Source organism: Coffea eugenioides, chromosome 6, assembly GCF_003713205.1.
Source record: "Coffea eugenioides isolate CCC68of chromosome 6, Ceug_1.0, whole genome shotgun sequence".
Taxonomy (NCBI): domain Eukaryota; kingdom Viridiplantae; phylum Streptophyta; class Magnoliopsida; order Gentianales; family Rubiaceae; genus Coffea; species Coffea eugenioides.
This window is the reverse complement of record NC_040040.1, coordinates 16,859,339-16,931,427: the sequence shown is the minus strand read 5'-3', so window position 1 is coordinate 16,931,427 and position 72,089 is coordinate 16,859,339. Positions and strand designations below refer to the sequence as shown.

The window sequence follows — 72,089 nt, the reverse complement described above, 5'->3', positions numbered from 1 at the left end:
ATGTGTTTAATAAAGTCAAGGACTCGAGGGCTATAATGTATTATTTGTTTTGAATAAATTGATCAGTTTGTCATCTACTCAGTGTTCATCTAGCATTTTATGTATGTTTGGACTTGGCTCAACAATCTACTCCATCAAGGTTGGAAATCAATTCACTACATCTTCGTGTTCGAAAAAAATATAGACAAAACAACAATAATATATAAGAACCCATTTAGGGTTGGGTACTTTTGCTAAAAAATTACTATTGCAGGGTAAAAGTATTTGTTTAATGTGTTTGATGGATACTATTCCTTGAATTTAGAAACAGAGTTTTTGGACATAAAAGCACTTTTAGCACAAGTTCAAAATTAATATTTTTAGAGCAGCTTTTGTATTTCAAAAAATAAAAATTAACTTTAATATGACTTCGAACTAAATAAAGAGATAAATAAATTTTAGAAATTCAAAATTGCTCATTATAAAATAGAAAAAATACTTATTTAAGTATGTATCCAAATAATATGATTAAACTCTTAATAAATACTTTGAGCAATAGCTGTACTAATTGAAGACCTTTTTGATAAGTCACAACAGTCGCAAATGAGGCCTAAGACATTTTCGAGCGGGTATACTAATGTGGATTGACCGTGGCTGAGAGCTCATCAAACTGTATAATCACTTAAACTTGTACTTTCTTCATCAAAAAAGTTAGATATTCAACTTTCAAACCCTCTCCTAGCCCGATTTCCTTTGTATTTCAAAAATAAAAATTAACTTTAATATAGCTTTTGAACTAAATAAAGAGATAAATATATTTTAAAAATTCAAAAATTGCTTATTATAAAATAGAAAAAGTACTTATTTAAGTATGTACCCAAATGATATGATTAAACTCTTAATAAATACTTTGAGTACTAATCGAAGTGCTTTTTGATAAATCACAACAACCCCAAATGGGGACTAAGATGTTTTCAACCCGGTATGCTAATGAGGATTGAACATGGCTGAAATCTCGTCAAACTTTATAATCACTTAAGCTTATACTTTCAAAAAAGTCAGATATTCAACTTTCAAACCCTCTCCTAGCCCAATTTCTTTTGTAACGCTTTAAGGCATAGACAAAAATTGGACGAGACGGAGAGGGGCCACTTCCTCCAAGTTTTACAACATGTGTTTTCCTCCCTAGAAAATTGAATTTTCAAAATTGTTCTTTGTAAGTTTAAACTTTTGCATCTGCAAAAATTTGACCCCAAAAAAAAATTTTATGTTATACACTAATTAACCATGGCAGCCGAGACTGCCCCCCCTCCTCCGGGTGGGGGGCTGTCGGCCTCTTCCTCCCCCTTTAGGAAGAAGGCCTTCTCTGCGTTGTTTGAGCCACAACCGACGTCCGAGGTAGTGCAAGTTCAAGCGAGGATGACAACACACCGTGGAGAGCCTGCGGTGGTCTTCAGTGCGGCTGACATAGCAGTGGTTGCTGCTCCATTCCGCTACACTTTGGTTGGGAAGTTCTCTAAGGGGCGGCCGCTGCTGCCTGACCTGAGGAAATTCTTGTCGACTCTTGATTTGAAGGATACGGCGACTGTGGGATTGTTAGATGCTAGGCATGTGTTGCTGAAATTTCAGTGTGAAGCGGATTTCCTTCGCGTTTGGGGACGAAGTTTGTGGCACGTGAATGGATCCCCCATGAGGGTTTTTAAGTGGACATCTAAGTTCCATGTGAACAGAGAGTCTTCCCTTGTTCCCGTCTGGTTTAGATTGCCCAAACTCCCAATTCACTTATTTGCTAAGCCATGTCTATTTCATCTTGTCTCCTGCTTGGGTACGCCGCTATTCGTGGATGCGGCTACGTCTTCGTTTTCGCGACCGAATGTGGCACGGGTATGTGTTGAGGTGGATCTGCTCAAATCGATTCCGTCGAGGGTGTGGGTCGATATGGGAGATGGGGATGGTTTTTGGCAGGTTCTTATCCCTGAGAACCTCCCTAATTATTGCAGCCACTGCTATCGTCAAGGGCATGGCGAGAATCATTGCCGTGTGAAGCACCCTGATTTGCGTTTGCACAAGACGCAGGAGGATCTGGTCACAGGGGTGATGGGTGCAAAGGTTCGCTCCTCACCAGCTAACACGCAGCGTACAGAGGATGAGGAGCGAAGGGGGGTGAGTGAAGGAGATGGGGTGAAATCTGGTGCGACACAGAATTCGGGTAAGAGCCATTCCGAGGGGTCACTGCACGTTGACACCCCTACTACTGCTGTGGGAGATGCATCGTGCTTACTGAACCAGCTTGGAGGGTCTACGGTTGTGCTTGTGGAGAAGGGGATAGAGGCTGCTGCTGATGCCATTCTTCACGCTATGGCTGACCGCGTGATTGGCGAACCAGAGGAAGTGATGGAAGGGACTGCTAATACGGGAGAATTGGCGCTGGTGGAGCTGAACGTGGTAGCAGGCCCAGGCATGATGGAGCCCATAGAGGGGGCTGCTGTGCCAGGGCAAAACTGCAACGAAAAAGCTGTCAAGCATGGAAAAGCAAAGTTCGTTGTTGATGACCAAAGGGAGGGACCATGCGATCACATTGCTGGAAATGATTGTGAGGAGTCCCATATTCTAGTGGAGCAAATATTGGGAGATGGTCAGCAGCAAATGGCCGACAATACTTCAATTAGAAATCAAAATGCTGAAAATTCTAATTGGAATAAAAGTGATGGGTCCCAAGCTTTTGAGAAGCAGAATTTGGGAGACGATAATCATCAAAAGGTCGACACCACTGACCCCGACGTTGCCTTACCACTCCTTGTGGTTCCAAGTACAAGTACAAGAACAGAAACGAAAACCACGGTGCCTCAAAATCCAGTGCCAGCTTTCAAAGATGTGTTCGAAGAGGTTAAATGGGAAAAATTACATGGTACACTTCCCCGACCACATCAAATTAGTTTTATTCGTTCAAGTATAACATGCAATAACGACAAAAAAGAAGAAGAAGAAGACGATTCACAACACGACAAACACAAAGATCAAGACCAGAATCTAGTACAACAGCAATTTACCCAAGTGTTTTCAAAGAAAGCGAGGAAACAGCTTTCAAAAAAAGGTAAAACAATGCAAACACGTCAAGATCTCAAACCAAATTCCAATGCTCACTCGCAGTCACACAAATGTGGAGCACCCTCGTGTGGATGATTTCTTTGGATTGATCTGTTATGTCTTTACAATTCCTTTATATGTGTGTTTATTTTCCATCATTACATGTTTCTTTTTCTTTAACAGAGGTCAGGTTTGACCCCCCTCTAATTTGATGTATTTTTTTTCTCGATTTTTAATATATTAAGGGATGGTATCCTTTTTAAAAAAAAAAAAAAAAGTTTAGATGTGTTACAGTTTGACTCCTCAAAATAAATTTCTTGATTTGATCTGTGTGCTGTGCTTTCAGAGTCTCCCTTGAATCCAAGAAGTAATAGTGCCAGCTTGTTAAGTGCAATGTATGACCTTAAATATTGGTTAGCTCTCTGCAGTACTTGACTATTTACGGCTTCTATAATGATCCCTATTATAATGTGGACTCAAATATGTTCACTTGCTTTATATATGACCACCCGTACTTAGTAGCCTATGCTACAAATGAATTGAAAACGCATCCCATATGGATTGAAAACATATCACATATTCACGTAGTTATCTGCAGGTCATAATTTGAGGCTTTAAAGATACTGAAGTAAATTAAGGTTGGTACTAACTGGTTTTAGATGAGGTTTAAGGACTGGCCCCTATTATAGGGAATAGCATTGAAGGCGGCTACTATAGTATATAGTACTCCATCTGTCACATTTTGATAATTCTAGTTTTTTTTCACATAATTTAAGAAAAAATAGCTAACTTTGTTGAAAAAATAAATTTAGATTACTTTTTTTCTAAAATATCCTTACATTAAATAAAGTTGGCTTTTCATATATCAATATGTTTTAGAATATATAAATGCATTAAATGGGATAGGTTATATTCAATACTAAAAATCTATATTAAATAAGGTAATTTATAGTAATAACAACTTACATTGAATAAGGGTACTTTAGAGAAATTAAAAGACAACTACATTCTTCAATTGGAAAGTGAACTATGATTTGGAACCGACGAAAAAGGAAAACAGGACTATCAATGTGAGATGGAGGGAATACATAGCATATACCCTCTCTATTGGGGTATAGTACTGTAGCTAGGGTTGGCATAGCTGGAGTGAGAGTGGAGCATAATGGAGGTTTACTTTAGAAGCCGTTAATTGTTATTACTTATTAGAGTGACTAAAATCGTTTGAGGAGACTGGAGGAGGAGAACATTTTAACAAAAAAAAAAAGGGACAATAAAAGTTGACTTGGGATTTTCTATTATTTCTGGATAGTTAAGGTAAAATGACATGAATAAGTCTAACACTTGACAGAAAATATGATGATTAACACCTAGAAACACTTACAAATGATTTTAAGAATAACACTTTTGATAATTCTAAGGTGTTGCCAACCAAATTAATTTGGTAACTAAAAATGATGTCCTTTGCACAATTAACAATAAAAAAAAAAGAATTTATCCCCACAAGGGTTTTATAATAATATTACCAAAATTCAAATTGTCCAGACCTCTCTAACAGTGCTCATCCCATATAAATTATAGGCAATTTAAAGCACTTACTTTTTTTTCGAGGTGTGTGGGAGAGTTAGGGTTGGAAACAAATCTAACGGCTTGCGAGCAGCTCAAATCCGAACTCAACTTGAGCTCAAGTCAAGGTCGAACTGACCAAATCGAACCCGAACTCAAAGATATTCAGTTCGTTAACTCGCAAGTCTACTCGATTATATATTTTTTTATTTTTTATTTTGAATAGTAAAATTACATATATATATTCCTAATATTTTATTATTTGTTAAGAAAATTATTATTTTATTCATTTTTTAAAAAATAAAATAATTATTTTTTATTTTTTAATCTTGGATTCGAGTTCGAGCTCAAGTTTTACATTTTGAACTCATCAAACTTGAGTTCGAGTTCAAATTTCATAAAATTAAGTTGAGTCTCAAATCGATTAGGTCAAAATTCGACGCAACTTAGCTCGTTTGCACTCTAGGAAAAGTCCAAGGCCCACTACAGGCATTACTAAGAAGCAGTTATTACTCATTTCATAATTCTCAAGTCCAAGGCATTTAGCACCACAACCTTGTCACGTATAACAAGAAGATTGGGCTGGACAGATCCAATTATACAAGGCCCCTGTGACAAAGAACTCTTTGCAGAAGGCAAACCTTAGTCCCTAAAATTCTTATGGACTTTTTACAGAATGGACCGAGCTAGCCTAAGTGACCCAGAATGGAGGGAAACGGGTAAACTAACCCATTGGACCAACCTAGATGGTTTTAATCAATTGTTTGTCCTATTTTGTGAATTACATTTTTTCCTTCCCTTTTTTTTCTGAGCTAAAATTTCATTTAATAGATAATTTGGCAATTACACACCTTACTGCTACGTGAAGTACGCATTATGAGAATTCAATTGACAAGAAAAAAAATTTCCCCATTTTTAATCTTTTCTTATGTTTTTAAGAGATGGGTTGATCTCCGACTTGATCAGCTATTCCTAGATTTATTCAGGGTGAATTCTTAGTTTATGATGAAAAAAAAAAGTCATTCTATAACTGGGGCGGTTTTTGCAGGTTTTTCTACAAATGGGGTGTTCGCATTCCGAGAATGCGAGGTCACTGCAGTGAGCTTTCCATGAAATTTCTTTTTCTTTTCCTTTTCAACTACCAAACAAATAACATGCACTTCATAAAAATAACTTATATAATTTTTTAAAATAACATTGCGTTATGAAATTTCTAAAATTACAGTTGAAATTGTAACAGATATTAATGACTATTAACTATTACATTCTTATAACTAATATTCATCGGTGTCAACAAATAAATACGATTCATTAATAACAAAGGAAAATTAGAATTTGATAAAAAAAATTTATTTCATAAAAAAGGAAAAAAAGTTAGTATTTTTTCATAAAATATAGTCAACACCTTACATGTTAACAATTTCATTCTATTTTTACATTGATATATGAAATAGATAGAAAGAACTATGCATGTGTACTTTTTCCACCATTTAAATGTATTATAATAACCGTACAATTACCAATTTTTTTTAATATAAAAGAAATATGATTTTTTTTAGAGCACATATTTGATGACTTTAGGCACGTGCAAGTTTTAAAATAAAAAAATTTATTCCTCTGCTAATTACAGATTTTTAAATAACATTTCTCTAACATTTCTCCGAAATATAAGATTTTAGTAGAGCTTTTAAAATAAGATTTTACTACCGATAGCATTTTAGTAAAGGCAAATTCTACAAAACAAACAACATTTACAGTTAATTTTACATTTTTTTGGGAGCTCGTAAATTTCATTTTAAATTTTTTTTCTAGCAAGTTTGAATTTAATTTTCTGAAAGTCATACTTATAAATGCGAAATCTAACAAAAAAATTAAATACCATTTTTGGAGGTCAAATTTATCAAATGCGAGCTATTTGAAGAATTTTTTAAAAAAATATTTAGGAGCTCGCATTTAGCTCTTACTATTTTCTGGAAAAAATTCTCTAGCTCCCAAAAAAAAAGCAAAAAAATTTAAATTATACTTAAGCTCGCATTCGCGGAATGCACATCAATAAGTAGAGCTCGCATTCAATGAGCTCAACATCACAGAATGCGAAAACCCCCCTACGGAATATCCCACCAAAATCACCCCTTTTGTAGAATTTTTTTTAAATTCATCACAAAATTGGAAATTTCTTCATCCATTTCAACAAAGTTCTTTCACAAAAATATTCAGCAAGGATAACAATACGCACAAAATGGTGACAATGAAATTTATCTAAAAATGATTGAACTAAATGTCCAAATAAATGCTGTTTTGTGAAAACTGTCAACTAAAATGTAGTTAAATTAATTAAATCCAATTTTCTGCCTCTTGATCTATTCAACTCAGGAGCCAGTTTACTTGAAAATTCCCCACTAATGTTGATGAATGATGCTTCTGAAATGAGAATCCCTGTACAAGCCAACATGGAATAGTCTTTGCCTTGGGGGACAAAGATGTGGATTACACCTTAGAGCATGACATTTCATTTCTCTTTTTGCATGCCTTCTGCTGCATTCTTGGAATGTAAATAACTTTAGCCATAATAGAAGCATTGTTTTCAGAGTTTGAATAGCACCAAACTTTTAAAAGAGGACTACTTTCTTTGAACTGAAGTGTGTCAGTTATGTGCAAGGCCAGATGAATATTTATCAAAAAATAATATTCTGTCTGTCTCCACGTATGCTGATTTTCTTTTATTGAGGCAAATCCAAAGTATCTTCCCAACTATTTCATGGGCTGTAACCTGGTCCCTTCCCCTGGTAGCTGCCACTGAAAGAGAGAAATTGCAGAGTGAGAATATCCAACAGTATGGAATTTAATCATTTCAGCCATGGACATAGTTTAACTCTGAGCGAAGAAGGGGATGGAAAAGAAGGCAACTGTTTAGGGTGCAGGAAAACAAACTCCGCTAGCCCTGCATACATTTGCAAGCCTTGAGATTTCTTCCTTCACAAAACTTGCGCCGAACAACCACTAGAGATTGAACACCACCATATCGATGCTCAACACACTCTCACACTCCACACAGCACCACCTTCTACAGATAACTCTTGCTGTTGTAATGTCTGCTGAGAAAAATGGGATTCTTCTACATATCATTGTTCCATCTGTGATATTGATGTCTGCGTGTGTTTTGCACTGGAGAAACGAACAATAAAACATGACAGTCATGACCATCCATTGGCACTACTACGAAGACCACCTTTGTTTCTCTGCAATGCTTGTGGGACTGAGGCAAAGCTTTGCTTCCTTGCCAACCACCACAACGCATACTCAGCATGATCATCCTCTAGTTCTTGGCTATTCTCCCAAATGCACTTAGAAAGTTTGACTATTCTTGTCATATTTGTGATCCGAAAATGCACCCCCCATATTGGGTATATGAGTGCCCTGATTGCAGATATGCAACACATGTGAAATGTGCAATTACAGCAACTGAGCAAGTCATTGAGGTTGACACTTGCTTTCGACCTAAAATTACCAGCCTTTTTGTTCTCTTCGTCTGATGTTTTGCTCTTAAGTTTTCTCCAGGTCTGTTAAAAGAGATTTTGAAGTGAAAGAAGATGTCTGTCCAATTCCAATTTCCTTACCAGTAAGTGAGGTATCCCTTGATCTGATAGCAGTCCTTGTCAAAAAAAATCTGTTCTATAGATATTCCGGATGCAACGCAAGTCAACTATCCAACTCATGACCATCCATTGTTTCTTTTGGATACGCAAAAGGAAAAGGGCACCACTAACAGGATGCTATGCAATTGTTGCATTGGACCTATTTTAGGAGAGTTTTATAGTTGTTCTTCATGCAGTTACTTTCTCTGCCTCTCTTGTGCTGCTTTACCAGGAGAGCTGCAACATCCAGGCCACCCTGAGCATTCTCTCTTCCTTGGACGTTTTAAAAAACTTTTCCTTTTTAATTGCAGCGCTCGTAAAAACGCCTGCAATGAATTTTTCAATGGTTGTGAAACTGAAACATGTAAGTTCTACCTTGATGTCAAGTGTGCTTGTCTAGCGAAAACAATCACTGTCATTGATAGATGGGATAAGCACCCCTCCCCCTGATTTATCCCCCGTTTGCTCACCGTCCTGATGAATTTTACCGCAAGATTTGCGAAGTAGAATTGCACCCAAGGTATTGGTTCTGCCACTGCCGTGATTGTGATCAATCTTTTCATCCTAGGTGCATTTGCCTGCTTGACGAATATCCAAATGTCAAATTTGGGGATTCCCTTCAACTTGAAATTCACCCTCATGATCTCACATTTCTTCAGAAGACTAAAGCTGCAGATCCTGTGGCAAATGTCTGGATGGTTAGACAGTCTTCAAATGTTTGCCATGTAATTTTCATCTGTGTCTGCAATGCATACGTGATATAATATATAAGTCCTAGTTCTGTTATTTTTGCTCATCATGCTGCCGGGGCCATATGATAAAAAGTTTTTCCACACCTACACTTAATACTTCCAATTCTATATAAGCATATTCCTGTAATTGCTTACCTTCAAAAAAAATTTTCACTTATCTCAGTTGAAGACTAGTGAAAACATGTAGTTCTTGGGATCAATGTTGCAGAAATACAATGGTGAGCAATGCTGACTGCAATGACAACATCCCATGACAATCCTCTTGAAATCTTCCCATACTATTACCCGAAGTTACCTTCTTTTCCTAAAATAAATAATCTCCTCAAATTAAATTCTTCATGAACAGATCCCTAAGCAATCTAGTTTAGATAAACTAACTCAATTTTTTTTTTCTTTTAGCATCCAGTAGGATTTACCCAAAGCACGAGCTGTGAAATTAAACACTTGCTCTGCTCTTGTTCTTCACTTCTTGAGTTTGACAGGACTTAAAGTAGGGCCAACCCTGTATCTCGACTCTTTGTTGATTTTTTTTTCTTTTTCTTTTTCTAATTTTGCAACATTGTAATGATATGTAGTCTTGAAGTAAGTCCAATTCTCTGAGTTTTCAATTCCTTCCACCCTCTTCCTTCAAGGCCTAAAACTCGGAAAACGTAGATAACAGGAGTAGTTGTGGCACTACATGAAATTCAACAAACAGAAGCGGTTTGCAGAAGTCTATTCTCTACATTCCTCTCTTTTTCACTTTTTTTTTGAAAAAACAATGTTAGATGTTATTTCTTTCTTGTACTGGTAACCTGGACTCTGGAGTCGACATAACAAAGAATGGGAAAAGCAGCAGTCATAATCAAGTTTTCATGGAAAAAGAATTAGCTCATCATCTGCTGCCTGCACATTAAACTGCTGCTTTCCATCCAAAGAACTGACGAAGAATCTTATAATTCTCTACCTAAGTGGGCACTAATTAGTTGTATCTGCGTGGTCCAGTCATTATTAGCGAAGTAAATTATCAACAATACTAGAAAACAGGAATCACCTATTGGCTGAGATAGTTAATATAGAAAGAGCTACTATAAAATAACAAGTCAGAAAACAGAAGAAAATGGGCCAACCTAATATCTTTAGAAAGGAATATGGAAGAAGAATACCTTTAAGAGTCCAGTTGGGTTAAGAAAGCACCTGATAACATAAAGAAAGATGATTAAAGTAGAATAAAGATGGGAAGCAAAGGATAAAAGCATCTTTAGGGGCATGGTCGTTTATCTGTTACCTTTCTTGATTACTTTTGCTATTTTTAGGTTCCACTACAGTTCTTCAGCTTTTCGAAACTTACTTTGACGTTTGAGTTTCTAGACTGGCCAAACTTCCCCACTATCATTCTTTGCTCAACAACGAATATAGGCATAGAACTAGACTAACAATTCACCAAAAAAAAAATGTAACCAGATCTAATGAGACTTGAGGAGATAACCATTACTTTTTGGAGTTCAATGTTGGTTGCATTTTTTTATTGGCCATGGTGCTATTGGCTCCAGAGTCCAGACTGGCCAAGCTTCTAATGCAAATTCGCTGACATTTAATTTAGTGAGGAAAGATAGATGCCACAGCTGAATTGAACACCAACTCTTAAACAAAGTCAGAGAATCTAAGAAAGTAGAAATACAACATATTTAAAGTTTTAAAAAGGTCGCCATTGTCATTACCGATATGGCATCAAACATCTTTTTTTACAAAAGACTAAGATGTAGAATTTGAATATATCACTTAGGAGCATCTAAATCTCAGAATAATCGCACAAAATCTGGCCAATGTGAAATCATGCGTTTAACAAAGGCAATGTGTTTAGTCTTGTTCTATCTAGAGAGCTACAGGCTTTCAGAGCAATCCAACTGTACTTCACTAATCAAACGATAAAGCAAATTCGTCTTGAAAGTTTTAATATGATTGCTAAATTCAACTTTTAAATTTTGTGATTGCTTAATTCACCTCAAAGTGGCATACTTTTCTAAAGAATACCGTGATTTAAAGATAGAAGGCGATCAAAAGTGCACAGTGAAATGTACAAAGCAAGGGGCATTTAGACAGCAAAGCGTAGCCGCCAAGTCCAAAAGCCATGCAACAGCACTCTTTACTCATAGAACTCTCGAATTCCTTTCAAACTGTTAGTCCACTGCAACATTCACACTTCAGTAGGTCTACAACTTCTTGGCACTAACATTCCCGTTCTGAATTTTTTAATCTTTGGCTCACATGCAAATTGCAATCATAGCTTAATTTCAGAGGAGAAGATCAAGAATATCAAAGTGGGTTGCCATTGCTTGGTGAAAAGTGAGACTCACTTCAGGTTCTGGTCCATGACACATCCAAATTTTGCAGAGTGAAGTTTCAGGTTAAGTGACTTATTTATTTATTTCTCTGTCAATAATCTAGCTCTTTTAGACTCGCTGCTGGTACTGAGGCAACTTGAAAGCAGGCAGCTACTGACGAACTAAACACTTCTAGTAAGAATGCATGCTCAGGCACCTTCAACTCGGCCAGATGACTACAACATCAAGGACACAAAACCCCAGCTTGGGGAACGATGGCCGCATGGGGGAGTACGTGGTGGTGGAGGGTGGATTAGCAGTGAAAGAATCACAAGCACTTATGATCTTGTCGAACAGATGTATTACCTTTATGTTCGAGTGGTCAAAGCCAAAGACTTGCCCACAAACCCTGTGACTGGAAGCTGTGATCCATATGTGGAGGTGAAACTCGGGAATTACAAAGGTAAAACACAGCGTTTTGAGAAGAAGACGAACCCTGAATGGAACCAAGTTTTTGCATTCTCAAAAGAGAAGATTCAGTCTTCGATGCTTGAAGTCTTTGTCAGAGACCGAGAGATGGTAGCAAGAGATGATTATCTAGGGAAGGTGGTCTTTGACATGAATGAAGTGCCCACGAGGGTTCCACCAGATAGCCCTCTAGCACCGCAGTGGTACAGACTAGAGCACCGGCGAGGAGACAGCAAGGTAAAGGGGGAGATTATGCTTGCAGTTTGGATGGGAACACAAGCTGATGAAGCTTTCCCAGAATCATGGCACTCAGATGCTGCTACAGTTCAAGGAGAAGGTGTATACAGTGTCAGATCAAAGGTGTATGTTTCACCCAAATTATGGTACTTGAGAGTCAACATAATCGAAGCACAGGATGTTGAATCTCAGGACAAGAGTCAACTCCCTCAGGTTTTTGTCAAGGCTCAAGTTGGAAACCAGATACTCAAAACCAAACTATGTCCAACTCGGACAACTAGTCCATTCTGGAATGAAGACTTAATCTTTGTAGCAGCCGAGCCTTTTGAAGAGCAGCTGGTACTTACAGTTGAAAACAAATCAAGCCCAACGAAAGATGAACTTGTAGGCAGGAAAAGCTTGCCACTTAACATCTTTGAAAGAAGGTTAGATCACCGGCCAGTTCATTCTAGCTGGTTCAACCTCGAAAAGTTTGGGTTCGGAGTTCTGGAGGCAGATAGGAGAAAGGAGCACAAATTCTCTACTAGGATTCATATCCGAGCCTGTCTTGAAGGTGCTTACCATGTACTAGATGAATCAACTATGTACATAAGTGATCAGCGCCCAACTGCTCGCCAGTTATGGAAGCAGCCAATTGGGATCCTAGAAGTGGGGATCTTAAGTGCACAAGGGCTACAACCAATGAAAACTAAGGATGGTCGAGGAACAACAGATGCATACTGTGTAGCTAAATATGGACAGAAGTGGGTAAGAACCAGAACAATTGTTGAAAGCTTCAGTCCTAAATGGAATGAACAATACACCTGGGAAGTTTATGACCCTTGTACAGTTATCACACTGGGGGTTTTTGATAACTGCCACTTGGGAGGCAACGAAAAACCAGCGGCTGGAGGTGGACCTGGAAGGGACTCCAGAATTGGAAAGGTGAGAATCAGGCTATCAACACTTGAAACAGACAGGATTTATACCCATTCTTACCCACTTCTGGTTCTGCAACCATCAGGGGTTAAGAAAATGGGTGAACTTCAAATTGCCTTTCGCTTTACCTGCTTATCACTTACACATATGATATACCTTTATGGTCGTCCATTACTGCCAAAAATGCATTATCTGCATCCGTTCACTGTAAGCCAATTAGACAGTTTGAGATATGAAGCCATGAACATAGTAGCATCCAGGCTCGGACGAGCTGAGCCTCCATTAAGGAAAGAGGTTGTGGAATACATGCTTGATGTAGATTCCCACATGTGGAGCATGAGAAGAAGCAAAGCAAACTTCTTCAGAATTGTTTCCCTCTTCACAGGCATGGTGTCCATGAGTAAATGGCTTGGTGAAGTTCGTCACTGGAAAAACCCAGTGACCTCCGTTCTAGTGCATGTCCTATTCTGCATATTGATATGCTACCCTGAGTTGATCCTTCCAACCATTTTTCTTTACATGTTCCTCATTGGAATATGGAATTACCGATTCAGGCCAAGGCATCCTCCACATATGGACACTAAACTTTCATGGGCTGAAGCGGTTCATCCAGATGAACTAGATGAAGAATTTGACACTTTTCCCACATCCAAACCTCAAGATGTTATAAGGATGAGGTATGATAGACTTCGTAGTGTGGCAGGAAAAATCCAAACTGTAGTTGGAGATATGGCAACTCAAGGGGAGAGGTTTCATGCTCTGCTTAGCTGGAGAGATCCAAGAGCCACCTGCCTCTTCATAGTCTTCTGCCTATGCACAGCAATAATTCTTTATGTCACACCTTTCAAACTAGTGACTCTGCTAGCAGGCTTCTACTTTCTGCGTCACCCAAGATTCAGGAGCAAGATGCCTTCAATACCCAGCAACCTCTTCAGAAGATTGCCCTCTGGAGCTGATAGTATGCTCTAAGTAGAAAACATATGCATCAGGCAATGTGCTATTTGCTTTTTGAATGAAATGTTTGTCATGTCACTCCAACCAAGTTTCTATGAATTGATATATCTGTATCCAGGATTTGAATTTCAAATTAATACATTCAAAGACACAGCCACAAAGAGCCAAATCAAAAAAGCACATCTAACATTTGGACATCTCTACACAATGTTTTAATGTAGAATTAGCTTTTTAATCCAATAGGATGCAGTAAGATGAAGCCACTATATTGTCCCCGGAAACAGAGAACTCTACTTGATAATTTTGAGGTAGTATCTCTTGACATCCTCAAAGAACCATACCGAAGCATTTTTTGTTTAGAGAAAGTAAGAAAAACTGTGCCATTTGAAACGCAAACACTTCCACTAGCATGGATAAGAAATTTGTTGAGCTCTGAGAGAGCCAAACTCGGAGAGAATTTAACCATGAGCTAGAATGGAACACAACCATGGGTTTAACACCACATCCAACCCAAAATCTTAAGGCATTGGGTCTATGGATCATTCTCACTTATTATGTCCTCATTCTACTCATTTCTTTCCGATGTGCGGATGTCGCGCCCCATTTTTTGAGTGTGAAAATAGTGTGTGGGATATGTATGTGAACGTGTGTAAAAATGAAAATAAAAGGCCGTGGGATTGTGAAATGCGACGGTTTGGCCAAACAAAGTTCAAAAAGGGTTTTTGAATGGAAAATGGAGTCGCCACTTGGTATAGAGTTAGGGTGTACCAAGTCACCCAAAAATGATTTTTGGAAAGAAAAGCAAACAAACCCTTTTTAAAGAACTTTTAGGTCTACGTAACCAAAGAAAGGGATCGGGGGTCACATTTGATAAGGGAGAAGGCAAAGGCAAAGCCCAAGGCACTCCCTTACCCTAGTCAAAGCTAGTTGCGTGACTTAGCCCTTCTTTTCTCAATTTTTCTACCCAAAATATGTGTTGCATGTTGGATGTGACTAATGGATGCGAAAAAAATGCAATCCTAAATCTAAAATGTCTCTTATTAGGCTTTTTGGTCCCAATCACATGAGTTGTGATGGCCAATAAGGAAAACTCTCATAGAGGTCACGGGTAATGCAAATGAAGACCCAAATATGAGTGCAAGTGTGAAAAATGTAAGAGGAATGCAAAATAAGATAGAAATACAAATGTAAGTGCAAGTGTGCAAATGTAAGAAAAGTGCAATGTGTGCAAATGTAAGAAAGGTGCAATGTGTGCAAATGTAAGAAAAGTGCAATGTGTGCAAATGTAAGAAAAGTGCATGTGTGCCAATTGAGAAAATGAAGGTGTTTGTGTGCAAGTGGATGAAAATATGGTATAATAGTAGTAAATGCATCTAAGTACAATTGGGTGCAATTTGTGAGGTAGAAAATAAATAAGTGATAGGGAAAGAAGAGAAATGTGTGAACATGGCATGTGGAGTGAGAAAAATATAAGTAGTGAGAAAATGTAGATAAAAAAAATGAAAAAGTGATATGGTAAAATGGAGGTGCATGAACCTAGAGGAGTGCATCAAGTCGGGTACGGGAATGACTTCTAACTTCATGATTTTTAATTTTCCCTTTGATTAGAAGGAAGAACTAGCGTGCTAAGGCTATTTTGTAGCCACACTCGCTCGTTTCCCTTACCGAAAGGGGACTCTCAAGCAATTGTACCCTATAACTAGCATGAGAATGCAAAAAACCTAAAATGAAGGGGAAAGGATTGGAGGAGCATGCCAAATGCTAGAAAACTAAGAAAAATGTATGAAATGTAGTGAAACATGCAAGTATGTACTAACGAGAGGGGACGGCCTATTGGGTCTAGCATTGGACTAGCCCTTTTCTAAAATTCTCTCACAAGCATTGGACTTGCGAGAGCTCGAGGGGAAGAACCATGACCAGCGTTGGACTAGCCACGTTGACGCATTCATCCATCACATTCATCTATGACTATAGCAAGTAAGTAGACATGCCAATCACCTATAAACACGTAGCACATAACACTTAGCATGCTCGACTAAATGCAAAAGCCTAATAAAGCAAATTAGCACGTAGCAACAAAAGCAAGCAATCAAGCTAATGAACCTATTACATTTGCTAACTAAAACAAATGGGGAAGAGGAAAAGGGAATAAAAATGCTCTCCGAGCCCTATCTATTACAAGCCAAGAGGTGTACACATACCCCATAAATAAAAGAATGACTTAATAAAAGTAAAAGCAAATGAAATGAATTAAGGAAAAGCAAGGAAAGCAGGCAAAGTAGACATGCAATTCTCACTAGTACGTTGGATCACATAGGGGAGAGACAAAAAAGATAAAAGAAGTTATACCTCCCTTGTGTAGATGCTCTAACGAAGTGAAATTGCTAATTTACCTTCCAAAATAAAAGAAATGGTCAAGGTACCAATTTATTGGAAAAAATTAAAGAAAATATGCAAATACAGACTCACTGGGTCATAAAGCTCTTAAAATCATGAACTAGCAATTTAAACAAAGCATGGTGGTTAATTGAATCAAACAAGCAATGAAAAGTTGGAAAGTTAGAGCTGCCAAGGACCAAATTGAGGAAATCATTCAATTGGTTGGGTCATAGTGGAGCAAGGGGAGACTTGAGGGCTGAAGTGTAATTTTTAGAAAACATCTACATGCATGCAATCAAAAAAACTTTTCGGCCAAGGCTGAAGCTATTTCTTTCTGCCATTTCTGCTGTAGTTTTCCACGCACAAGCTTCTGCAACTCGAGGCAACTTTCGGCAAACAAAAGTTCACACAAACACTTTTAAACTAAAGTTAGCTACACACGGCTAAACATTTATTAACAAATGCAGTCTTGGTGGCATGTCATGCAAGCTCTCATAAAATCATGAGGAAGACAAACTATTGGAGCTACTTTCGTATGTTTCATCAACCGAAGATCAATCCCGCTGCACCCTTTTACAAAGCACTGTTTATGTTATAGCCTGCTATGGTGCCATACTTTGCTGCACTAAATTGCAGCAAACGCAAGCAATAGCATCACCTTCCAACAACCAACAGACCTAAGCAACAAATTCAGGCCAAACCAAAACCTCAGCCATCCCAAAATTGAGCTTCACTAACGCTGCTGCAACAAGCCGAAAGCTTCGAGCTTGTTGCAGCAGATTTCTTTTTATGCGCAAAACCAGTTAAACACCATTTGAATTCAGCTAACAAAATCCTCAAACAATCTTCAAACTTTGCAAACGTAAGACCTTTGGATTTAAGCACAAAATTTAGAAACAAACATGCGAACTTTCGGCGAGAATTTTCTGCATTTTCTGGGTTTCATCCGAAGCATATTTCAAACCAACAAGATTATGCAACTTATACTTTTCACTTGCAAAACTTAAATGCTCAAGATTCACAAAACATAAAGGAGAGTAACAACAAGAGGATCAAGGAGATCCCAACATGGCAAAGCTGTGGGATAAACTTAGCAAACTAGCAGCAAAAAAAGTTCGACAGTTCATGCCTGATAGGCTCTGATTTTTGCAAAAAGAATCTGTTAAATCGACCCAAACAGGGGAGAAGATACCTAAGAATGCTTTCGTGATTAGTTGCAGATGAGATATCCCGATGAAAACGAGCTTTTCTGGAAAAATGAAACCCACGAACTGTTCGCCGAAAATTTTAGCGCCGGTGAAAGCGTTATTTTGGGTCAAGAATTGACGAGCTTTCTGTGGTATTCCCTTCAAGGCATCTGAACAAAACCCACTCCCCTCACGTTGCAGATGCTCCAGATTACTCAAAAAACCCAAGAAAGAGCCAACTTCATAGAGAAAATTGCCTCCATAGATAACGGAAAATCAGCCTGGAGGGTAAAAATTTTTCTGAAAAATCTTCTTCCCCGCTGCTACTCTTTCCTCTCATTTTTCTTTCAGTTTTTCTTCTAAATCTCTCCAGATTTCCCCTTTTCTTTTTCTCTCGACCTTTCTACTTAGCCGCCATCCTGCTGATTCTCTCCCTCGGCTTGTTTCTCTCTTTTGCTTCAAAACCCTCGCTGCCTCGAAGCTCTCTGCTATCCTTTTCTAGTTTTTCTCTTTTCCTCTGCTGATGCCTCTCTCAGCCGTCACCCATTCTTTTTGTCCAACCGTCCACCCCCTTCTTTCTTTCCTCTGTCATCTTTCTACTTAGTTCTCTCTCTCGATTTTTCTCTCCAGCCGTCTTTCCAACCTCCAGCTCTCTCTCTATCTCAAAATCTAGCCGTCCAGACCCTCTCCCTTCATCTTGGCTGCGGCTCCTCCTTTTATAGGAATCCCTAAGCCCCTAAACCCTCACCTCAAAGGTGAGGATGAAGAGTTAGTTTTACCCAAAAACATGAGCCCTCCGATTTCTTCATGCTTCTGTAATGCTGCGTGCGCAGCTTTCTTTTTTCTTTTTCAGAATCTCTTAATCAGTCTAAAACCCGCGTGCGGGTTTCCTTCTTTTTTTCTTTTTTTTTTAACAAAATAAACAACAAACCTTCCTAATTTGAATCTAAAAATTTAAAGAATGTTTTTTTTTTGTGAGCAATTCTCTTTTTTCAAAAAATCTTAAAATTAACAGACAAATAAGCAAAAATGAATAAAATTAAAAGATTTGATGTCCAAAATGCTTAAAAAATGTTTAAGATAAAATTTTGAGATAATTAAAACAAAAAAGAGTAAAAATTTAGTGTCTACATGGGATATTGATTCACACTTGATATCCCAACAATCTCCCCCTCAATTGTGAATCTCTTCCACATCGGACCTTTCTCCCTAACCCATTCACTCCATCAAGCCCATTTCAATCTGGAGTGTACGATTCTTGCTCAAGAGTCCACATGCCCTTGCCTCACTACAGGTCTGCATGATTTTTTTTTCCCCGCTCTTATTCAAGCCACGCCTTACCACTCTCACTGGCTTTTTATCCTGGAGTCACTGCCCAGCATAACCATCTGCTCTGATACCACTTGTTGGGATATCAAGTGTAAATCAATATCCCACATCGGAAAGAGATGAGTAGAATGAAAAACATATAAGTGGGAATGATCCATAAACCCAATGCCTTAAGATTTTGGGTTGGATATGGTGTCAAACCCATGGTTGTGGTTCCCATTCTAACTCATGGTTAAATTCTCCCCGAGTTTGGCTCTCTCAGAGCCCAACAAGTGGTATCAGAGCCTGGTTGTGAGACTGGGTAATAGAGCAAAGTTCATGGTTGGATCCTAGTTAATTATTGAGATCAAGTGGATTGATGGCTGTTAATAATTGAACGATTTAATGAGTGGTATTCTTGTTTCAATGGCTTGGCAAAAAGTATTGATGGTAAAGGATAGGAAGTCGAAAAGTATGAAAATACTTGATGGTGAATCTAAGCAGGTGATTCAAGGGTCAAGAAAAAGATGGAGTCCAATGTTGATTTTGGACATGAATCGGTGGAGACTTTCTCACACCTTCAACGGTTGATACTTCATCCCGGTGATTTTTAGATTTCGATTATGTTTTTTGGGTGGTGTGGCAAGTGTCCTAAAGAAACAAGGAGATCTAATTTTCATGCGCCAGAAGACTCTGACAGTTACGAATTTTTCGTTTTACGTGGAGTCTTAGAAATCACACGTGGTGAGACAGTCCTGAGGATGGGAAGAAGTATGGTGATTTTACCACTTGGTTGCCTCAATGGTTAGGGTTAGAACTCACAGAAGGGGATCCCAAATTGCAAGTGGTGGTGAGAAGAAATCCTGCAAAGGGGATGGTGAATTGAGACACCTTCTCGCGAGTTAACAGGAGGTTAAACTCGGGGGCAACTACACATGTTCATTTGCCGATTGAATCAATTTGGTATCAGGACTGTATTGATTCGGGTGTGTAGTTTGGTACCATATTTTTGGTAGTTGAAGGCAAATGGTTACTAAAAGAAATTTTCGCCAAGGTGGAGATTTGTTAGGAAATTGGCTTAATTTCTTTTAGGTAGATTTCGTGTTTTGTGTGGAAGTAACTAGTTTCCTAATTGGTTTTAGTTATTTGAAATAGTAGTCAGGTAAAGCTCTATTTAGTTAGATGCTATTTTCTACTCTATATGAGTTTAGAAAATAGTATTGGTTTTCAATTGTTATTTGATTTTTTGGCAGTAATGTTCTCTATAAATAGGTAGGTTGGCATACTACAAAGACACATAAGGGCACACAAGAGGGTATCATGTAGTCTTATATATGGGGTGTGAAAGAGGGTTCTTAAAAGATGAGATATGGTATACAAGGGTTGAATTTGGGTTCAAATTGTATTCTTGTATAGGGCTTTCCTCTCATAATAAAGAACGAGTTTCTCTCCGTGGATGTAGGCTCAATGATGGAACCGAACCACGTTAAATATTGTGTGTCATTTATCTTCATACTTGTGACTTATTCCTCATTAAATTGTTGTACACTTGATGTCTCAATAGTTGTTTGTTCCGTGCCTGGTCCTAACAAAATTAACCACCAACCGACCAACACCTGGCTTAAAACTCTTTTTTTTTTTTTTCGATACGATAGATACAACTACTTCTACTCCTATACTAGAGGGAGGGAAGATCTAAACAAGTCAAAGAGAACCCGATGAATCATCACTGGTAAATTTTATACTTCAACTACTCCTACTCCTATACTAGAGGAGAGAGAGGAAACCTAATCAGGTCAAGAGAAATCCAGTAAACGTAAGAACTCTGCTTGATAATTTTGAGGTAGTATCACTCATAGTCCTCAAAGAACCATAAAGAAGCATTTTTTATATAGACAAAGTAAGAAACACTTCCGCCATTTGAAAAGCAAACACTTCCACTAGCATGGATAAGAAATTAACCACCAGCTGACCAGCAGCACCTGGCTCAAACTTTGATTTTAATAAATTCAACTATATTGCTATAGCATATTGCCTAGATCCAAAAGTGAAGCTCTAATATAGGAACAAACTAGTCCAGCACCTGGAGCAGTTGTGCAAAAAGTTATGGCTCCGACTGCTGGATTTGTGGAAGGTGTCAAGGTCATGGGCTCAGCGGCAGCTGCAGATGTAATTCTATTGGATCTGCTTGTCGTAACTTTCTGGGCTTTGGCCCAAAAAAAACCTTGCACTTTGTTATGGGTAATGTTGGAGAGGATGATGATTTGGAATCAAATATTGAGATTTTTTTTCAACACGATTTTTGTTTTTTGGGGGCTAAATTGTTGCAAAGTGTTTTGGAAACCGATTTTGAGACATCTAGCGTCAAATATCTATGATGCCCAATTTCGCCTCTACATTTGTGGTAACAAATGGTCCATCTTACCTTCTACAATATATATATAGATTATCATAACGAAGTACTGTCTAATTAGTAAAATATTTTTCACTAATAATCGAAGATTACAGAGTCGAATCATCAAAAGGACAAACAAAAAAATACTATTGATTATCTTTTATATATGTGTGTGTATATATATATATATAGATATAGAGGTTGTGCAAATACCAATGACAGTACCACATTGATCTAATTAGTAGACTTTTGGCGAAAGGAAATTTAAAGGAAGTCAAATTCCAACCTTTAACTAAGAATAGTGCCATTTCTTGGTAGTCTTTGAATTAGAGGCAAGATGATGAGTCGAAATTGCCACTTTCTAGCGAAACAGTTTTAATTGCTTTCCCTGAAAAAATTATAAAGATTATGAAGTGTGAAAGAACTTTATCTCTAGAAGTTTTGGGAAAGTCTAAAGCCCATGATTCTTTCGTCAAAATGTGTTTATTTTGCTTTCATACTACTCAAATATAGTAAAGTGGTTTTGAAGTTCTGGTACATATACCATACTGAATTGACATCGAAGAAAAGGCAACCTAGACAATACAAAGCTTTCGCCAGCCTAGGAAAAAGGTAAAAGGAAATTTAACTGGAGAATCGCATACAATTCCACATGAATAAATACTCTTTACTTAACCAAAATTTTGTAGGGTTTTGTTTCAATTCCAAACACTTTTCATCAAGAAGCAGCCATATGTCTTTGTTTAATTCAATCTCGCATGTTACCCTTGATGAAATTGACTAAACAAGCAAAATTTTCTTGCCAATGTTCGTATGTCAAAAATCACTCTGGTTGGAAATGGTAAAATCAAGAACAAGATTCAAGCCTACTTTTCCTTTTAGGCCTGACTGCAAAGCCTATTATAATTAAGCTCAATGGATTTTGATACCTAACGTGTTTATTGTATTAATCAATGCTGATGATGATTCCCCCAAATACGTACAAAATGCCGATGGAAAACCAAAAATTGACCTGCTCAAGATTGTTGTGATTCGTTTTGGGCATGCGTCTTTTCTAAGGATTTGTACAAAATCTCGTCTATCAAATACATACTCAAATAATTTAGTTTCTAAAGTTTTTATTTTTCTTGCTGCATATAATTGTTTTGCCTATTAAAATTCTTGTGTAAAGAGCATGCTTCCCAAGAATAAAAAGGCTAGCTAGCTATTTTGCCCGATGAATTTCCACAAATGTAAGTCCATATTGTTGCTTCTTCATCTTGTGTATGCAGACACACCCCACAAACTTAGATGTATGAAATGCCATCATAAAATACGAGGTGAACAAGAGTGGATGTTTCTCTCTGTGTGTGTGTGTGTGAGAGAGAGAGAGAGAGAGACCTTGAATTTAGTCTACCAACTACCAACCCTATGTGTGAAGTTTCCATATTCTCTCTATATTTTGCAAGCAATAGTACGTCCCTCCTCATAACGTTTTAACTAATCCATGACTGAGATACCTCGTTTCAACTAACCAGCTTCCTTAACTATTCTTTCATAGTTTAATAGTCTTCCAAATTGAAAAAATTTTGATGCGCCACTGCCCCTAATTAAACTGAATGATCAAAGTATCATTGGATTATTACCGCAACCTTCGACAAATTAATTACCAGAAACTATTATTGTAAAGAATTTTATCCATAAGTTTTCAATGGATCATAATGGACTTTTAAGTTCCATGTGAACAAGTAATAACCTACCAAATCCAATGGTAAGACAAAGTCGAGGCAAGGGTAAGTGCAATTGGTGGTATGTGATCTTTTTTCTACGTCCATAGTCCAAGTACTTGAGTTTAATCCTCATTGATCTATTCTCCCCTTTGTCAATCTTGACCAAAGAAGTTGCCCTCAAGCACTCCAACATATGGCAGTAAAACAACACATCTCAACCACCTGTTGTTCCCTAATCATGCATGATTTTCTTCAAGCCAAACATCATTGGTTCTCACTTCTCCGTCAGAGATGGCTGCTAAATCATGATTAACGTTTTAATTATCATGACCAAGGACGAAAACAAAGACAAAAGCAAACCACAGAAAGAGAAAAACACCAAGCTAGGTACAAAAAGAGTTTGCTTCTACTATTGTAATTTAAAAACTAGCTAGCCACCTTAATTTTGTCTATCTATAGTACTCTATACATCTCTATCGAAAATGACAAAATTTAGAAACATTAAATATTTTTCATGAAATAGATAAAAAGCTGAACATCCTAAGATGGGTGATGACTAGCTAGGGTTTCTTTTTCTTTTTTCCCTTCCCTTCTTATTCCTGCCTAGGACGAGCCAACCAAAGAGAGCTGAGAGCACGGAGGCGATGGAAATACTCGGCTATAGCCAGAAAACACCTTGCAGCTTGACGGGTTGTCAGGATCTGATGCAGGCGATGAATTGTTTGGTGCCTCAGATTATCAGCCTGAAAATGAATGACACCTTGAATATTAGAGCCGACTTCTTTTTCTTTTTTTTTTTCCTTCTGTCTTTTGTCAAAACAAAACTACATAGAAATTAAGTAACAGCAACAACAAGTTACAAAATGTACTCATGCATGTATGTTGACTTTTGGAGGATGAAAAATATAAAAGAGAAGGCATCTTCCATCTGCATCTTGGGTTGGTAATGGAGTAATCTTAACTGGGCAGAAGTCTTAACATTTGACATGAGTATAGAAAATCTTTAGAGACCCTCATAATCTTTCCGGCCACCCCGCCTTTTGAATTTCTTGATTGGTCCAGAACACACCGGTTGAAATTGGGACATGTGGAATTTATTTACTTCCATTGTTTTGACCAGTGCAGAGTTGATCTGGTGCTACATTCAAAAATCACTTGAAAGTGTAACCAATCCTCTCTTTTTCTCCCCATTTGCTTACTGTAGCAGTTTAGACAGGGACTGGGATCTTGCAGCTGGTCTGAACAACGCTGTAAGGGTAATAATATGGGAAACCAAGAATAGCAAGGATACTGTTCTATAGAGTTTATTCGTAAGAACCATGTGATAATCAATATGAGATGTGAATGAGAAAAAGGAAAAAACTAGAACTAGAAAATCTCATGGGGATCATTCTAAGAAAACTTTTCATCAGTTGTAATATTCAAAATGATTTAGAATTTTAGACTTCGTTGACATACATTTAGTACTATTTCTCTAATCTATAAGAGTCTCCCAATACGTTTCATTTTCTGTTTTGCAGTCCCTATATCATTAGTTGCACGTGCATGACCAAGAAACATTTCATCTGACAAAATACACCATAAATGTGAACTTTGAGAATGACAATGCAAATTTGGACTAGTTCCTGAAACGGACTCAAAACAGAAACCAAGTTTAATGCCTAGCAGACGAGTAAAAGAATTTCATCAAGCAGATGATTAATATATTCAATGACTCTTAAGTTTCCTGCAGGTCCTTTTCTCTAAAACATGATTGCTAGGAATGATGATGACCATGTGACATCACATAGGAATATTGGGAAAATTTTTATCTCTATCAAATGGGATCTTAATCTTTAAGCAATCAGCCTACGCCATTCACATAAATTTCCGCAGCCACACTTTTTCTACAGAAATTCATGTAGTTGCATAAAGGCCTGCGAACTTGAAAAGTTGTGCCTCCTTAGCTTATAGTTTCCAATCTTTAAAATTAAACAATTTAATTACTTTTCCACTCATTTATCATCCAAATACTACTCCAAAAATTGGTGAATCTCTTAGAAAAGAATATCGGGTTCGTGTGTTTGACAAACTATGCCTAGACTCAATAGAGAAAAATTATTGTTTGCAAAAAAAAAAAAGAAGAAATGTGGTTTAGACTCGATAGAGAGATGGCCTGATGCGTCAAACAGGAGGAAGCAACTACTTCACAGAAGGACAGGGTCACGGTCACAGACTTTCGAGTGTACCCACACAATGTGGACCGCAGGATGTTCGATCAGAAAACCCCAACACCCATGTGAGATGTGACCCAGAGAGATGGGACCCTGACTTACTCTCTTTAGCTAAGACATATACGTGCATGTAACATCAGGGTGGACCTTAACTTAATCAAATCCAACGTGCGAGATTCCTCCTTGACCCAAACCATCTTAAGGTATAGTTACTTTAAGGATTCTACGGTTTAAGTACATAATCCTGCCATAATATTTACTCCTGTTAGTCCATGTATGAGCTGGAGGGAAGAGGAGAGTTGGTCATCAGTTGGAGCAGGTCTCCCAACCCAAGCAATGGGCAGATTCTTGTCCTCTACGATTACGACCCCACAAAAAAAACTTTCAACGTCATCACTTCAAAATGCATGCTGTATACCCTCTTTTGCTATGTAATTAGTAGCTTGTATGCATTAATTTTTTCTAAAGTATATACTACATTATATTCAGTGTACCTATTTTAATCTAGGGAAGAATGACTTATTACGTGATGTGATTAACCAATTAGTATATGTATACATAAGCATGCATGTTTGTGATTGAATAGAAAATTGTGTTACAGTTATCTTGTGGTGGGGTGTGGGGGGGGGGGGGAGTTTAATGTTTAACGTTGGATACCTGTCTAACAAAACCTTCAAGGGTGGAGAGTTTGTTCATGGCTAGAGCCATTTGGCCCATGTAGTTAGCCATGTTCGAAGGGCAGCTCAGGGCATCAGAAGCAATGGTGTCTGAGAGGGACTGATTAAGAGCTTCAAGTCCTTGAGAGAGGGCTTCTTCAGCTTCCTGTGTTGACTGCTGTAATCCACATATTGCCAGGAGTTGCTGTTCTGTTAATGGCTCAATTTGGCTCATTATTATCTACATTAAAACAAGCCAAAAAAAACAAAAAGATTAGTTAATCCACCACCATTACCTCATCATACATTAACAATAATCCAAATATTTTTTGTACAAATTTGTTGTTTAATTGTCTCAGAAAGATAACATGTCTGGAAGAAAAGCCTTGTTAATATATAGCTAAAGAGCCGTGCAAGTATGCATCATCTTTGTTTCTAATGCAAATGAGAGACAAAGACTGGAATTATAATGGTGAGTAACAGACATGGGCTTTATAGCTGAGTTGGGAATAATACCTAACAAGAACTTACAAAGGAAAGCATCACGATACCTTCTCGTCATTCTTTGATATTACATGATGGTGATCCTCTTTACGATCACACCGACAACTTGCTCCGTGCCCTTAAACAACATTTTACATTCCTTGTGAAGTGTCTCATCGTGTCTATTTAGTACTATATTCCTCCCCGATCTCACCAATGTTAACCTTTCCTTCACTACCTCTAAAACCCTTGTCGGGTCGAAGACAATTTTTCAAGAATATAAAAGAAGTTGGAATAAATCAAAACTTGTTTTTAGAAAGCATAAAAAGTTAAATAAATCGAGCCCATTTTGTTTTTAGCCGTATGAAAGGTTTCTAGCTAGGGTTTGCATGGTCTTTTTTCGTTTTATTAACTTTTTATTACGTAAAACCTAGTTCCGAGAAAAGGGTTTTCGTGTATATATATATATACATATATACAGATACCTTGATGAGCTCCGATGGGCGAAAACCTCCCATCCACATGAAGCATCTCTCGGCAGGAGTCTTCCACATGCCGGAAACAAGATGAAAAACGTCAGATTTGGCGATCATGCTTTTGAGATTCATCACCTCGTCATAGTGAGCCAAACAGTTGTCGACGAAAAGCCTGAGCTCGTTTTCAGGTAAGTGCTCCTGCACTGCATTTCGAAGTTCGCACATTAGGCGGTGATGCTCCTCCAGCCATCGTGAATACTCCATGTCGAAGACGGTAGCATCTGCAACTGAGAAAATGTATTGAACTAAATCTGTTACCAAAGTAAATTATGAAAATATATGGCTCTAATATACCTGAACTTATGTTGCCCATAGGAGCAGGCATGGATTGGTCACCACCTAGAAGGGCAGAAGCTCCACCAAAGTAAATTCCCTGGAAAAAAAATGAAAACATTAAAAAAATGCTGGGGTCACTTGAATATAGCATTTTATATAGTGAATTGAGTGCAAGAAAGAAAGATAAAAGATGCACTCTTCTAATAGCTACATTTATTAGAGAGAAATGTAGTATTTCTTACTTGAGATCTAGCTCTTTGTATTTCCTGTTCTAATTGAGTAAGTTTGATCCTGCTTGACTCTAGCTGCTGAACATAAGCCTGTGATAGATCAAGCAAAAAAAAAAACTGATTAGTTTTGTGGTAAATGTATACCTTTATTTTGGATAAACATACTAATCTTGGAGTGGACTGACCTTTTTCCTAAGTCTGCTTTTCCTGGCTGCCTCCCTATTCTGAGCAAGCCTCCTCAGTGTCTGTGGTAGAAATAAAATATAAATTGAGAACTCTATCAGCTATGGTACAATATATTAAATAGTGGGGGACAAGTAGGGATAGATTTCACCAAAAAAGAGAAAGCGGTTACCTTAGGATCTGGTGTCTTTGGTCCTTCTTGCTCTGAACTTGAAGTTGGACCTCTGCGGTTTCCCTCACGCTGCAACGACAATAATCAAAAGAATTATGACAATCAAGAATAATGAAAAGAAAGATTAAAATAATGAAAGTGAAACCCCCCCAAAATCTGAGTCTACAAGAAACTAACAAATCAATCATTTGCCGGCATATCAGATAGTATATTGACTAGCTCGATCTGTACTTAGTTAATTAAGTCCCACCTTTACAGCTTTTGCTGGTTCAGGTGCAGAAGCAACATCATTTCTGGGGTTTGATAACTCCATGGACGGCTCAGATGATCTCTTGGAACCGCTGCTAGATGGAGAATTGGAAACTAATCCGGTACTTGCCTACCAAAAAATTAGTATCAACAACTAATTAACAAGCGAACCCAATTAATTAAGATATACAATGTCAAAGTTGATGAGAACAAGTAAAAGAGACATCTTTTAACGGAATGATACCTTTGCTGATGAGGGGTCTACATGCATGGGCTGAGAAGGGAAAATGTTTAGAGTTGGAGGCCTCATCCCGGAGTTCTCTGCACGCGCATCATAAGCATTAAATTGAGGATAAATTTTTGGAAATTATTTCAGGGAAAGATATGATAAGAAAGGATGAAATCCCGATACAAGGGTCAGAAAGGACAAGAGAGCTGCAATTGGTCATGCATTTTGAACTCTTTGCAAGCAAAGAGAGTGAAAGGAATATTTTTTTTTTAATTTTGATTTGTACCCTTTAGAGGTACGAGCAGAAATTTGCAGGAAAATCATGTAGTAGTTCAAAGAGTTTGTTACATGTCGTGGTCCAACCCCAAGAAATCAATTGAAACCAAAAGGACACGTAATAGAAAACAGCATTGTTTCTTGAAAACTGGAAAATTTTTCAGCTCAGAGGATCTGGTCAAAGAAAGTACAGTCAGATTTGATCCCTGAACACACTTTCCTCATGACCAAGAGTATTCCCCAAGAGAATCTTTAAGGAGTAGGCATAAAATTAGAAAGAAATGAAAGGAGCTAGATCATTTTGAAGGTTAAGGAAAAAATTTTAGACTTAAAAAACAAAAGATGGGAGCTCACGTCTTTGCTCTTGAATTGCCGAGGGTTCTTGGCCATCCAGGTAAAGAAAAAGGGCTTGATCTAATTCGCCCAAATCATAAGCTCCAGTATCCTTGCTTCTGCTCACACCCCAGACAGAAGGAGACCAGACAAAGAGAAAAGATCAAGAAATGATTAGAGGCAACAAAAATTAAAAAAAAAGGGGGGGATTTATTTTCTAAGAAAAAAAGAAAAGAAAAGGAAACACGGAGAGAAAAAGCCAAAAGTAAGAAACGGGTTTTTTGAGGGAGTTTTTCTGACGAATTTAGGAGCAAGAAAAGGGTTACATGAAGTTGCCAGGAATGGCTGATGAAGATGATTGCATCATGCCAAAAGAAATCTGATTAATATTCTGCTGATGATGCTGATGCTGATGCTGATGATGATGAGCATGATGGTCTTGATGAAGGTGCTGATGATGACTTGGATGAATCTGTGATGGCACTGGTGATTGATGTTGTTGTTGGTCAAGCACTATTTGAGTAGTGTGGTTGTTGGTTTTGTTGGAAGAAGCCATGAAAGGAGAAGAGTTAATGGAGTTAGAAGCTCCTCCAACAAAAAGTTTGCTTTCTTGCTCAGTTGAAGTTTCAACAAGAGCTCTTGCAAACCCCATAAGTCTAGCGAAAATCCCTGAAATTTCCTAAAAGGCTACTATTATGTATGATCAGATGCTTTCTCTGATGACTGATGACCATAGCAGTGATCCAACGGTAGTTTAAATAGAGCTAGAGGGATGGCTCTAAAGATGTGAAAAGAGAAGAAAAGAGATCGACAGGGAGGAGAGAAAAGGGGTCGGTTAGGATTAATGAAGCGCAAGAGGTTGAGGAGAGGATAGAAACTGAGAAACAGGACAGAAGAGAGCAAGGGAGAATTGAATGCAAATGAAGCAAAAGACAAAGCTATTTTAAGCGAACCAGACGACTTTCTGCAACCAAATTTTCAGATAAAGCGGTCTTAAGTTTAAGCATATCCTCCAAACTTGAACACTTCTTTCTCTCTTTCTCTTTCTCTCTCTCTCTCTCTCTCCCTCCCCCCAAAAGGACCAAAACCACCGAAGACTAGGAGAAAAACTGCTAATGTTTGTCCAAGGAAAACCTCTTTTGGCTTCCTTGTCCGATCAGCTCATCTCTTGTTGTTTAAATTTACAGGAATGCCCTCCTTCAGCCACACTTTTTACTATTGACAGTCTCATGCAGCCTCCTGGCTTACACGTAGAACGGCCAGGAGGCTGCCATATGCTTCAAGTCTTCGAGTGTTCCAACCCTCTAAGACTCTCCCATCCCCAACTCTGCTTTTATTTAATTTCCTTGGCATTTCTCTCTCATTAATATTTTAGTTGGGAGAGACTTGGTTGATGATCAATATATATTATTGAGGTTTCGAAGAATAAACACAAAAACAAGAAAAGCATCAGTAATTGAACTTAATTTGCTTCATGATATTTTATTTTTTTTATTGAAGGCAAAAGATATATATATATATATATATATATAGAATAGTTTCTAGCCTACTTGCCAGCTGAAAATTTCTTCCTCGGCTAGACAGCCACCAACCCTAAATCTAGAGCATTGTATCTGCAAAGTGTAGGATTACAAGGTTAAATAGTAGTGTCTACGTTCTAGTGTTGTCAACTTGAGAGACATAATGGTTGACTATGAAATAATTGTTTGAAGTCATGAAATCAACAGCATGATTCGCACATTTTTTGTGCTCACAGACAATGTCAAACTCGAACGTCTGTATAAAATCATGGTTGTAAACTTGTAAACGATCGGATTAAAATAACCTAAGGTAGAATTGATGAATTAATTACAAGGGTATGCATTCTTCCAGAATCATAATTAGTACAAGTAACTGCAACCTCAAAATGCATTAGGAACATGAAACTGAAATAATGGTTTACTCCTTTCGTTTGCTGAAGTCCTGGGAAAAGACACCTTCCTCTTAATTCTCTGGATTGTTGAAAATATTAGAAACTAAAATTATCCCTAGTTTTCTGCCTATTTTTGAATTTCTAAAATTTTGAATGATTTCAATCATATATAGCTACTGTGATACAGTTTTGAGACAATTTGGTCCAAAAGACAACCTTATTCGAAAGAATTTGGTGATTGTGTTGATATCATTTCAGTGATTCTAAAATTTTGTCGTGCAAGAATTTTGAGTTGTGTTAAGCACAAACAAGAACTAGGATGTGAAAGTAAAAGAATACGTTGTATATATGAAACGCTCTAAACTATGTGATTCGCTCATATATATGTTTCTGCGTTGTCTTGTATGAATCTACCTGTTGTTGGGCTAGGATGAGGTGATTTTCTTAGCTTTGTGCTGCTTTAACATGTAGTTGTTGATAACCTTCTCATTTTATCACTTTCACGGTTTTGATTCATTTACTTTTGCCCCTAATCTATAAGAGAACCTCGAATTCTTTAAATCTTCCACATGAGTGAAGAAGGGAATCACGATAATAGAATAAATTAGAAGCGTCATTGAGCAATTTAGGAAACCGAAATGCCTGAATAATTAACAATTAGTCGACGTTTTCTTTTCTTTGTGGTTTAAAATAATGTAAATCTTCCAACTCCACCGAACGATAGTGAATTTTAGAAGTGTCTTAGTTTCATATCCATATGATTGTATTTTACGCACTCGCGTACCTGCAATGTACTTCAATCCCAAAAAATCATTTGTAGCCAACCTTTCATCATACCATCACTGAATTTCGAAAATGAAGTAAACGAATCCTAAACATGTTCGTTTCAACTATAATGGATTTCTTGGAGGAGTAACGGGTCGGATGATAACGAGGGCGAAAGTGCATATGAGAAGTTCTAAATTCAAAACCTCCTACTTACATAAAAAAAAATTTTAATATTTGTTTCGACTACATCTCTGTTTAATAGAACTCTCACATTTGAATTAAATTCACTACACCTTAGTTTAATGGCAAACTCAAATTTAAACCAAACCCCATGTGAGAATTATTTTTACTTAACAAGAAATGAATTCAATTCATGTTATATTCCATGTCAATTGTATTAGAAACCTTTGTGGCTTCAATGTACATGGACTATTTAGTCTAATGAACTCAAGAGTACAGTAAACCAATGAACATTAGTAGTCAGGGCTCAAAGCTACGGGCTTCCAACCACTCATTTGAATATTCACGTAAAGCTGTAAGTGTTCAAGTGACAGTATTCGATTTGAGTTTTTTCACTTATACTTTTAAAAAAAAAAATGTATCTCTTCCTTTTTTTACACTAAAATTTGCATGGTAATAATGTCGCATTCATCTAAACTTGCTTGTGTTAAAAAAAAAATTTAGCAATGATAGTGTATAAAAATTAATCCCAAAAAAATTACTTTGACTTTCTAAAGTCAAATGAATCTACTGATTCTACTCTCACCTGTCCAGAGCTCAACATTTTTGCTCTTTTGCTTGAGGTCCAACCATCGATTAAAATTAATGTACAAAAAGAAGGTATTATTAAAAATATAAAAAGTAAATTAAAATATTTATTTATGATATAAAAAATGTGAGATAATTTTGTATGCAAACACGCTAGGTGAGAAAAATAAGCTAGTCCTTTTTTTTCCAAAAGGAAGGAAAAAAAAAAAAAAAAGGGCAACAAGTGTTGAACAGAATAGTGGACTTCTCAACATTTTTGCTCTTTTGCTTGAGGTCCAACCATCGATTAAAATTAATGTACAAAAAGAAGGTATTATTAAAAATATAAAAAGTAAATTAAAATATTTATTTATGATATAAAAAATGTGAGATAATTTTGTATGCAAACACGCTCGGTGAGAAAAATAAGCTTGTCTTTTTTTCCAAAAGGAAGGAAAAAAAAAAAAAAAAAAAAAGGGCAACAAGTGTTGAACAGAATAGTGGACTTAGCAGCCGTTACCCGTATATTCAGGGGCAGTTTCGTCTCGGAAGACTGAATAACTTACCCCCGCCCCCAAGGACACGTGTCAGTTTTATTTTAAGAGAAGGTTGGAGGATGGGACCGGCGAGACGAGTAAATTTTTTAATCTAACGGTAGAAAGCATTTTAGTCCAAATCAAATGTGGGGACAACATCATACCAGCTCCCACCTTTCCCGCGATTTTTTTAATTTTCGCGGCCCTTTTCGGCAACAACTACGAATATGAAAATATTGGAAATCAAAAACAATTTTAAAAAAAGTGATCAAATGGGAAAAAAACAATCTATTTAGAAAAGGAAAAATGATCAAGTATTTTTTTGTGCCTCCATTTGGGATTGTCATTTTTCTTTATCAATAAGGGCACAACAGTCTTTCTTATAGATGTTACATGTCATAATAACAAAATATATTTACGGAAAAATTAGAACATAGAAACCTAGTGGCATTATTTACATATTCTAAACATTCTCGAGAAAATTTAAGACGTTTTTCACATAAAAGAAAAATGAAAGAAAAAATATTATTAGGATGAAATAAGATAACAAGTAGATCCATACACCATGTTTATCTAAACTAGTGATTGACGCACACTTAATCTTAATGTGTGTGCATTCAATAATTAAAAAAAAAATCTTCATTTGAACTATTGAATGTAGAACTCCTATTTGGTAACAAAATTTAGAAGTAGAAAACTAAAAAAGTTAATACAGCGAAACATGATAAAAGGAAAATGAAAAATTAAATCAAGCAATTAGGTTGATTAATGAATCTTTTAAAAAGAAAATTTTCTTCTAAATGTGGTTTTACATTGAGATGGAACTCTACAATCATCTAGATGATTAAAATCTTATGATAAGAGATAGAAAAAAAAAAAAGTTCGCTTATGATGCGTATGAAGGAGATGGAAAAGAAATTTTTTATGTGGTTGTGATTTGTCGTTGAGTAGAAGTTTTTTTATGAGATTGTAAATTGTAGTTTGGTAATTATGTGGCATTAGTGGTTATGTTGGTGGATATATTTCACTAATTGCATGATATTAGTGGTTGAGTTAGAATCGGTTACTGGTGAATTGTTATTTAAAGGATAAATAGAAATTTTCAAAAAAAAATGACAGAAACTGTTTACACCAAACCGCGTGCTTTGTTTACACCAAACCATGTGCTTCCACTGTATTATTGCTGGATTCTGCTAATGAAGAGATCTAATGGGCAATTCCAAACTCGGATTGGAAACAAGCTTATTAGGCATTCCCTCTCTAAAACTTGCACAGAGCAACCAAACAAATGGCAGAAAACCATACCATGATCCATGACTGGTTCATTGCATTTTTATTCGCATCATATTTTACTAATTTTTGGATTTAGAACTTTTTGAGGATATTTTAACTCGATACTATGGTTGATTCGGTTCTCAGTTAGACAGGACAAATCATCCAGCAATACTGGTGATAAAAGCGTGAAGGATGTGAAATTTGATTAAATGGGGACTAATTATGCAAAGAAAATCTTAGTGAAATTCTTGAAATCAGATACTCTTACTATTTAGCTAGTCACGTACACAAGGGACTCTCATTTTATAATTCTTATATTTCCTTTAGACAATGTACTTTTATTTTCTTTTTTCTTTTTTTTTTTGAGAAGGTACTTTATATGTAGCTTAAGGAAAAGGTAATTAACTTGATTGATTCATAGACACTTGTTGTAAAAGAATTGGTGCACAAAAAGATAAAATTGGGACATTTAAGCGGCCTATGTAGAATTAAGAAGAAAGTGGGTTTCCAGCCTCTATTTTTTTCTCCAACCAAAAGTCACAAGTTCTTTGTACATGCTCTAAATGGGATTCCCATCCATAATAATATGGAAAAATCACTGTTGATAATTGGCATTATCGCCGATTATGGTCTGATTTTACTCTATCTTTCAAAACGTGCTGAGGCATTATGCCCAGCAACATGAAATTTCTGCTGTAATCTTTCAGAAATCTTATATCCTGATAGCATGCAGTTGGAGATGCTTCTCAGGAGCCTCAACTAAGGCCTCCCTTCCAATCCCCTCCCCGGTGGCCGGCGGCCGAGGTGTGATGGGGAGAAAGATGGAACAAAATTCTAACTTGAGACCTTGGATGCAAGTGAAATTTATATCAGAGGTCAAACAAGAAAATCATGCCGCTCAAGGATGATTAATAGCCTTCTTCTTGTTTATCCTGTGAATAATACAAACTCTTGGTACTAATAATCCTTGAACAGGAGTGAACGAAGCTCTAAACTACATCTTGTTCTCTCTTCAACGTATAGTGATCTTTACTCTTTAGCCCTTTTTGGATCTATATTCACTTATTTTCAAGAAGCATATGCCACGTTGACTTGTAGAAACCCATAAGAAATCATCAGAAAAGAAAACAAAATGCATAGAATTATGAAGTAACCAACAATATCATCCAAATTTCTTGAATCACATTGCAATTGAGAATTTGAAAAAAAAAAAACCCTTTTATAATGTGAAAAATTTTTGGGGAAAAAAAGCATTTTTATTTCAAGATTTTATTATTGCTCCTTTTCCCTTTTTGTTCACATAATCCCATAATTCCAAAGGGAGAAGGGGCCATAATTTTTTTTATGCACTTAGCTTAGTTCCTTTCTCATTTTCTGCAGTAGCAGATCTGGCCTTTAATTATTAGCGAAGGCTTTATTTAAGCCAGTGATAATTTACTTAGGACATGAACTATATTAATTGCTTTGAAGTTGATCTTGGTACTACTCCAGCATTCCTAGCTACCGGCTGTTCAATTTTATAGCAAGCTTGAAATTTCTTTGGTTTCTGTTTCTTATAATACTTTCAGTATTATGCAGGTAGTTAAGTAGCATTTTATCATATTCATCATAAATGCTATATATATATATATATATAGGTCGCTATGGGAATCATTGTCATTTTTCCTGTGACATCCTAAAACTTAAAAGAAAAGCATAGGCTGTTCAACAGATCCATGGTGGCAAATGAATCCGGATATAATACTGATTGACCAAACTGTAAAAAAAAAAATTATCAATTACTTCCTTCGTAATATAACTAGAGGTACAAATTATGCATCTGCGAATCGCTATCAAAAAGTATGCACGCATAACAGTATTTTGTTAGTCGTTGTCTAAACGAAGTTTACAGCAGTAAAATATTCTTTTAGATAGAAACGAGAGGAAGAAAGAAAGATTTAAAGAGAGACAGAGAGAGAAGTAGAACAAAGAACAAACACTTTCTGTGGAGAGGTATATATGCATAGTCAACCTTCTCCCAAGCGCAACTTACGTTGCACTTTCTATTCTACCTTGCAAGCATCTTATTTTATTTGTCCTAGTAAGACAAGTGGTAGACTTATAATAGCATTGCAGTGTGAAATTTAAGATGCGTTTGATTAAATTGAAGTCTCAAAATTAAAATTATTTGAAATTTGAAGTCTGAATATGTTACGTTACTAAATTATTAAATACGAAAATATGATGAATTTGAATGCATATCATATTAAGTGATAAGTGAATAGTTTATCACTTATTTTTTAGATTATATTTTGTTTAGAGAAATATATATATATATATATGTATAAGGGAAACAAAAATCAAAATGTTGGGGTTAGGTATACAAGCGTGCATGAATGCATAATAGGTTAGCATTTAGGTGTTTCAGGTCTTCACATAGCTAATTAAGTGGCTAACTTTCCACCAACTCCTCGTACCCATGTCTAGCCCGACAAAGTAAACATATACAAAATCTTAAGCTGTAGTTTTTATCCAAGAAAAGCATATGTATGATATTATACCCCCAGAGTTGACTAGGAAAGTTAAGATATATATCTATATATACTTGGCCGCTCTACAAATATTAAGTTTAAGCGTGATTTTCGTATTGGCATCACTACCTTTGCATCTTTATTATTGTGGATCGATCACAAATCGTGGAGCTTATATAGTATTTTATGCACTTCTAAAACACATATTATTTTCTCAAACACTTAGGAATCTTTTTGCTAAAGATGCTTTCACCAAGAGAGGAGCCAAATCCCTAATCCTTCATCCTGAATTTCGATTTTTCTTGCGTTATATACTAGTACAGTTGACCTGAAAAAATGTGCAAGATATGAAGTACTGCAGAATTAATTAGCTTCCCCTGTAATATAGCAATTGAACCGAAGCTGGACTCAAGATGCATTCGAATTTGTAGGTGATGATGTACAATCAAAGTAACAAACGGATCATAATATGGTATAATTACAAAGATAATACAAGGATCAACTAAGCATTTACTCTTACTTTTTTCTTTCCTCGTCCGGTTTTGCTCCATTGAAGAATAATTTGAGACCCTTTCTACTATATATAAGGAGGGACAGTATCATACTAGTCTTTTACCCGAAAGTGTACGCAGGGTTGTAAATTTTGATCTATTTTTCACAGCCTTCACTCCTCCCTGTTTGGTGTTTTTTCCTGTGTCATAACAGAAAACTCATAATTTGATCAAAATTTAGAACGACATTTTAATTTTTAAAAAAGAAAGGGAATAACATAGGTTGCTTTAGAACAACTCCACACATTAGTTTGGATCCCCTGTCAATATTGAGCAACTCCTAGTTTTCATGTTGACAATGACAACATATGATTGTGCAAATGGTCAATGAAGAGGAGACTTATTTAATTGCTGAATTATGCGTAGACTTCTACTTTCCCTTCCTTTTCAGGAGAAAAGCCCTCCAAGGTATAAGCCTATATATTCCTAAAAAATCAAAAATTAGACATTTGTCATCATGCCTATTGAATACATAATCGGCCGGAGTGCTAAGATTTGGCATATAACTTCAAAAAATTTTGTACGTATCTCCAATCATTCAGACCTACCAATTAATGTTTGAAGAGCTTTATTCACACCAATATCTCAGTCCGGAAGAACATGATGTATGTTGATTTTTGAATAGTACCTACGACAATGGAAAGATTTGCCATGGGTTTCTTGTCCTTGGAAGAAGATTGACAGGGATGCTGCTGCAATCAGAAGGTCAAATCAGATTAAGTGTATGCTTCTTCTTTTTTTTAAAAAAAAACTCTTGGCTGCCATTCCCTCATAATTTACCCTATTAAAGAAATACTTGACAGATGCCGACTGTTTAACAACAATAACACGTATGATAGTACTCATTTGACCTTAGCTAATATATGATTGCTTAGTATCATCCACACCTTTACGCTATTGGCTGACCATCACAATCTCTTAAAGTCAACCTAATACTTGAAATCAAATTTTTCACCTTAATTTAATTAATCTTGAAATTTTTTTACCATTAGGTCCGTGTACAATTATGCGTTTCTCAAGTCAAGGGCAAGATTTTCAGAAGTAATCATAACTTCTCCAACAAAGAGAGAGTATATTCAGATATTACCACTCATGCCTCTCCTTCTTGTAGCACATCTTAAACATTCAACACGGAGTACTTATTTTCTTATTTTTTTTCCTCATCTTTTCATTGGATGTTCATATTTTTGGTGATTGATCAGTAGACCCGTCAAAGTTTATTGCAAACTCAAATGTACTTATTAATGGACGAATTTTTAGCGAGTCAACATAATTGAATTGTGGATAATACTTCTACGAAAAAAAGTAATAGCATTTTCTTCCTTCATTTCTCGCGTGGGTTTTGCCAATGGTGATTAGATTACAACTTTTCGTGCCGCCACCACTTAGTGTTCTTAGAACACAAGTAACCTTAGGGCACCATATACAATACCACTCTTGATGTCTCTTTTTGAAAGTGACGCTGTCTCTGCTGACATATATATATATATATGTTCTTGCTATCAAACTAAATGCAGCGTAATAGAGTTAATCAAGTAACTAAATACATCAACAGTGTAATAATCTAGGAAGAATGTTTCAAGAATAACATAAATCTTTGAATTGATTTGTCAATTGACATTGGCTAAGACTGAAACAAAAGAAATCTCTCTCGCTCAAATTCTTTGGATACCATAATTAGATACTATGTAAAAAAAAGGCGCCGGTACTTGAAGATTTAAAAGAAAGAGATAAAGAGGTTGGCTAGTACGAGACCTTAAAGCTTGCTGGAGGGATGGGGAACCATAAGTTGGGTACATCCAAACCCCCATTTATGAATACTTGGTACGGAAAACAAGCAATAAGGGCAAAAGGGTTTGGTGAAGAATCTCATGCTAAGGCATCTAAGAACTAAATAAAAAGGAGATTTCTCGCATGTGTTATGTGTTATTTATGGAGCCTTGCTTTTTGGTTGAAGCCCTGAGGGTTGTGGATAAAGATTAGGCTAAATTTAGCAAACTCCTCTTTAGTTTCGGTAATTTTTATCGGTTTTCAACCTTAGTTTATTTTGCGCTTTTTTTTTTTTTTTTTTTGAAGGGGAGTGGGGGTCCAATATGGGCTTTATGAATCCACCCACAACAGGTGGGACCTCCGGCCCGTCTTTTGAAACTTTCTAATTATAGCAAATACTCATCTCCTTTGTAAGAGCTTTCTTAGGTTTGTTTCAACCACATTAAATGCGGAATCCTCTCCTCTGTCTTTTTTTTTCTTTTTCTCTTTTTCCTTTCTTTTTGTGCCTTGACCGGTTGACCAGGCTCAGTCTAGCAACCATGTTTATTTCACACAAGTGGATAAATCTTATGGATGTAAGCTTATAATTGAAGACAATTACTTGGGTAGGTTTGATTTTGTAAATTAATAATGTATTTTAAATATTTGTTCCATTGTAGAATGTATAAATAAAATGTGAAAGGAATAGTTGTTTAAAGCGCCTAATCTACAAGGTTGGTCTATCTAAATATTTTTCGAGAGTTAAACATTCATTGTTATGCTCTTACTTGCTTCTTGCAAGAGCTAAATAATAGGTCTGTCAATCGGGTCATCTGAGTCGAGTTTTAATAATTTCAGACTCAACTAATATAGTCAATGCCACTTTCGAGATTCCGGATATAAGTTTCGGATTGATAAATATGAAATTTATATTTGACTCACAAAATATTCGGACTATAAGCCTAATTTATGCTTAATTCAACCTGACTTGTTACTCCTTAATTTTCTTAATATAATTATTATAACTATTAAGTTCTAAACCTAATTTAATATTCACAAGACCACAACATTAAAACTATACACAAACTAGTAACAGTTCATTGAAAAGTATATAAATCAAGAATTTTCTAACAATAATATATCCAATTAGTTTAAAGGACATGAAAAAAAGTAATAAAACATGATCAATAGGCAATACATCTTTAAAACTTCTCAATTTGCTCGTACTAAGATATGATCTTCTAAATCTTTTGACATAATTTGAATAATTAATATTTCTTATATATATTAATATATTTTGATACATAAGTATAAGGTATTAAGATTTTGATATATTATATATAATTATATATATATATATGCAGATTAAAGGACTATAAATATCGAGTTCAAACCTAATAAGGCCCAAACTTGACTCATATTTATTTTGAGCCAGATGTTTAGGCCCAAACTTAGCCTCATCGAACTTTTTGTCCGACGCGAACTGGTCAAGTCCTACCAAGTATGGCTGTATGGGGTTTGAATCATTCAGTCTATACACCTAGAATAGGTTGGATTAGAAAAGAATGCTTCTAGTTTCTAATTTCTATCAAAAGAATATTGTTTAACTAAATGATCCAGATCTGCATTGCCTTCAGAGCTCAAAAAATGATTTGATCTTTGACAGTTGAAGATTTATTAATCGGGGTTCTGTTTGGATGTGAATTATTTGGCAAGAAATTATTCAAAGATTTTCAATACACAACTAATCTTTTGTATTTCATTAATTATCTTTTTATCTCACATACATCACATTACAACAATTTTTATAATAAATAAAAAATTAAATAAATCTTTAACTTAAACAGTAGCCTCAAAACACAAAACAAAATAGAGAACAAAAGCATTCACTTTACAGTAGCACCCCGTTTATAGCGTTGCTAATCAATTAATGGAGGTTATATTTGATTGCCCTATAAACTACTGCATTTTTTTCAAAAAAAAAAAAAAAAAGTCTAGTATCCCAATAAATTGAATTTGCTAGGAAAGTTAACGTGGTGCAGCGTCACAAATGTTTTCTCCTTGGGTAAAAAATGGTCATGACAAAACAGCACGGGCAACTTTAAAGAGTAACGAAAGAATTTTCTTTTTTTTTTTTTTTTTTTTTTTGAGGACTGATGGAGACTGAACCACCATCGGACCAGACAGATGTACTACACACCCGTCTGAATTTTTTAAAAAAGTCACATATTGTACCAATTGGTAAAAGATAAGGGTTGTACCTTTAACCTCCCATCCTACTAAGCCTTAAGGACTTGGTGGTTGCCACCAGCCTCTGGGCTGGTAGTTAAAGAGTAACAGGAGAATGGATAAGTTGATAATTGAATTTTGGTATATGACGAGATACAGATTGGACCAATAAACATTTTTGTGAATTCTCCGTGTCTAGTTCAAATTATTAGTGAAGAATCGTCCTGAAAGGTGTACAAACTAGTAGTACAACAAGCTTTTAGGGACCCAGCTTTTGATTGAGAACTGATTCAAGGGGTCTCTTGGTCCATGGTTTGAATAATAGGATTCAGAAAAGATAAGGTCAAAATCTAGTCCATTGAAATCAAAAGCTAGTCAAAAAAAGCCTGGAAATATTGGCCTGGGACTTAGCTCAGTTTTCTTGGCTTATGTAAAAATCTTTGACATTCTACTTGGAAGACTGTAAAGGGAGGATATATGGAGCTACAATTGTGGATTCGAATTCCCTGAGCCATTTACAGCTTATTCAACTCAAACTTGCTCCTTTCTTCAACAAGTCTTCTACAACTCTATTCCATCTCCAAATCTATTCGACACCATTGAATCCTTCCTATGCGGATCAAGATCCAGAACTTCTTACCTGTATATATGCTCTTATTCTCACATATTGCCTAGACAGCTAGCTAGAAATCGTCCAGCGCAAAATTCCTAATAAAGTCGGAAGAGAAATTTCATAAAAACTCCGATTGATCGCTAGATTTGGCAAAATCCACCAACTAATGTGCGGACCTTATTAGCTTCTTTTGGAACCCATGAACAAGTTATTACGGGAGTCATACAGCACAGGACTAGGTTATTGTGGCTGCTAAGATCCTGTTCGATAATCCAATTCAACACTTAAATTTAATAGATTCAAATTTAAACATATTCAGACAGTTTGATAACCAAAAATTGAACATTTGAATTAATTAAGTATCAGTAAATTATGTAGGTAAAACTTGCTCCTAAAATTAAGTAATAAACTATTCATTTCTCATTGAATGTGACATGCACTCAAATGTATTAGATTTAATGTTTAACAGTTCAATAACTTAACAGATTCAAACTTCAGATTTCAAATTTCAGACTTCAATTTTTAGATTTCAATTTTATCAAACGCATCCTAAAGCTACAATTTGCATGGGAGTTGAGGGTGTGACAACGTGGATTGACCCTAATGAGGTCAAATTAGATTAGCAGATTTAGTTTAATATTTTGAAAATTCAAAATTAGTGACCCAATTCAAGATGAGTTGACTTGGCCCAATTGGGGCGCTTAGTTGAACTGCACACAACACCAGACCTCTAGCTGTAAATGGATTAGGTTTGGGCCAAAACCAAGTAATTCCATACCCGAATTCAACAAGTAATAGTTTGCAAACTAGTTTTTGTTGGATATGGATTCGGGCTAGATATATTTAATTTGTAAAAATCGATTCAACCTAACAAATTTTTAATGTTTCTATATTCTATTTTTACACAAATTTTATTAATAAAATGGTAACAATACGATGAGAAAATTCCAATGATTGCTTGATTCATAGGGGGAGAAAAAAAAAGGACATCTTTTTCTCCCAAGAGAAAAAATGTGGATCAGAAACAAATTATAACGAATATGCATTATTTACAGATTTATATACTTATATTAATCGAATCTAATGCTCAAAACGGGTCAGAATATATAAATTCATATCCAGCCCGTTAATGGCTCCTGGTCAAATCCGGATAAAGAGATCTATAAGAAAATTTTGGATCCGGGTCCAACTGATTGACTTGGTCCGGACCCAACGTGAAGTTGAAACTGATTCCAATTTGGTCGTATCACCACACACACAATTGGCACGTTATAAGACTTCAGTTTTTTCTATATTAATTCCTTTTTTTTTTCCCTGAAACAAGAGAAAAAATTTAATAACCTTTACATGATTTAGGGCATAAGGGGTACTGTAGCTATGTGCTGATACCTATAGGGCACTTTTCATTTTTACTAAGCAATCAAATAAAAATGGAGTGCCCAATTAATAGAAATAAAATGTTGTTGTCATGTGTTGTTGAGGAGTTCCCATGCTCAAAAATTTCGGTGTATTTCTATAAGCATGGGATCAACTATTGTTGGTTTGTGGACAAACTAGTCGATAAGATTACAAAAACTAACTTCATTTTTCACACGAGCTAATTAGAAATCGTCTGGCACAATTTGTTGGTTTGTGGACAAAACTAGTCGATAAGATTACAAAAATTAGCTTCATTTTTCACGCGAGTTAATTAGAAATCGTCGGGCACAATTTGTTTAACAAAATCATGGAGAGAATTTCGTAAAGCAAATTAGAAGCTTGACAGGCTGAGAAGAGGTAAAAAAAAAAAATGTAAGAATTTGAGAGGGAATCAAACCATTAAAATAATAGATCCAAGAAAACCCAAAAAAAAAAAAAACATGTTTTTGTTGATCCGGGAAACGAAAGGATGACGTACAAATGACTAAAACAAGGCTGCAAAACGTAAATTACATCTCAAATAGTATGACTTTGGTTGGTGGCCTAAGACTGGTGATGGTGGCTGCTGCTGTAATAGTTTTTTAATCTTCCTTAATAAGAGGGGAATTGAAATTGATTACGAAGTACCATGTAGTTTGTTAATTGCTGTTCTTATCCCCCGAGAAGCTTAGTACACAGTAATTTATAAATTAAAAAAAAAAAAAATCCAAGCATTGCAAAGTAGGTAGGTACGCAACCAGATATGTCTGGTGGCTTATACATATTTCCAAGTACCACTAATCCTATGACCTCAATAAATTAATCAGATTCTGACCTCAAATCACACACCATTAAGAATTTTTTGCTTACAATAGTACTAGACACAAACCATTTCCGGATTGAAAATAAATCTGCTGCTTTTGGTTGTCTTCTCATTGAATTCGGATTCATTCATATCTATGGAAATAGAGAGATTCATTTGAGTAGAATATTATTATTCTAATTTTAATCAATTTCGAATTCTAAAAGGGAACCAAATAAAAGAGAAGAAGAAATTCCTTGTTTTGATTGCATTTTTTGTGGAAAAACTTTTCGGGTTTCTGACTGAATATTTCTTATCACATCTTTCAATCACTTTTTAATCTCATATACATCACATCTTCGTACTTTTATACCAAAAAAAAAAACCCTCAAAAAATTAAAATCCGAACGGACTTAAGAAAATACATTTTGAATTGTTCCCTAATCACCGTTTTCCGACTAACTCTTTAACTTCTATCTTTCCAACCACACTTTTCTTTCACATACATTATATTATAGAAAATGTTTCACTAAATAATATTCACTAAAATATGAGGCACCACACAATGACAATACAAAGGATTGTATTTCCATTCCATATAGTCGTCCACTCAATTGCACATGAGAAAATTTTTGTAATCATCAATCACTGCAGGCACAACATCTCCTGACCTTCCCTTCTATAATGACAATTAATCAACTAAACATATACTGGAAATACAAGATAGTTCTAACGACTTGGACAAAAGCCAATGGATAAAGGGGACAGCTAACGAACAATAGGTAGAGCGTCGCTATCCAATACTGTCAACTTCATTATTGAGTTATCGATTAGACTGCATCATTTTCCTGAAAATAACGGTACATCTAATTGAAAATTCAGCAAAACATGCCAGTCCAACATTAAAACTTCAAGAAACTTTTTATGATTTCTTGTAAACTCTTGCAAGTAAGCCTCCAAAAGTTCAAAAAGAAACAAATGAAAACAGAAGCCAGAAGAATGAAAGAACAAGAAGGTGCCAACAGTAACAATTTAATGCATAGATTGTCAAGGCCGATTAGATGAATCACATACTGAAGGACGGTGAACTAGCATAGATCAACGTTCAACAACAGAACAAAGCTCCTATAAACAAAAATTAAATTAACTGCAAATCCACAAAACCTATTACATCATTGAGAACAATGTATCTTACACATCATAGAAGGAAGCAATTTTCACCGCTAAGTGAGACAAAGCAAACAGGCCTCCATGTGGTCTGTATCCTCATCATGCAGCAAGAAAATGGGGAAAACCCAGCCACAAGTCGATGCAGGAATCGACAGCCAAAACTCAGAGCATGCAGTCTGTTCTAGCAGGTAACCTCCTAAAGAAATTCAACGGCACTGACGGAAGTTTGTAACGGAATCTTGGATGTCTTAAAACATAAAATCCAGTAAGAAGGGCCACTACTTGAAACGGTGTGACGTAAAGCACGATAGCAGCAACCAGACAAAAAATCACAAATAGAGCTGTGGCTCTTGGGTCTCTCCAGCTCAGCAGCGATTGGAGCCTCTCTCCTTGAGTAGCCAAGTCACCAACCACAGTCTGAATCCTTCCTGCAATACTTCTCAACCTATCATACCTCATCCTGACAATGTCAGCAGGCCGTGATGTTGGAAATGAGTCAAACTCCTCATCCAGTTCATCCGGATGAGCATTATCGGCACAGGACAATCGAGTGTCCATGTGAGGTGGATTCCTTGGCCTCCATCTGTAGTACCAAACTCCAATCAAGAAAAGGTACAAGAAAATGGTTGGTAGAATAAGCTCCGGGTACAAGACCAGTATTAAGAACAGAATATGAATTAGAACAGTGGTAATGGGGTTCTTCCAATTGCAGATCTGGTCAAACCATTTCCCAACAGCAATTAATCCACCTAGAACCCCCATTATTCTGAAAAAGTTAGCCTTGCTTCTCCTCATACTCCACATGTGGGAACCAACATCCAACATATACTCGACTATCTCCTTCCTTAAAGGAGGCTCAGCACGACTAAGTCTCATCGAGACAATTTGTGTGGCCTGGTGCCTCAAGATGTCAAGCTGACTGACAGTTAGTGGATAAATATAATGCATTTTGGGCAACAGAGGTTGTGAGTACAAATGCATCATATTCAGCAATGATGAGCAATTAAATCTCACGGCCAGGTGTATTTCACCCATCTTCTTCACACCAGAAGGATTCAAAACCAGAAGTGGATAAGCATGTGTGTAAACACGATCTGTTTCCAGTGTAGAAAGACGAATTCTGACCTTTCCAATCCTCAAGTCCCTTGCACCTCCAGATTTATCACCTCCTTGCAGATGACAGTTATCAAAGACACCAATAGTAATAACCGTGCAAGGGTCATATACCTCCCAAGTGTACTGTTCATTCCATTTGGGAGTAAAGTTATCGATAATTGTCCTTGTCCGCACCCACTTCTGCCCATATTTGGCCACGCAGTAAGCATCAGTTGTTGCCCGCCCATCCCTTGTCTTCATAGGTGATAGCCCCTCAGCATTCAAGATACCCAATTCTAAAACCCCAATGGTTGACTTCCACAACTGTTTCGCTGTCGGTCTAAGATCACTACTGTAGTGGGTCGATTCGTCTAAAACATGGTAACCACCTTCCAGACAGATCCTCGTGTGAATCCGGCTGGCAAACTTTATTTCTCTCTTCTTTTCCCCCTCAACAACAGTCACATACTTTTCAAGATTATACCACCTAGAATTTATTGGTTTGTGATCCAACCTCCTCTCCAACTGGTGCAGAGGAATAGCACACCTGCCAAGAACTTCATCTTTATTAGGTGCAACTCTATCTTCCACACTCAAAATTAATGGCTCCTCAAAGGGCTCCGCAGCTACAAATATAAGATCCTCGTTCCACATTGGGTTAATTGTCTTAGACATGGATACTCTGGTCTTCAGAACTTGATGCCCAAGGATGACCTTCACAAAGACTTCAGGAAACCTGCTCTTATCACTCGGTATTAAATCCTGTGCTTCAATCACATTAACTCGCAGGTACCATAGCTTTGGTGACAAATACACCTTTGACCTAATGTTTGCGAGGCCCTCAGCACCACTAACAGCCGCAGCATCTGAATGCCAGGCTTCAGGAAATGCTTCATCAGCCTGAGTACCCATCCAGACAGCCAACATCAGCTCTCCTCTAACCTTGTTCCCTTGCCTATCCTCCAATCTATACCACTGAGGTGCCAGAGGACTATCAGGAGGAACTCTCTTTGGAACCTCATTCAAGTCAAACATAACTCTGCCTATAAAATCATCCTTCACAAAATCCTTATCTTTCACAGTAACCTCAAGATTAGAAGATTGAAGCCGATCCTTTGAAAAAGCAAACACCTGATTCCATTCAGGATTTGTCTTTTTCTCAAAATGTCGTGTCATGCCCCTATAGTTCCCAAGCTTAACCTCAACGTAAGGGTCACAACTCCCAGTAACATCCTTCGCAGGTAAATCTTTCGCCTTTACCACCCTAACGTAAAGGTACTGCATTTGCTCAACAAGGTCATGAGTGCTAGTAAGCTTATCTCCAGTTATTTTCACTCCACCAAGGTGGGGTTTGGTCTCCTTAAGTTGAAAATCTTCCTGTGGAGGCCTCTGCATTTTTGCTGATTTTTCTTTGTTTTACCTTAGATAAATCAACGTACAAAGAAACCCTTTTCAGATCTCACCACAAAATTTAATTAGCCGTTACTGGTGAAACGGAAAAAACTTTGACCTGGCTTAGATATGGAGGTATATTTAAAGCCAAACAGAGACTTAAATACTGTACTAAGAATGCTGATGCATGGGAGGAGAAAGAAAGACGGGGGAACATAAAACGACAACAATTTGAACCTGAAACGCAAAGCTTAAAACTAAGCCCTTAGATCTCCGTTATAAGAAAATGGGAAAGAACCACGGTAACAAAATTTAGCTAAACCTCAGAACCTTCACTCAGTGCCTCAGATCTAATGCCTCAAACCTGCATAGCAACAAAAATGATAACCAAACTAGCAAGGATGTAGCTGTTAACCACAGATACGAAAACAAATTTTTTTAAAAAAAAAAAAACCAACTCAAGAATACAGAAAGCAATCTAACAACAGCATTTGACATAGAAAGATCAAAACTTTCAACAACCAATTTATTTTTAATGAAACTCCGAGAAATAAAAACCCAAAAACATATTCAAAATCCAAAAAAAAAAAAAAAGTAATTGCAATTTCAAGGTAAAAAAAAGGCAGATTCAAGGGTTCAAGAAAACCCAGAAACTTTTTCACCCTAAAATGTGGTTGAATACTTAATCCAATAGATTCGAGATTGCATTTTCTTTTAGTATGTGATGTGTATGAAGTGCGATAAGATATACAAGGATAAAAAGAGGGTGATTAGGTGAATATACCTGGAGGGTTCTGGGAAGCTGGAGAAGATAGTGGTGGCGGTATTGTTGATAAGGTTCTATGCAAGAAAGAAAGAAAGATTGAGGAAACAAAACCAGGGAAGAAAAAGAAGTGGATTTTGGTGATTTTTGAAGATGGATGGACGGATCAAGGTGAAACCAACCAAGAGACAAAAACCAGTACCAGCAGCTGATAGTTGGGTCTATAACCTAGATAGAGAAAAAGTGAACCCACTGCAAGGAAACAGTCCTGTGTCTGTGTTAAGTAATAAGTATGCTGTTGTCCTCTTCCTTGGTTTGGGAGCGTATAGTAGTTCTTGTGAGAAGAGAAGAAGATTAAAGGAAGGGGTACTGAGAATTTTCGTTTGTTTTAGTGTGTGTTTTTGTGTTGTGTGTGTAGTCAGATGAATCTCTTGGACAGATATACACTGAACCCACTACTTTGTTAGTGCGTGTACTGTGTGAGAATTTAGTATGGATATACATGTCCGGTACTTTCCTTCACTTTGTTAGTTTAATCTTATTCGCCCACTAAAGTTTTTTCGTCTTGAAATCTTACCCCTGAAGTGTCAAATTAAGTTTAATTTAATCTTTCTTATGTTAGTTTAGATAATAATTTAAAATACAAATCACCACAAATCACGAGACATGCCTCATGATCTTATGTTTTCTCTCTTCTATCCCTAAGCCAATTCTTCTCTTAATATCTTTGCTCTGCATCCTGTTAATCATAAATCATATAAAAAATTGTACTTTATTTTACGTCACATTATTATTTGCTAATACTCTCCTACTTTTAATACATTGATGTGCGTCTTTTAATTCATTGATTTTTTAAATTTTTTGTTAGTTACAATAGGAAAAATCGTTCAAAAAGTTCCTCACATTTTGTAAAATAACTTTTTTCATCCCTCACTTTTAAAAATGTAATTTTACATCCCTTATAAATTCACATTGGTCAAATTTGGTCCCTATTTAGATTTCTGACTAGTTTTTTGTCGGAATTCACCACGTGTCTTGCACGTGATCATATTTTAAGGGCAAAGTTATCAAATTAAATTTTATATAATTCGATTCATAATCCTTCACATTTCATAAAATAAATTTTTTCGTCCCTTATATTTCACAAAATAAATTTTTTCATCTTTCACATTTTTCAAAATGAATTTTTTTATCTTTTTATTGATCATGTGTATGAATAATTTTTTTAAAATCTATGTATATATCTATTTGATTTCACCTGAACAGTACGAATAGCATGTGAAATCAAATAGAGATATATTACATACTATTCATACTGCTCAAGTGAAATCAAATAGATATATAAATGGGTTAAAAAAATTGTTAGTTTTTCACTTATATTCATTTTTTTTACTCAAAATTTGAAAATAAAGAAAACATTTAATCCTAAATATTATCAAGTGTTTATATCGAATTAAATTTGAACAAAAAAATAAACAAAAGAAAATTATGACAAAAAGAAATAAGTGATTGGCATTTTCAAATTTTAAAATAATCACAAGGCAAGTAATTCAACTGTTGGTCTTAAAAGTGTCGAGTAGAAATTTCATATTTAAACTGAAATTTGTTAGCACAATTATAGATCACATGCAAGTCATGTGTGGATTCCGGCAAAAAATTAGTCAGAAACCTAGGTAGGGACCAAATTTGGTCAATGTGAATTTGTAAGGAATGTAAAATTACATTTTTAAAAGTGAGGGACGAAAAAAGTCATCTTGTAAAATGTGAGGGACGTTTTGAACGATTTTCCCGTTACAATATTTATTAATTTACTCCTACACCTTAATAAAAGAATGCATCCAAAGTGGTCAAGAGAAACTTAATTAAAGGAATTAAAAGACCTCCATGATAGAAGAGTGCGTTTGAGCACATTCTAGATTAACTACACATTGAGGAATTCGATCCTCTAATATGAAACCCAACACGAACTTGGAGTTCTTGTGGGGGCGAACCCATTTAAAACAAATTGATTATCTCTAAGTTTCAAACATTTGATTCCTTTTGATCCATTTATCTATAGTGTTAATAAATTATGAATTGCATTTAAATATATGTGAGATAAAACTTTCTTGTATTTAGATTGGATGATGATGATAAATGGAAGCTTCTAACTCTCTATCGTACCAATTAGCAAAAAAATGCACAATAAAATTGCATTTACTCTCTGCCTGGAAGAACATAAATAAGACTCGGGTGATACTAATGTGTTGCAATAGAAAATATTAAGGGACTAGATTAAAACTATAATAAAGATGAGGGGCTAATGGTTAAATTCACCCATTTTTAGGACAAAAGGAGCCTAGAGTATTATCTTGACTAAAATGACCAGAGCGAAGAACTTGGGTCGGAACACGGAACCCAAGCACGTGCGAGGGCCGCGGTTATCGGTGTCTTTGGAGTATCTCTCCCGCTTTCGCTTTTTCCTATTAAGCTCGACCGCTTTTGGAATATCAATGCCCCCACTTAAAGTTTTGTGAAATATGACTTGTGCCCATCACCGTTTCCACTTTTCACACCCAAGCAAATGTGTCACAAGGAGAAAAAGAGAAGGAAAAAAAAAGCCCACAAAATCGATGGAATAATCAGAACTGCAAAGGGAACTAACAGAGAAAAAGAAAGAAAATAATTGGTGGGCTTTTAGCTTAAGCCAATTTACAAGGAATTTGAAGCACGAAAGTGATGAATAGGAAGAAAATTTGTAATGTTGCATCAAATCTTGGCAGCCCTTTTTTCATCCCCTTTAGGAAAGATGATGGCATGATGGTGTCACAATTATGAAGAGTAGTTGTAAATTTGATGCTATTCTAGTTCACAAACATGCAATGGACTAGTGAGTGACGCATAAAAGTTGATTAATTGAATATAGGTTCACCCATTTTAATGCCTTTTGTACTAATAAAGTAGTACATATTTAGGTGGAGCAAGTCAACATTTTAAAATAATATATTTTATGCTAAATATTATAAATTAGAATAGAATTGTCATTTGATACATATGCTTTAACTTGTTTGAAGAAAATAAAATACAGAAGAAAACTAACCCACGTTTCCCTAATGTTCATCTCGAACCTTTTTCAGTAATTGTGTTTTCTTGTTGAAGTATTAGCGTACTTTATATGAGTTTAATCTATGATGAAATTTCGAGAATAATAATAAAAATAAACAGTCTCATAAATGATACGATTTTAAATTTATGTTTCAACCATATATAATTTGATGATCACAGATGAACATGTAAAAGGACAATATATATAATAGAAAAATAAAATAACACAAAAAGAAAGCTAGGAAAACAAATAGACCTTTGATGTGGAAATTGCTTCCCTATTAAGGAGGAGGCAGTAGAATGAGACTGAGGTGTAACTCACAATTATAGAAACTCCGTGGGGGTATTATAGTATTATATGGAATGTGAAATTTTTTCTTCGAAAAAAAGAATGTCCTCTTTTGCATCGTATTCTCTGCCATGGACAACCTGCAAACGCAAATCCTCTACTTTATTTTAATTGGACTTCAGCCCACATTCACCGCAATCCAATTGGGTGTACGAACCAAACAATGCTCTCAAGCCGATTAGTCGCCACGTAGCCCTCCCACAACTGTGCTGTGACACTTGGATATGAGACCCTTGTGAGAATAGGGAATCACCTTAAACCGGACAAAAGGGCCTCAATATAGTGTCCTTTTACAGGTTGGTAGGTGTCCGTCCAATAGTTCATGCCAAAAATTGTAGGGACTGTTAAAGAGCATGTTTGGAAAGCAAGTTATTCGTACAAATTTATCTTGTATTATAAACATATTTTTAAATTATATTTTTATTTTATATATATTATTTTTAAAAAATTATTTCAAATAATCTACTATCCAAATACATTAAATTAGAAGTAAAGTGACAATTGGAACGTATAATGTAGGTACTTAAATTACAAATATACAGTCCGTTTGAATTGACCATTTTTTCAAAAATTAGGCTCTGTTTGGATTAGCTGTTTTTTGGGATATTTTTGAAAAATTTTATTGTAGTATTGTATATGAAAATTTTTTTAAAAATTTTTGAAATATTGTATGGATGGAATGTTTTTTGAGTTATTGTATATTACTGTAGCATTGTATTTGAAAAACTTGTTTTTGAAAATGACCAATTCAAACAGAGTCTAAATTTTTCAAATACAATGTTACAGTAATACACAATAACTCAAAAAAACATCCCATCCATATAATACATCAAATATTTCAAAAAATATATCCATACAATATATCAAATATTTTAAAAAATTTTTAGTAAAAATTTTTTATATATACTATTACAGTAAAATTTTTCAAGAATACCCCAAAAAATAGTTAATCCAAACGGAGTCTATGGGATGGTACGTAAATTGTTGGACCCACGGGATGGTACGTAAATAAGTTCATGTTCTTTAGTTCAGCTTTTAATTTAGTTGGACCCCAGCTGAACATTGGACAGGATCTGGCATTCTGGGGCTGTCTGCCTACGCTCTACAACTGAACGCAGTCAAGGATCCAAAGCAAATGCAGTTGTGTGCCAAATCGAACGACGCCGTCTGCAGGATCCAAGCTTTCTCTTCATAGATATTAGACACTAGAAAATGGAAATTGGCAGGTAATTCGTTGCATTGCAGGATTGTGTTTTACTCTAATTTTGATGTGTTGTGGCAAATCGCTGCCCCTGCCAAACAAGACCAAACTTCAGTTCTTCACGTTCTCAAACATCTTCCCTCATCTTGGCTTTCATTTTGTCTGTGTTTTTCGAATTCTTGTCTCTTCTTCCTTGAGTTATAATAGTTGGTTTTTTTTTTTTTTTTTTGGAAATAAATGAAAGAATAGTCAAAAGGTTGTGGGAGGGGTGTGAGCCTAATTTATACATCCCTGACTGAGTCAGTGACTCTTGATCAATTACTAGCATGTTTAGCCAAAAGTCTAACTGCCTTGTTTTGCTACATGGGATCTTGTCCAGCATCAATGCCCTCATCAGGCATTCATTTTTAAGTGGAGGCTGGTTTAAGCTGTCAACCACAGCTCCAGAATCAAATCATAAAAGAACTTTTCAGCATCAACCTTTCAATTGCCATTTATAGAACTTTGCGCAATGCACCAATTTCAGCTGTGATACGAGAAAGCTGACCAATGTTTCATTTCAAAAGCAGCTAAGATATTAGATATTTGGTTGGGAACATATCTTAACAAACCTCCAACAACAGCATATCCACCCATGTTTTTTAAACCTAGACCGTTAATTGAATCGGATGAAACTTTAGTTCAATTGGCTCAATCCCATTCAAAGGTTTTTCTTTCTTTATTCTTTTATAATTAAGGGTGCATTTGATAAAATTGAAGTCTGAAAACTAAAATTTAAAATATGAAATCTGAAACATGACTTTGAACTGGTTCAAAAGTCCAATTTTTTGATCAATTTTACATGACTTTGAATTTGATTGATTCAATTAACTTTTTGAGTTTACTAGTGAATCGAACTAGCATCACGATCAGTTCTCGATTCGAGTGATCCAATTAACTTTTTGAGTTTGCTAGTGAATCGAACTAGTATCACGATTGGTTCTCGATTCGAGTGATTGAGCGAGCTATTCGATCTAAGTTTCAAAACACCGTATGTATCAAACTAGATGATAGTCATGGATAACAATATCCATTTGGGAAATGGGGAGGAGGTCTATTTATAGATGCTAATCTCTCAAGTGCCACTTGATGCATTTGACATGTTACTAACATCTTACATTATGTTACAAATAATTTTGCAGGAATTGAAGAACAGCTAAATTTGAAAAACAGATATTGGGTTGCTTTTAAAATAGTTTTTAACTTCCGTGAACATGAAAAAATGTCTTTTCAATGTCAGCAAACTCTTACAACTATTTTTTTTTTCTTAATTTCAAATAAGATGCTTATAGTTTTCTTCATGTTGTGGATAACAAGCAAAAAGATAAAGAATCATGCATGTGTACTGTACACATTTATCTGCATATTTCAACTCTTTTTGTTTGTTATGATAAATAAATATTACAAACAGTTATAAGAGAACAGAATATAAAAAAAAAAAGATAAATAAATATTACAATTCATGGACTTTAAATGGTTCATTAATTCATGCTTTACTTCAACTTCTCTTCACTTTTGGAGAAGTTTTTGTTTTATCTTCCATCCTCTTTTATACTTTCTACCAATGAAAATGAACAATTTCTTACTCTTTCTATTCTCTTCCCTTCATTTCTTTCCATCCAAACTCACTGTGAGAACCGAAAGAGGTGCTTGGAGTGAGGAAATTTGGATTAAGAAGCGGATCAGATGGTGGTAGTGTTGACGTCATCGTTTAGAGGCTTTAACTAACTGGCAACCATTGACAATTTCAAATGACATAATTGCCCTTTTTTTTTTTTTGGAACCTTACTAATTACCTTTTGTTCCACCAAACTAGTACAATACTGTTGATATAATTGACAGCAAATTTCAAATAACTATAAATAAGATGGTGTTAGCAACTTTTTTTGAAATCTACATTGTAGTATAACACTGTAGTTTTGTCCACTCAACTATTAATAATATATTTTTATCCACTGAACTATCAAAAATATAAATTTTGGACTATTCAATCTAATTCCACCATAAACTCTGGCAGATCTAACTATTAATGGTATGTATCGTAAATGTGTGGACTCTTATTTCTGACAGAGTTAATAGTGGAATCTAGGGCTGTTCACAAATCGAACCGCTCGCGAGCGGCTCGAATACAAGCTCGAGTCGAGCTCGAGTTCAAAAGTATTAAGTTCGTTGGCTCGCGAGCTCGATTATATATATATATATATATTTTTTATTATTTATTTTTTTAATAGTAAAATTACATATATATTCCTAATATTTTATTCTTTTTTAAAATAAAATAATTATTTTTTATTTTTTAAAATAAAATAAAAATTATTATTTTATTTTTTAAGCTCGAGCTCGAGCTTGATATTTTGAACTCGTCGAACTCGAGCTCGAGTTCGAGTTTCATAAAATTAACTAGAGACTCGATTCGATTAGGTCAAAACTCGACTCAACTTGGCTTGTTTGCACCCCTAGTGGAATCAATGGAATAGCCCAAAATTTACACATTTGATAGTTTGGTGAGTAAAAACATATTATTAATAGTTGAGTGGTCAAATCTCGACTAGTCAAAAAGTTCCGTAGCTATTCGAGTAATTTATTCTATAATCTATCAAAAGGGATAATCTAAAGCAAATTGTGAACTTTGAAAAGGGTGGTATTGGGAAAATGTCAATTTAAGGGCTTGATCCTTTAAGAAAATTTATCTTTAATACTCTAAAATGAATTTTATATAATCTATTGACAAATGTTGCGTGTAAGACTCAATAAAATTGAACCAATTCAAAGTCAAGTCGTTCAACCTAAAAATATTTTGACCCAACCTAATACTTTATTGGGCAAAATAGAGTTTGATCCTAAATACAATATCGATTAAAATGTGAGATGAGCATAGGTTTCATTAGGCCAGACCTACAAAAGATTTTGTAAAAATTTATACATAGTGGTGTATATATTTTGGTTTACCCCCACGCATTTAGAAGTCCAAATTGTAACGTAAGTTGAGTCTGGATTTCACCACGAGTCCAAAGTCAGAAAATTCCACCTTCTTTGTCTGTCTTGGACTTGCTAAAGCCTAAAACTTGGTTCACAAAACTTTGATTGACAGCCCGGTCACATGGATTACAATTCATGTTGAGAAAACTGGACCGTAGTTGTCATAATAGTCCTTACTAGCATCAAGTATTTACTTTTATAATTTGTAAATTGATACTAGCCCACTTAAAATTTCAAGAACAATTAAGTGGAAATTATTTCTTTCGCATAAAATCAATAGAAGACAAAAGTAGAATATAAGTCCACTTATGTATATTACTAAATACAAGAGTAAATCTTAATCCTATCACTAAATATTAATTAGTAATTAGCTAAACTAACTATAACTATATTTGGAGATAAAATTTCAATGGAAGTTGATACATTGGAGTTTAGCTTAACAATTAAGTTTGAAATTCTTATTTATTTCAATATTGTTTAAGAATTGAGATTCTGAGTTAGAACTTAGGGTTATGAACCTTTTTTTTTTGCATTTCATATTTGATTGAGTAAGTCGATTAATTTTGTTGAAAAACATATGGGATATTATTTTGTTATAAGAATTTTTTTAGAGCGAATTAAAATATTTTAACTCACTACTGATTTTCCAATCCAATTTATCAAACTAAGTTTTGGACGGTAATCGGATATTGGATTTAAAAAATCAATTCCCAAATTATCAAAACTTTTTTTTTATCAAATTTCTGATTATCGATCGATGAACACTCATAAATATAAGGCCACACTTGTTTGATTTTGCATGAACGAAAGGCCAAAAAAAGAATGTGCAATAGCAAGAATAGCAATGTACAAGAAATATTAGCAAACCACTTGTCAAGTTATTAAGAAGCCACGTGACAAGTAAAGAGACAAAGTACTAAAGTTGACTTCTTTCTTATATAATAGGTAGATGTAACTTTTGGCTTAAGATCACACATACCACTGATGGTTTATGCACCTTTGTCATGTGAGAAGTTTCTCCTAATTTCCTCTTCAAAGTTTGGATGCAAGTTACTACTTTCCAGGCTCTCAAGATATATATGACTAGGGATGGCAAATAAACGAACTGCTAGCGAAATACTCTAATGACTAGGAGTGGCAACGAAAATGGTCGACCTGAACTCGATTGCTCAGAGTTTGACCCTCTTATGTTAATAGAATGAGAAGGAAATTATTGTTCCTTCATTTTTCAATAACTCTTATATAATATCTTATACAGAAACTAATGTCTTATTCATTTACAAATGGAGCATCTATAACAGTTAAATCTTAAGGAAAGTTATGAGCATTATGTTCATGCATAACTTCCATACCAAGATTAGCACGATTAATGATATCCGCGCACGTATTTCAAACTCATTTAGGCTGAAAACTATAGTGTTAATACCTAAAGTTGTAAACTAGATACTTACTGTAGGCCAAGTAGCTATGAAGAAATGTAATGAAGGATGGTTGTTGAAACTAGCATATTAGAAGATTAATTGGCCAAAATAACCAAGAACAATTATGATATCATAAGTTTCTTCCTCCTGATCGTACGTGTGTCTATACATATACATATGCATATATATATATATATATATACACACACATATATATATGTTGTTACTCATAAGATAAATTACATGTTTTACCATTCAAATTCGAGTAACTTGTCTTGCGATTGGGCTCGTGCTAGATCTTGATTTACTTATCGAATGAGAATGAGTTCGATCTCAAGCTCCTTATATTTAACATGAGTCGATCTTGAGCCTTTAAAACTCGTTTGGACTGCTATTTTTGAGAGTTTTTATAAAAAAAATTGTACTATAGTAATTTGATATATGTGAGATAAAAAAATAATAGAAAAATATGATCATGAAAACGTAAAATTTTTCTATAAAAATCACAATCGAAACAAGGCTTAATCAAAGTTTCAATTAATTTACTTGGAACACGGGCTTGAGTACATTACTATTCTGGTTTGATTCCTTCATTGCTATCCCTAGACATGACAGCCAATAACATTACTATTTTAACCTTTCTCACTTAAATAACTCTAATTGACCGTCAAATTATAGCCATGTGGTAGATTCTAGAGCTCATGGCAATGTATCAAATCTGAAAAGAACTAATGGTGAGGAATGAAACTCTGAATTGACTGCATGAGCTATCTACCATTATGAAGTGGGGTGGCAAGGAAGTATCTGGTTTTCCTGCATTGCCCAACCATCTAATGCCCACTAATCACTCTAACTGGTAACACCAAGACCGAAATCCACCAAATCCTGCCCCGCTACACTCCCCCTCCTCCTCCCACGTCCTTTCCCTCTTCCCTTTCTACAATTTTCCATAATAATAGTTCCCATCCCAAGGAAAGATCCGCCCGTCCCCCCGCCACCTCGTCCTCCTTGGATGAACCACCATGACAGATTCTTCACCGCGTTCTTCCACTACTGAACCATCACCGCCGCCTCCTTCAGCTTCAACTTCGTCACCGACGACACCAATAGCATCAAGCCCCCAAATTTACATCCACCCCAGAAGGGAGCCATTTGAACATGGCCTTTTACCCATCCCAAAACTTATATTCTCAGATGGGACCCAATCATTAGCTTCAATCAAGGACAAGCTCTTGTCTCTTTCTTCTTCTTCCTCCTCCGAGTCTACTCACCGGGTCAACTCGGCTGCGATTGCCGAGACCCTCCAGATCTCGCCTGACCATGCTCGGCTTGTGCTCGACACCATCTCCTCTGTTCTGCACAATGATACTGACCCTCTCGTCAATGCCAAGCCCTCGGAGATTGATGACGTCGGGATCGGTGTGTTTGATTTGGTAGTGTTTTTGTATGTACAGAGTTATAAGAGACTGCTGCCGAAAGGGCACCGGGACTCAGCTGCCGTCGCGGATGTATGGCCTTCTACGTCCGCTTTCGATGGGTTTCTGTCTGCCCTCACGCCCTTGCAGGTTAGGATTCTATTAATTTCTGCTAAGAGTTCGTAAATTGTGTTCTTGAGTTTTTTTAGGGAATGCAAGGATTCGGAATTATTGTGGAAATGTAAATCTTGGCTGGTATAATTCTTCTTTGGGTTGGGTTTTTGGAAATTTTAAGTGGGTTGGCTTTAGTTTAGTGCAAATCGGAGTAATTTGAAATGGGATCATTGGGGTCTGGAGTGGGAAGTTGTGTTGGATTTCTTGGTGTATTAGTCATTGAAGTGTTATAATTTTTTCGTTACTTGACTTGATAGAATGAGCATTCAACCTTGTCCTATTGCTGTTCCTTTTATAAGCTCATACGAGCAAATGCTTCCTATAATTTGTTACGCGTGTACCTTAAGATGTATGTTAGGAAGAAAGTTTCGATTTTAACTACTCTGTGAGCTGACAATCCCTTTTGCTGTTAAAGTGCGTACTTGTGATAAGGTTCTTGAATTTTTTTTTGTAGCTTGTACGTAGCAACAGTAGGCGGTTTATGCCATCACAAGCTGATGAGGAGGCGCATCAGCTATCATATTTGCAGAAGCACTTGGGGAACATTCTTGCTCTTCTGGCAGATACAGCTGAAGGAGAAGCCGAAGACTCTCTGGTTCGTAGATATCTTTCTTGTCTTGGCTACTGATTTTGATTGAAAAGTTGGTAGTTTCTTCTTGCAGTAGTTTGTACTACTTATTGTTAAGTTTAAGAATAGTAAAAGCAAGAGGAACATGTTAAAAGAATGGCCCTTGCGGTAGAAATTGGTTCATCTCCAAATGCATGCTCCACTTGTAAGGTTGCAAGTGCAAAATGAATCCTGATGACAGTCCTTACCAACTTTTATCATAATTAATGATTGTTAAGCATTCTGCATTAACTTATTGCCGATTTTTTCTACCTATGCATGTGCATGTTTGAGTTTGCAAAGTAGTTTAAGATAGGCATTGGGTGTATTATGCTGATACGACAATAAAATGCCAACGGCTTGTGCTATCTCTATTCAAGTGATTCAATATTCTAGTTGTGTATCTACTTTAATGTCATTAAAAATTTCTAGTTATTAGAGCCAACAAAATGTACAAGATAATCACTTTATTTGTCAGATATTTATGGACGTATGTGGATCATTATTTTGTTTCTTTCCTCGTTTGCTCTATTTGTGCTGTAAGGTTATTTGTGGACTTGTGGAAAAAATAAAGCTAAATGAGGACTTATCTTGAAAAATATGAAGTTACTTGTTGCTGAATGCTGGCCTACCCTTTTTACCAGGTATTGTCAATGGAAAAACTCGAGCATCTTGGTTTTCTGGTTTATTTTGGTGAAAAAGGATCAGAGAGAACCCCTTTGAGCCAGAATGCTCCCTTTTTTGCCAACTCAGATCCTGACATGCCAGCTGTTCCTGTGCCTGCTGCCCAAGTTCTTGATTGGCTTCTACAGAATATAGCCTCCACCTTGGAGCATATTTCTGAGAGGGTTTCTGCAAAAGAAAATGGACCCACAGTTGCTTCTGATCAAGATGTCCCAATGACCGATGTTGGCTCAACTTCAGCTAAAGCTTCAACCAGTGCTAGGGGCCCAAGTTTTATTGAGGGGATTTCTAAATCTTCCCATGTAAAGCATGCATCTGATTTAAAAGGAACTTCTTTGAAGGCAAGTTATGTTGACTGAAAATTAATATTTTCCAAATTCTATTGAGTGCTTTATGTGAATGTGTGGTTAGTAGTAATAAGTACTCTGCCAGAGGTTTGATTTCTAGGATGGTTGTCCGTTCAATAAGATGAAAAATATGGTGATCTAGAAAAAGAGAATTAAAATAAAAAAGAAGCGAAAGGAAAAAAAATTGAATTTGAAATGCAAACTGCAACTGTTGTTAAGGAGAGGTGGAAGCAGAGATGCAAGATGGTAAGAAGATAAGATAATTGCAGGAATTATTACTGTTGTATTAGTTTAAACAATAATTTTTCTTTCCAAGTGAATTTAGTTTGTTGGAACATTATTTCTACTGGTTTTTTTTTTTCACTCCTACTGGGTAAAATTTTCATGATGCAGTGGTTTCCTACAATTCTGTGATTTTCTAATTTTTTCTCACTGTGAAACTAAACAACTAGAAATAGTAATACAGAAAATCGATAGTTTGAGCCTCCAAAATTGGAAAAGAAAAAAAAAAAGGAAAAAGGAAGGGCTTCAACATGATATGAAGGTAGTAATAGAAGAACTTCTTGGGATATCTATGGTCGTTTTTCCAGTATGATGCCATGCACAACTTTGTTTTCAAGAAGAAAGACTGTGTTAGGTCTTAGTATCGCAATTTTATCATTTTTGGCTTATTCTTGCATTTTAAGGCCTGGAGTCTTATAGTTTTAGCAGATATTGAGCTGCGTAGTTGTTTATTAGCTTTTATTAGTTCACCAGTAAGATCTGGATGAAGTGCATACTCCTTTTACAGTCCATTCATTGCAAGTGGTTATCTTTGATGGCATAGTCACATGTATGCACAATTTACACTTACTGTAGGTTGCCCTTTGTTATTGTGAGCCTACAAGAAGCCACCGTTCCAATCTCTATCTTGATAATTGCAGTTTTTTATCTGAACTTTGGGTTTGGCTGTGCTTGATTCTATTGCAGCTTTGAGCTTATTAACCTTAACAAGACACTATTAATTTTTGTTTTGGCAGTATAAGCTGCTTATTTCTTTCAGCTGTTGTGCCATGATTTCTGAAAATTTAGATCAAATACAGATAATGCAATACTTGGCATTTTTTTCCTCACCTTTTTTCTTGTTGATTTGTGCAATTTGTTTCACTATGAAGTTTCAATTTATTGTGTTTATGGTACCTTACCAGTTTATTTTTGTAGGTAATAAATTGTCACGAGTCAGTTATCTACATTTTAGCACCTTTGAGATATGCAACAGTATATGGATGCTCTGATGCAACTATTGTTCTTGGAGCAGTTGGCAAGGTACTTGACTGTAAAAATAATGCGGCTTATACCATCATTTTCTGAATGTATTCGATGCTGCTTCCACCTCAAAAATAATACTTTTTTACATGGACTACTCTATATTTGTGCTTAATTATAAACTATAAATTTAAAAGATACAAAATTGAAAAAAGGGAAGCTGTTAGTTAAATGATTTGAGTCTGTCTTTCCATCCTTGCATGTGACATAATTTGAATCTGTCAAATGTGTAAAATATTATGGCCTGCTTTGAGGGTGGTCGTACTTTAATTTACTAACTCAATGCTATAACTTTGGTTTTGTTTACTACGTAATGAAAATGCAAACTGCAAATTAAGCTTTAAGTAATGTACTTGTGCATATTTCAAAACATTAATAGTTCTCTAAGTTAATAGCAGCAACATTGACCTAATTTATAAGTTTGTCAGATATGCTTTCATTAGGTAAATGTCTGAATTGGGTTGTTGGTGACCAGTGGGCCGAAAGGCATCTTAATAACCCAAATAGGAAACATACCATAACATGTTGAACCTTGCAATTCTGTGCTTCCTTTCGGACGGTGCATTATAGTTTTTTTCCCCATTTTATGTTTTCTAGAAGTTTGTAGATAGAATAGACTATAGGTGCCAGCAGAGGCTCCAGCATTAAAGGAAGATAAAGGTTTTTTTGGTATTTTTGGTAATACTGAACTGTAGTGTACACGTTCAGTCGTCTTGTAAATGTGAAAACTTTTCTACTGTGTTTCATTTTTAATAACTATCTATTTATGCATATTTACTGTGAGTCATGTCCATCCTAGTTTGAATATGGGTTGTCTTTTGACTTAAATTGTTGTTGTTGCATTTGGTCTTCCCCTCTTGCTATTAGTTTAAGTTAATGGAATTGCTAATGATCTTTGAGTTGTCTTCCTAATGATGTAATTTAATTTTTCCAGGCTGTAAGAGTTGAACATTGTGAGCGTGTTCATGTGATTGCAGCTGCAAAACGTATCTGTATTGCTAATTGTCGTGAATGTGTCTTCTTCCTTGGGGTCAACCAACAACCCCTCATTGTTGGTGATAACCATAAGCTGCAGGTAATGCCATTCCTCTAATTTTGTATTGTTCCTGCAATAACAGGGTTAAAAGATAGTGTTAGAGTGGAAATGATGGATTTATTATAGGAGGAACAGATGCCAAAAGCAATATTTCAGTCCTAGAGTCGCCAGATTGTTATATAGATGTATAAGCATGGGAAGTATCCTTAGATAGGCCAAAGCAAGTGGTTGAGTTCATTTTGTTCTCATGCAGATTGATATTAGCTAACTGCTCAAGAGCATTCTCAAACAATAAACAGTCAGTATGTGTGTTTCATCTTGATGATTGTTCAACTTTTTGAAGTAGGATCTATGCTAGTCTCACAGTTTATGTGTCAACTTGAAATTCTCTGTGTTTTGCTTGGTGTTTGTTCGTTATTAAACTTGCATTCACTCTTGGGATCAATTCAGCATGAATATAGTTTTCTTGAGTATTTTCGTTTAGTCTGAATGATTGGCTTTCAGGATCTTCTTTTCTTCTTCCTGGCAATTTATTAGGTTGCTCCATATAATACATATTACTCACAACTAGAGGAGCACATGAATCAAGTCGGTGTCGTGCCAACTGTCAACAGATGGGACCAACCACTGGCGCTTGGTGTGGTTGATCCACATGATTCGTTATCTCATCCAGCAGGTGTCTCTGAAGTCCAGGCTGAGTCTGCAATTTGCCTAGACCCAGATCAATTCACTAATTTTATGGTGTGTCCTCTCATCAAACTAATACTTTATTTGTTTTAGTAATTTGAATTTCATTAATCAAACTAACCTATTGCTTTGTAATCGATTGTGCTGAAATGTGGTATCTTTAAGATTTTGACCTTTGCGTATAGATTCAAGTTACCTTCATTTCATGTTATTTCTGCCACTTACTTGTACATGAATCTTCATTTTCATCAGATTCCAAATTGGTTTGGAGGTGAAGTAGTTGGGTCCACAAAAGACAATCCATTCCCTTTGCCAGATGCTTACATGGTTTCTCAGCAGAGAAATGTATGTACTGCACCCAGGATGATTGAGAATTCCTTGTCACCTGTTGTCCCCTAGGGGGCATTTTTTTGTGGATTTTTTTAACAATGAAGGCTCTATAACCTTCAATGTGGTTATTGGAATTGTGATTGTCTGAAGCATCTGCTTATTTTTTATTTTCAGCACAAAAACTTGGGGGAGATTAAGCACATTTTGAAAGAAACTCAGCTTGAAGAGAGCCGGAAGCGGGAATTATCAAGTACACTTCATGCATGCTTCAAGGATTGGCTATATGGTAAAATTTTGTTATGTCTTTTTTCAATCAGTTAACTTGTGTTTACCATCCTGGGGTCCATGGACGTGTCTTGAATTTTATTTTTGGATTTTATATAAGGTTCTGAACTCATGTTCAACTTTGAAACATGTTTGAGCAACCAGTGCACTTTTGAATATTCCGTGCATATTGTTGGAGAAGAATTGGGTATGGCAACAATTATCAAAGCACTATAAAGCTTAGATTTTCTGTCTTATTTTCTCTTGTCAGAGAACAGTATTTTGTGCTTTTTTTCCTTTTTTGTGAGTAGTCTGAATCGTTTGCAGTATGTTTTTACAAGAGAAGAAAAGGATTAGTAGTACTTTAACAACAATCTTCTGGTGCATGGTCACTGATGCATGTTCTATTGTGTGCTATACCTGTCTGCCAACTAATTTCCTATTTAATTAACAGGGGAGAAATTGATCACTTGTTGCTTGTTCAGATTGTCGATGTAACTATTCGTTACAAGTTCCTTAACTAGGATCATTAGGTCCTGACTTAGTAGCTTGCCTTCCTCTTGTTGGGAACCCCTTTTTCAATTATTTGGATTTTTCCTTTCCTAGATTTAAAAAGCTTTTTGTCTAAGTAGAGTACTGGCAGCGGGCGGTGAGAGGAGGAAGGCTAGCTTTGAGAAGAAGAGTACCGAAGCTAGTGATACAGGCATTTGAAGAGGAGGGTATCATTGTAATTTAGTTCTTATGGCTCTGCCATAGAAATGGTTACTTGCATTTGCTTCTTGCTTGATGAGTTTCTTTCTGTTCCCTTTACAATGTAGGCTAACCATTTGTGATCCCCCTGCCTCATTTAACTTAAAAGATTTTGAATTTCCTTGACTTTGAGAAACTGAAGGCTTTCCAAGTGCTAGTTCATTAGAAATCGCCATTCCAAATTGCGAGCCCAGTGTTTAGTGCTGAGACTGTTAGGAGGCTTAGGTCCTTGAAGGGTTATAAAGGTTGAACAAATGCAGTTTTGTGAAGAGTTGTAATTGTCAATTGTAATGTCTCATGTTGCGGGAGAACATCCTTTTTATCTTATTGGTAAATATGACGGATCAATCTTATTGTTGAGCCAAGGCTAAATCTCTGGGTCATGTAGAATTTCCAACCAAATTCAAATTCAAAGTGGGTTTCTCTTTTGGACAATTTTTCCTCTTTACATGGTCTGATCACTTGACGTGTTATATCCACATTGCACAATGGACTAAATAAAAAATGCCAGCTGCCTGTATCTCCAAGTATAGTTTGTAGTAAGGGTTGGTAGTTTGAGGCATTCATCTTTCATTGGATTGCACCTTTGATGATTTATACTGTTTTCATGTATGCAATTTCCTTCACGGGTCCTTTTAGGAAAATTCAAGTAGATAAATTTGTCTATCTCTTTAGTATTCTAGGTTCTTGTCATTATGACAATTTTGTACCTAACTAGCATTGAAAAGTACCATTAGCATGCTCTTTTAATTCCTTATCGTAATGATGTGACAGCCTCAGGAAATATTCGGCAACTTTACTGCTTACAAGGTGATTGAATGTTGAGGAAAGATGGCATAGACCCTTGAAGATGGAACCTAGTTTGTACTTTCATCTTCCCAGACAGTTTTCAAGTCCAGCGATTCTCTTTCCTTTTGCTTTGGGGTGCTAAAGAAAGCTGGAAATGTGATGCTTTTGACTTGCAACGGAGATCTGACACATGTTTTGGAGCTGTTGTGTAGATTGTAGAAGAGGAGACTCTTAACTCATAATTCTTTCTATGGAAGTGAATTTATTTTGTAGCATTTTGTTATGCTAGCGCCTGTTGGAAATCTATACTGAATTTTCCATTTTTAACCCGTAGATATTTTCTTCTGTTTGTCAATCTTTCACTCATTTTGGCTGTTGATGTACATGATGGCAATAAAGTTAAACATCTCTCTCTCATTTTCCTATAGCTTTGAGTTGAACCCTAGCTGACATTTTTCTGGAAGATTGCTTTACCAGTCAGTTATCCTGATGATGCTCCTCCTGATTTTGTTATTGATTGCAAAAATGATTCAGTGGTCAAAATTTTGAATGAATAACACAAAATACCCTCATAAAATTGTGAAATTTATTTTATTTTCCCATAAAATTCTTTAAAAAATTTTGGAATATATACAATATCACAAATGCACTTTCAATCCTCCTCTCTACTATTCTAAACCTTCCATTTTACCGCATTCCAAATCAGTACCACTATCTCCATTGTCATCACCACCATCAGTCCCTAAATTCTACAACCTCAATCTAAGAGAAAGAAAAAAAATTAGCACTATTATAACAGAAAAAAAATTAGCACTCTTGTAACACCCTATTCCTCAAATGTTGGAATACCAATACCAACCCAGTCCTTTATAAACCTTTAGCCTGCATCTTCGTTTATTTATCTTTAGATCCTCCAAGCAAAACTAAAATTAATTTGTAATATGTTTAAAATTGTGTTTATAACATAATTGGTCGTTCCATAAGTGAACCTTGTTTTTGTTTTTGTTTAACGTCTAATAGTGTAAAATGCATTCATAGGCACAAGATTAGCAGCATTATTTAATTGCATGAAAAATATTGTTATGCTAAGGTTATTACGGTCATTTTATAAGGTCAAGGGAGGTAAGTGTAATATTAAAAAATCTCAAAAATACTAGGTAAAATTATCAGAAATCTCGAGGGAGTTTTCTAAAATTATCCCTTTTTTTAACCTCCCACCTTACCCACATCCTTCCCACCCCCAATTGCTAGGATTCTAACTTGAACCTTGTAGCAAATAGAACTCTAATAGACCCAGGAACAACAGGCTTAAATAACTGTTTGATGTAATTCGTTGTTTAGTTTATTTTTTTCTTTTATATCATTCGCTGCTAAGAAAGCAATTTGGCTTAGAAGTTTGGGTGTGAACAGAATAAATTTCTCCACTGTCACTGTAGCACCACGTCACACAAAATCTGCAGCCATAACTGAGGAACCATTAATGGTAACACACTTGTTTGCAAGTGCCAAGGAGGAACAAATTCTATTCCAATGTTCAAATGAAGATTGGATATGGCATCAAATTACCACTTACAAACATGCTTTACATTATTTTTCTGGAAAGTTGAGCTTTTGAAGTGGAAGTCGCCACTTCACAGAATTGAAGATCTTCTTTTCTAAATAGAGTCGTTAGCTATGATACATCCTTACCAATTCAAGGATCCACGTGGAGACAAATTGATCAATTAGATCACTTTAACTTGTCCAAATAAAAAGCGCATAGCTTTTGGATCAATATCTCTTCTTTTTCGCAAAAACAATGCAATATATCAGGCAAGACAAACACTTCCATACGTACATGCTAGAAGAACAATCATTATTATTATTCCATCAGCTAGCCTTTCAGATTTTGCATTCAATCAACGGTAGATGATATTAACTTGTCACTTTCATTTGTCTTTTTTTTTTTTTTTTCTGGTCTAAACAGGACTCTAAACCTTACAATGGCCAATAAGATCTCGATCTTGTAGCTAAGATTGAAAGTTTGAAGTTTAAAGGTCCTGAGTTTAAATTTCCATCCCTTCTTCCTATTTCTTAAATCTCATTTCTCTTGTATTCGAAAGAAACTAAAAGTAAAGCACTAAGCCTTTAATGAGGAAGGAGAAAATGGGAGATATACAAGTTGAACCAAAAACCTTATAAACAAATTCTACCAAGATAAACTTAAATAAATAAGGATGCATTTGGATGGCACATTTCAAGAATGTTTTAGGAATTTTTAAAATTTTTTCACTGGATATTTATAGAAAATTCAAAAGATGCAAAATTTTATGAGATTTACATCAATCCCACTTATTAGAATTTTGACGTTGGATTTGGCTAAAACCTTTTAGATTGTGATGAAATACATCATGAATTGGAAAACATAGGGATGAGAGGTGGAAAAAGGGCTATCAGTAGAATGGACAAAGTATGCCGAGAAACAGAATAGATAGAGTTGCGAGGATGGGGAAGAAGTTATTGAATGAAAGAGGGAGGTTGTAAGGTGTGGATGGTGTGAGGACGGGGAAAGATTTCGTGGATGGGGAAAGCAGGGTTGCTAAATAAAAAGAAGATAGCAGAGAAAAGAGAATAGTATCATGGACGGAGAATGAAGGGATAGAGTTGGGGATGGGTCCCTCCACTTATAATATAATATAATATATATCTATTTATTGTACGAATTGAATAACGTGCTATTTTGTTGTGAAAAATGATGAATTGTTATTATCAATTTAATATGGTAAAATTGTTATTGCTTATGTTAATTATTTACTTAATTTTTTCACATATTGTATGCTATTTTTAAAGAAACAATAGCAATTAGTTTAGATTTTATGTAGTATCAAATATAGAAAAATGAATGCAAAAGATCAAAGCAATTTTTAACAATATTTCATATTCAATTTTTTTACTAAAAATTAAAAGAATCATTAGTTTAATCATTATTAGTGTTATATATATATATATATATATATAGAAAATATAACATAAAGTATAGAAATTATAGTGATAGTTGGGTTATGCGGATGCATCCACAAGGTAGTAGAGATAGGCTAGGATAGGGTCGGGCAACGGTGAGGGTGGGAGAAGGGGATGGACAGGGATAGGGGTAAGGTTAGACGGTTAGGGAAGTATGACAAAAGAAAGGGAGAGAATAGCAAGAATGGTGCAGTTACAACATAAGATAGATAGCGAAGAGAGGAATAAGGAGGAGGAAGATAATGATGTATGTGTCTTTTGGACCTTTTGTAATAATTTGTTATCTTATTTAGGTGCTTTTCTATTTATTTTTGGTGTTTTCAATTCTTTTTTTAAATCATAGTTATGTTAACAAAATGTTATCTAATACCATAGCTACAAATTTTTTTTTTGGTATTCACAAAATCATAAGTAGTTTAAGAATACACATAAATTCTTAAGGTACAATATGATGCAAGAAAGGAATTTTTTCAGGATGGAACAAATTTTTATAGGCAAGTACAAGAGTACATGTTAATTAAACATAATAAACATAATTTTTTAGAAAATTTCAGAGTTTCTCTAAGTTGATAAGCGTATCATTGCGTACTTTCCATGAATGAAAATTTTTTATCCTTTACTTTCATTTAGAATAACACATTTTTATAGAGATTGGTATTAAAACTAATATCACCTTTCTTTTCAAATTTTTTTTAACAACAATAATTTTACTATTTTGATTTGAAATCTTGTGCACGGGTCACAATTCTAGTATATATTTACTAGCATTTTGACCCGTGCATTTATATCTTCAAATAAATAATAAAAATTTATATGACAAGTAAAAGGTAAAAAGTTCAAGAGTGTGTCAATGTAATATCAATTTATAATGAAATGTATTATTATAAACACAAGTAAAGAAAAAAATTGAATAAAGTATGTTACTTTACATATGCTACATGTTTTGTTTTATTATTACTAAAAAAAAAACTACAGGCTACATGTTAAGAATATAAAAATATTTCCATGAGAGAATAAGATGAATCTTATTACTTTATTATTATGTATAATTTCAAGTCTATATATGTCCATATACAGTAAATATCTGGTACTTTTGATAATAAAATATTGTTATTATGGCAATATTATTAAGTAAATTTAATAAGTAAAATAGAAATATGAAACTGATATCTTTAAGTAAATATAATATCATAAAATGATAATAAAACATAAATTTAATATTTCTGTCAAGTAAATTTAATATTGTTATAAAGGTAAATTTAGCCCTCTCCAACCCTTCCAAACCACGAGTCCTACCCTACCACTTTCCAACTTCTTTTTACCTGACCTTATCCGCCATCCTGTAGTAGTCCCACTCCCAACTATGGGCCTGTTTGGAAGGTGAGTTTTTTTGGTGTTTATATAAAATTTTACTGTAGATCACTGTAGAAGTTGTAGAAAAACTTTTGTAAGAAAAACTTTGGGTGTTTGTAAGATGAAATTTTTTTTTTCCTTTTCATTTTCTTTCTTTCATTTTCTTTTTTCTTTTTTTTCTTTCTTTCTTTTTTCTTTTCCTTCCTCCCTTCCCGCTTCTTCTCCCTCCCCTTTCCTTCCCATGTTCCCTCTCCCGAGACTTCCATGGCAGCAACTAACAGGTGATTCTTTTTTTTTTTTTGCTTTTTTTCTTCTCCTCCCCCCCCGCACCCTCCCTCTCCTCTCCCTCCCCGCCATCCCTCTTCTCTCTCTCCTCCCCTTTCCCCTTCCTTCCCCCGCCACCCCTCTTTTCTTTTTCTTTTTTTTGCTTTTTTTCTCTTCCCCTCTCCCTCGCCCGCCACCCCTCCCTCTCCCTTCCCCGCCATCCCTCTTCTCCCTCTCCCTTTCCCCTTCCACTTCCTTCCCCTGCCACCCCTTCCCTCCCCCTCTCCTCCCCTCTCCTGCCACCCTCCCTCTGCGTGACCAGATCGCAGCCCCCCCTCCCTCTCCCCCTTTGCGATCTGGTCGAGCGACCAGATCGGTCAAAGGGGGAGGGGGAGGGTGGCGGGGGAGGGAGAAAGAAAAAAAAAAGAGCACCAAACAGATCCGTCAAAGGGGGAGGGGAGAGGAGCAGAGGGGGTAAGGGAGAGAGAAAAAAAAAGGGAAGGTCGGAACTGGCTGCCGGAATAGTGACCGGTGCCGGCAGCGGTGGTGGCCGGCGACGGAGGACATGGTGGGTCGGGTGTGAGAACCCGAAAATTTTCTTATTTTTATAGAATATTATTGGAATATTTAAATGATTATTCACTCATTTTCTTCGAATTATTTATTTCGACCATTTTAAATCCATTTATATGGAATGACGCCTCTTTATAATTTTAAAGCGTTTTGTTGAAAAATTCGCTTTTCGAAAATTTGATTAGTTCGGAACGACGGGTGCATGTTTTTCTAGGCTATACTTGAATAGGGAGTGTATTAATATTGAAGAATTAAGAACGATCAATAATAGATTAAGAAAGGTTAATGGAGGAACTAATACTCAATTCACGTGAGGACTCGTAAAATTATTATTGTTAAAACCCCTAATTTTGGCTCAATTAATTATCTATTTGGATTTTTGCCCCGAATATTATTTTCTATCCTTATTAGACCTAAGTACATGGTTTTGTAGTTTCGTTATATTTTTAAAGTATCTCGTTTCAAAAATTATTTTCTTAGAAACTTGTTTAGTGAAAAAGTGAAAACGTGTCTAAACACTTTAGCCAATTGGGAGTACAATAAACTCAAAATTTGAGACCTATACAATGGTCCTAAAATAGACAATTTTAGGTTTAATTATACAAGTGATAGCTAGTGGTACAATCGTTATAAGAATTTTTCAAAGGTTTCAATTTTTATTGCGCCTAAATTAGAAATACGTGTTTGCACGTGCGCGCTTAATTGAGGGACTTTGGACCATTATTTTGGGACAATTAAGAATGGATAATATTTATATAAATGTAAGTACCCTAGAGGTTTAGTGCACTAGTGCAACAAACGTAAGAGAAATCGAACACAAAACGCGCGCGTAGGGTACTAGTTATAATTGATTTGACGTATTAAAAGATTTGACGTCAAGCGTCTTTCGTACGCAAAGGCTTCAGAACCGCAGCTTCATTTCAATCTCATTTCATTTCTGCAAAGCTTCATGGACGGCTAGACAGCAAGAGACAACCGAGGCTTCACCATTTCTTTCTTCCAAAACTCATCCAAATCCTTACCAAAACTTCCATAGATTCTTACCAATCTCCACATTCATTTAGCTTTTCACTTGGACGGCAACTTAGCTGCAAAAGGAAGGAGCTATCCACGGTTTCTTCAAGCTTCAAAGGGGCCGAAAAATCTGTCCAAACCAGTCATCAAAGTAGGTACTAGTCAAGCACCTTGAACTTGTCTTATGGAAGTTGATCTATACAT

General features: G+C 35.8%; 4 protein-coding genes across 9 annotated transcripts; 2 read left to right on the top strand and 2 right to left on the bottom strand.

Moving 5' to 3' along the window:
• Positions 1–11,121: 11,121 nt before the first annotated feature.
• Positions 11,122–14,023, top strand: LOC113773242 (FT-interacting protein 1). Of its 2 annotated transcripts, none has more exons than XM_027317840.1 (2): positions 11,122–11,402; positions 11,487–14,023. In XM_027317840.1, the coding sequence occupies exon 2, from the start codon at positions 11,521–11,523 to the stop codon at positions 13,909–13,911; it is 2,391 nt and encodes a 796-aa protein (XP_027173641.1). In that variant the 5' UTR covers positions 11,122–11,402; positions 11,487–11,520; the 3' UTR covers positions 13,912–14,023. The 2 variants fall into 2 exon arrangements, with proteins under 2 accessions (XP_027173641.1, XP_027173642.1); XM_027317841.1 differs by having other exon boundaries at positions 11,185–11,202; positions 11,283–14,023.
• Positions 14,024–23,258: 9,235 nt separating this feature from the next.
• LOC113775712 (bZIP transcription factor TGA10) lies at positions 23,259–29,531 on the bottom strand. Of its 3 annotated transcripts, none has more exons than XM_027320696.1 (11): positions 29,037–29,531; positions 28,732–28,829; positions 28,117–28,193; positions 27,874–28,002; positions 27,624–27,692; positions 27,454–27,513; positions 27,281–27,358; positions 27,057–27,135; positions 26,712–26,989; positions 25,745–25,984; positions 23,259–23,617 (listed from the first exon to the last, which is right to left on the bottom strand). In XM_027320696.1, exons 1-11 carry the CDS (start codon positions 29,360–29,362, stop codon positions 23,468–23,470), a joined length of 1,584 nt encoding a protein of 527 aa, XP_027176497.1. In that variant the 5' UTR covers positions 29,363–29,531; the 3' UTR covers positions 23,259–23,467. The 3 variants fall into 3 exon arrangements, with proteins under 3 accessions (XP_027176497.1, XP_027176500.1, XP_027176499.1); XM_027320699.1 differs by having other exon boundaries at positions 26,712–26,983; XM_027320698.1 differs by having other exon boundaries at positions 23,525–24,122.
• Positions 29,532–44,800: 15,269 nt separating this feature from the next.
• Positions 44,801–48,614, bottom strand: LOC113776108 (FT-interacting protein 7-like). Of its 3 annotated transcripts, XM_027321191.1 has the most exons (3): positions 48,242–48,614; positions 47,695–47,821; positions 44,801–47,485 (listed from the first exon to the last, which is right to left on the bottom strand). In XM_027321191.1, the coding sequence occupies exon 3, from the start codon at positions 47,458–47,460 to the stop codon at positions 45,133–45,135; it is 2,328 nt and encodes a 775-aa protein (XP_027176992.1). In that variant the 5' UTR covers positions 47,461–47,485; positions 47,695–47,821; positions 48,242–48,614; the 3' UTR covers positions 44,801–45,132. The 3 variants fall into 3 exon arrangements, with proteins under 3 accessions (XP_027176992.1, XP_027176991.1, XP_027176993.1); XM_027321190.1 differs by having other exon boundaries at positions 44,801–47,821; XM_027321192.1 differs by lacking the exon at positions 47,695–47,821.
• Positions 48,615–58,130: 9,516 nt separating this feature from the next.
• On the top strand, positions 58,131–66,108 carry LOC113775213 (TBCC domain-containing protein 1-like). The gene is made up of 9 exons (XM_027319991.1): positions 58,131–58,858; positions 59,337–59,477; positions 60,134–60,514; positions 61,721–61,825; positions 62,760–62,900; positions 63,399–63,602; positions 63,801–63,893; positions 64,053–64,164; positions 65,667–66,108. Exons 1-9 carry the CDS (start codon positions 58,316–58,318, stop codon positions 65,708–65,710), a joined length of 1,764 nt encoding a protein of 587 aa, XP_027175792.1. The 5' UTR covers positions 58,131–58,315; the 3' UTR covers positions 65,711–66,108.
• Positions 66,109–72,089: the final 5,981 nt, after the last annotated feature.

What these genes read in the sequence shown, in the direction of transcription:
- LOC113773242 (XM_027317840.1), top strand. Translation starts at nt 11,521, where the DNA reads ATGCATGCTCAGGCACCTTCAACTCGGCCAGATGACTACAACATCAAG.
- LOC113775712 (XM_027320696.1), bottom strand. Translation starts at nt 29,362, where the DNA reads ATGGGGTTTGCAAGAGCTCTTGTTGAAACTTCAACTGAGCAAGAAAGC. An exon ending in TACAAAGAGCTAGATCTCAA is followed by an intron (nt 27,136 to 27,280) that starts GTAAGAAATACT and finishes TTTTTTTTCCAG; the next exon opens with GGAATTTACTTTGGTGGAGC. An exon ending in GCCCATCGGAGCTCATCAAG is followed by an intron (nt 25,985 to 26,711) that starts GTATCTGTATAT and finishes GTTTTAATGTAG; the next exon opens with ATAATAATGAGCCAAATTGA.
- LOC113776108 (XM_027321190.1), bottom strand. Translation starts at nt 47,460, where the DNA reads ATGCAGAGGCCTCCACAGGAAGATTTTCAACTTAAGGAGACCAAACCC.
- LOC113775213 (XM_027319991.1), top strand. Translation starts at nt 58,316, where the DNA reads ATGACAGATTCTTCACCGCGTTCTTCCACTACTGAACCATCACCGCCG. An exon ending in TTCTTGGAGCAGTTGGCAAG is followed by an intron (nt 61,826 to 62,759) that starts GTACTTGACTGT and finishes TAATTTTTCCAG; the next exon opens with GCTGTAAGAGTTGAACATTG. An exon ending in GTGATAACCATAAGCTGCAG is followed by an intron (nt 62,901 to 63,398) that starts GTAATGCCATTC and finishes GCAATTTATTAG; the next exon opens with GTTGCTCCATATAATACATA.